The 72,089-nt window shown below is 36.5% G+C and overlaps 4 protein-coding genes across 5 annotated transcripts; 2 read left to right on the top strand and 2 right to left on the bottom strand.

Annotated features, from left to right (window-relative positions):
• Positions 1–8,009: 8,009 nt before the first annotated feature.
• Positions 8,010–12,700, bottom strand: LOC149394730 (hypothetical protein At1g04090-like). Its single transcript, XM_089614091.1, has 3 exons — positions 12,462–12,700; positions 11,405–12,384; positions 8,010–8,777 (listed from the first exon to the last, which is right to left on the bottom strand). Exons 1-3 carry the CDS (start codon positions 12,595–12,597, stop codon positions 8,211–8,213), a joined length of 1,683 nt encoding a protein of 560 aa, XP_089470217.1. The 5' UTR covers positions 12,598–12,700; the 3' UTR covers positions 8,010–8,210.
• Positions 12,701–29,258: 16,558 nt separating this feature from the next.
• On the top strand, positions 29,259–33,594 carry HEXO2 (beta-hexosaminidase 2). Its single transcript, XM_089616054.1, has 4 exons — positions 29,259–29,611; positions 30,487–30,982; positions 31,596–32,013; positions 32,919–33,594. The coding sequence occupies exons 1-4, from the start codon at positions 29,321–29,323 to the stop codon at positions 33,454–33,456; spliced, it is 1,743 nt and encodes a 580-aa protein (XP_089472180.1). The 5' UTR covers positions 29,259–29,320; the 3' UTR covers positions 33,457–33,594.
• A 13,903-nt stretch (positions 33,595–47,497) lies between these two features.
• On the top strand, positions 47,498–50,477 carry LOC149394728 (RPA-interacting protein A). Its single transcript, XM_089614994.1, has 7 exons — positions 47,498–47,563; positions 47,731–47,842; positions 47,949–48,050; positions 48,816–49,044; positions 49,255–49,340; positions 49,543–49,650; positions 50,282–50,477. The coding sequence occupies exons 2-7, from the start codon at positions 47,741–47,743 to the stop codon at positions 50,441–50,443; spliced, it is 789 nt and encodes a 262-aa protein (XP_089471120.1). The 5' UTR covers positions 47,498–47,563; positions 47,731–47,740; the 3' UTR covers positions 50,444–50,477.
• A 612-nt stretch (positions 50,478–51,089) lies between these two features.
• Positions 51,090–61,751, bottom strand: XIF (myosin-like protein XIF). Of its 2 annotated transcripts, none has more exons than XM_089614991.1 (39): positions 61,541–61,751; positions 61,317–61,445; positions 61,093–61,236; positions 60,581–60,726; positions 60,322–60,478; positions 59,698–59,756; positions 59,444–59,603; positions 59,225–59,374; positions 59,008–59,144; positions 58,749–58,895; positions 58,566–58,667; positions 58,332–58,491; positions 58,221–58,258; positions 57,976–58,102; positions 57,249–57,419; positions 57,003–57,134; positions 56,780–56,886; positions 56,637–56,697; positions 56,361–56,538; positions 56,061–56,266; positions 55,847–55,966; positions 55,620–55,718; positions 54,935–55,150; positions 54,699–54,838; positions 54,507–54,608; positions 54,283–54,397; positions 54,163–54,207; positions 53,807–53,866; positions 53,560–53,730; positions 53,322–53,480; positions 53,019–53,231; positions 52,738–52,887; positions 52,562–52,632; positions 52,358–52,457; positions 52,178–52,234; positions 51,926–51,982; positions 51,724–51,804; positions 51,541–51,623; positions 51,090–51,336 (listed from the first exon to the last, which is right to left on the bottom strand). In XM_089614991.1, the coding sequence occupies exons 1-39, from the start codon at positions 61,541–61,543 to the stop codon at positions 51,207–51,209; spliced, it is 4,683 nt and encodes a 1,560-aa protein (XP_089471117.1). In that variant the 5' UTR covers positions 61,544–61,751; the 3' UTR covers positions 51,090–51,206. The 2 variants fall into 2 exon arrangements, with proteins under 2 accessions (XP_089471117.1, XP_089471118.1); XM_089614992.1 differs by having other exon boundaries at positions 53,019–53,225.
• Between the last annotated feature and the right edge of the window lie 10,338 nt (positions 61,752–72,089).

Raw genomic sequence — 72,089 nt, 5'->3', positions numbered from 1 at the left:
TAATCGCCAAGTTTCTTGCACATCTCATTTTTTACTCTATTTTGACCATTTTGACTCTGAATCCTGTCATCTTTCCACGAAATTGACTGTGGACGCTCTATTGCTCCTCTAAACCTGAAATTACTCAAAAACCTACTAAAAACCATTAAAATACTTGAGAACTCGTCGGTTTTTGGTTCGGGAAATAGGAGTTTTACGCGTGATTAACGCACCTATCAGCTGTGTTGTGGACACATTCTGAACACACTGTCGGACCGACTCTACGATCTCTACACCGACAATTCATCGGTGGTCGAGAGATATGGAAGGCTCTCGAGTACAAGTTCAAGGCGGTAGAAGAAGGTACCAAAAATTTCCTTGTCTCGAGTTACTTCGATTTCAAGATGTTTGATGACAAGCCTATACTTGCTCAAGTTCATGAATTGAAAGTTATCGTCAACAAATTGAGGACCGTGAAGATAGACGTTCCGGAGACTTTCCAAGTTGGTGTGATTATTGCGAAGTTGCCTAATTCGTGGAAAGGCTATCGGAAGAAACTTCTTCACAATACCGAGGACTTCTCTTTGGAGCAAATCCAGAAATATCTTCGAATCGAGGAGGAATCGAGGATGAGAGAGAAGACGACGGATGCCGGTACTTCCAAGCCCAATGCGGTGAGCGCTAAAGGCAAGAGGAAGAGGAATGACAAGGAAGGATCTTCGGGTTCCAAAAAGGACTCGAAGAAATTCAAGCATTCCAGCAAATCCACGTCCGGTAACAAGCCCATGTCCAAGGGGTCCAAAGGGGGTTGCTATGTGTGTGGCAAACCCGGTCACTATGCTCGAGATTGTCGACACCGCAAGACGGAAGAGAAAAAAGTCGACGCCACTATGACCGATGCTAACATAGTCGCTACTTTGAGCGAACTCATGGCGGTGAACGGCAAGGTTCAAGGGTGGTGGTACGAAACTTGTGCTACCGTTCACGTTACCTATGATAGGGCTGCCTTCAAAACCTATTCTGAAGTCAACGATGGACAAGCGGTTCAGATGGGAAATGAGCATCGCTCTCAAGTTGTCGGCATCGGAAACGTGGATCTCAACTTCACTTCCCGGAAGATGGTCACTTTGACCAATGTGTAGGAACCTAGTTAGTGGTGATCTCCTAGGAAAACCGGAGATCAAATCTGTGTATGAGTCGGGCAAGCTTATCTTGACCCGTAATGGTGTATTTGTTGGCAAAGGCTATTCCAGTGAAGGGATGGTCAAACTATGTATTATTGACAATGTTATTAATGAAATTTCTCCTTCTGCTTATATGCTTGATTTTGTTTCTTTATGGCATAGTAGATTAGCACACATAGGATTTAGCACTATGAAAAGGTTAATTAAATGTGGTTTAATTTCGTGCAAATCTGATAAATTAGATAAATGTGAAATATGTGTGAAATCTAAAATGATAAAGAAACCGTTTTATAGTGTAGAGAGAAATTCTAAGTTGTTAGATCTTATACACTCTGATTTATGTGAATTTAATGGCATGTTAACCCGTGGGGGAAATAGGTACTTTATTACCTTTATTGATGATTGCTCTAGATTTAGATATGTTTATTTATTGAAACATAAAGATGATGCTTTTAATGCTTTTAAGGTGTATAAGGCTGAAGTAGAAAATCAATTAGGAGTTAATATTAAAGTCCTTAGAAGTGATAGGGGTGGTGAATATTTTCCTAGTGATTTTAAGCGTTTTGGTGAAGAAAATGGTATTGTTCATGAATGTTCCGCACCTAGAACACCACAACAAAACGGTTTAGTCGAACGTAAAAATAGGACAATTCAAGAGATGATAAATGCCATGTTAATGCATTCTGAATTACCTTTTAGTTTGTGGGGTGATGCTTTACTTCCCGCATGTCATATTTTAAACCGTATTCTTTTAAAGAAAACCCAAATATCTCCGTACGAGGTATGGAAAGGGCGAAAGCCAAATATTTGGTATTTCAAAGTGTGGGGGTGCTTAGCCTACTACAAAAACATGAATCCTAAAAGGACCAAGTTGGGTCCTCGAGGGATACGTAGTGCTTTTGTTGGCTATGTTACGAATAGCAAGGCATATAGACTTCTAAACTTAGAGTCTAATGTCATAGTAGAATCCCGAGATGTGGAATTCTTTGAGAATCTTAATTCGAAAGAAAAAGAATCTCAATATCCCACTAATGAAGAACCTCGAGAGGAAAGTTCTTCTAGGGTAGTTGTAGAACAACCCGAACTTCGGATAAGCAAAAGAGTCCGTAAGACTAAGGATTTAGGACCTGATGAAATAGATTCTCGGCTTATTTCTTTTTACCTAGTAGAAGGAAATAGAAAGAGTTTTGCCCGAAAGATTCCTATTATTCTTCTTATTGAAGATGATCCTAAAACTTATAATGAAGCCGTGGCTTCTCGGGACTCCGCCTTTTGGAAGGATGCTATCCAAGATGAAATGGATTCTATTATGTCAAACCACACTTAGGAGATTGTCGATCTGCCCAAAGGGTCGAGACCTATTGGGTGTAAGTGGGTGTTCCGAAAGAAGTACCATAGTGATGGTACTCTTAACACTTACAAGGCTAGGTTAGTAGCCAAAGGATTTCGACAACGGGAAGGAATTGATTACTTTGACACATATGCACCAGTATCAAGGACAACAACAATTAGAGTGTTGTTTGCCTTGGCTTCTTTGTATAACCTCAATGTTCATCAAATGGATGTCAAAACGGCATTCTTAAATGGAGATCTCGATGAGGAGATTTACATGGAGCAGCCGGAAGGCTATGTGCTTCCGGGTAATGAACAAAAGGTTTGCAAACTTGTTAAATCCTTATATGGATTAAAACAAGCACCCAAACAATAGCATCAAAAGTTTGACTCAGTCATACTTTCGAATGGATTTGTTCCTAACGTTTGTGACAAATGTTTGTACACAAAGGTGCGTGGTAACCTTGTGATCTTCCTATGTCTCTATGTTGATGATATGTTGATCATTAGCAATGAGTTGAAAGGAATATTAGAAACAAAGAGGTTTCTATCTTCCACTTTCAAAATGAAAGATCTTGGACAAGTTGATACTATTTTGGGTATCAAGGTTCGTAGAACCAGTGGGGGTTATGAACTTAGTCAATCACACTATGTTGAAAAAGTGCTTGATAAGTTCAAACATTTAAAGTTCAAAGAGGTGAACACCCCATTTGATCCAAGTGTAAAACTTAAAAAGAATGATGGAAGGGCTGTGGCTCAATTGGAATATGCTAGTGTTGTTGATTGTCTTATGTACTTGATGCAATGTACTCGACCAGGCATAGCATTTGCCGTTAGTAAAATGAGTAGATTTACTAGCAATCCAAGTGCCGAGAATTGGAAGGCCATTGGGAGAATTTTTGGATTTCTTTTGAAAACCAAAAATCTTGGACTTCAATACGGTCAGTTTCCTGCCGTACTAGAAGGATATACTGACGCAAGTTGAATATCGAGTGTCGGAGATAACAAATCTACGACGGGATGGGTGTTTACACTTGCCGGTGGAGCAGTTTCTTGGAAATCAAAGAAACAAACTTGTATCACTCATTCGACCATGGAATCAGAGTTCGTGGCTCTGGCTTCCGCAGGTCAAGAGGCTGAATGGTTGAGGGATCTTCTTTTAGAAGTTCCATTGGCTAAAGACAATATATCAACCGTGTCGATACATTATGATAGTCAATCAACTTTAGCTAGAGCATACAGTGAAGTGTATAATGGAAAGTGTAGACATATTAGTCTTAGACATGACTATGTGAGGAAATTGATCAAAGATGGAATCATTTCACTCACATATGTGAGATCAAGCTTTAATATTGCTGATCCGTTCACTAAACCTCTTGCAAGAGATTTGGTGAAATCGACCTCGAGAGGTATGGGTCTTAAACTCATTGAGTAGTGATCTAACAATGATGGCAACCCAACCTAAGGTTAGGAAATGACTAACATTAGGTTCAATGGGTACGAACAAGTCATTGATTTGGATATTCGTAACATTATATAATAATGTTGACTGTTACAATCGGGAGGTTGAGTTTCTTAACTCTTAATGAAGTTTAGTCTTGAGGACAAGTATCTATAAGTAACAGAGATGCTGTAAGAACTTCACCTATGTGAATTTCGGGATGGTACCATCCCAAAGTAAGAGTTGGAGTTTCTCTCATGAAAAATTCACGAGACAGGATGAGCACATGGCCGTTAACGGTGCTAAGCATGTGATATAGGCAAAGAACACTAAAGGGTGTGTGTTGAGTAACACCGATTTTATCACAAGGAAAATAGGTTCAAAGCCTAGCTACCTAATTTCTGATAAAGTCTTGTGTTGCTTATACTAAGGATAAGTTCAAATCGAAAGATACTTATCTGTACTAACACTCTTTGTCTCTATTCTGGATTCTATTTTGTCTTTTCTGAACAAGTAGGGGATTGTTGAAAATTGAGCTAATATTAAATAGGTGTTTTAATTATTTAAAGCTCAATATAATTTGTTCACTAAAAGACGAAATAGTGTGTTGTTGATTGAGATAGTGTGTTTGTGTGTGGGAAAGAGTCCCACATGGAACAAACACTAAGATGAAGAGCGCCTTATATATGTTGCATTTAATAACCATGAGTAAACAAGTGGATGAGGGGAGAGTGTGCTATGTGGATATGAGGTGGAGGTGAGGTGGTGGACATATGCTTCATTTCACGTTCACACCCGCCCTCGCCGGTGTCGCCACCGGCGACAGCGGCGTCCGGCTCCGGCTCCGGCTCCGGCTCCGGCTCCGGCTCGGACGTAGAGGCGTTAGTGGCGCTTTGTAGGCGCACTTTGGCACTTCGAGTCCGGCAAAACGGCGCGGTCCGCAGACTTCTCGCGGCGATTCTCGCCAACGGTCGCGCCTCCTCATTCGGTGGTTATTTTTGGTTACCGTTCAAATGGACAGTCACGTCGTTTCGGAAACGAACGGTCGTTTGGCCAACGGTCGTGTCGTTTGCGACTGTAACTGTCGTTTGAACGAAACAATGCGTCTGTTCGTCGAACCTCTTCACGAACGGGTACGATTTCTTATATAATCCGAGTTCGGATTCAGAAATCATTATAGGTTTTCGAACCTACATTCTCTCTTCCCGAAACACTAATCCAGAAACATCGTTCTTGCTTATATTCGGATTTCACTCTGTCTTGGTGCAGTCCGAATTTAGGCTTGTCGTATCCTGCGGTATTTTTGTACAGAACCTAAAGACATTTTGGGGTACTCAAAATACTATAAGAAAAGTGTTTCCATGCGTGATTCAAGCATCGACGTCTTCAATTTTGAAGAATTCTCTAACACGAATTGATGTTGGAAGGAATATGTGCTTCAAACAAATACGTGTGACACGTCACTAGATAAATAGAGAACCATCTGTGGATTGGGATCACAAATTCCTCCTTGTTAGATAGATATGGTGCTGAGTTATTGTACATGATGAACTTGTTCATTATTGGGTAGAGCAACGATTGCATGTGACGCATTAAATTGTTTTTAGAAATTATATCTCTTAATAACATTGCATATCTTATACGCTGGCAGAAGTAGACCCGAATTATCTATACCTGGCTTCTTAGATTATATGTACATGTTACAGTGGTAAAATATTTAAGCGGACTAAAATTAGTCGGCTCGGCAAATGATTATTAAAAAAAAGGTCTAATTATTCGAGGGCTACTAAAACAGATAATTATAAGCATATTGAGTTTATAGGTTAAGCGCAAAATTCACCGAGATTAGTCTAAAATTTCAGAGAAATTAAGACTTTCGTAGAAATTATTAACGGTTATATATAAAGACTAGTCAAAACAAATATTCAAACGTCACCACAAAACCTAGTTATAATTATCTAAACTACACGGCCGACAGTTATCACTATGAAAACTGCATGTATTCATGTACTTTTTTAAAAAAAAAAATACAAATCTATTATTAATCACAAACGTTCTTGATTAATTATAGACTCTATCGAAGGAGGAATATCCTCCAACCAAACGAGTTTATCATCTATGGAAAGAGCGTAAGTTGCTAACCCATTGGCTGTCATGTTGGCTTCCCTATAGATGTGAGACAACTTTACTCCTGAAAAGTTAGACAATAAACTAGATGTACATGAGACAAAATGGAACCAAACTCATTCTTGAAAGAAGATTTCCTCTCCAAAGCTTGCACCACCGTCTTAGCATATGACTCCACAAAGTGGATAGGCAGAAACATGTCCAAAGCCCAAGATAAGCCGTAGCGGAGAGCGAGAGCTTCTGCTTCTTTGACCGTGAATTTTCCTGGGAGATTTTGAGCCAATGCAGCCATGACCAGTCCAGAAGAGTTGCGAATAACAGCTCCAACTCCAACAAAGTTAGAAGGTTTTGGAATTGAGGCATCGACGTTGAGCTTGTATAGGTCACAACTTGGGGGTACCCATCTTGCTTGGGAGCGGTCCTGTTTGGGGTCAGGACCGCTCAGCAAGCTAACAGAAGATGAGCGTCTGGATTGGTCAGACTGAAATTCAAGAAGAAAATTTGACGTCCACGAAGTAATCTGGTAAGGGTCCTTCTTAATGTTTTCAAAGATCCTTTTATTCCTTGCTATCCAAATAGACCAGGAGATACAAAGGAACAAAGAGAAGTCTTTTTTATTAAGAGAAAAGTTGGCCGAGTGTATGATTTCATCAAAGTTAAGATTATAAAGCGACTTGAAATTTAGCTTAATGGTAGAGGTCCTCCAAATTTCTTTTGCGAATTTGTGGTGAATGAGGATGTGGCCTACTGTTTCCCAGGGTCCAGAGCATATATTGCATTTTGGTGATTGAATGATCTTGCGTGTGTAAAGTCCAGTGGTAGTGTGTATGGCATTATAATATGCTCGCCAAATAAAAGATTTCACCTTATTGGGAACTGTTTTAGAAAGACATAAATAAATTAAAAACATGATATTTTGTGAAGTTTGAGAAAAAAAATTATCGTAATATAATTCCAATAGGCATAAGAACAAGAAAAGATGATATTTTGGGGCGGAAGTTAAAACAGTAAAAAAAATATATGAATTCAGTCACCGAATATGTACGTGGTATAGAACATCACTTAACCAAACACATATCAAAAAATCATTAGCACGATTTGTAATAAATCATTCATTAAAAACGTAATAAAAACTCTTTCAGTATCTAAGATCGTTGGCACTAGAAAATAGCATCGATATTAAATTTATCTTGGGGAGTTCTCTGTTAAAAAAAGAGAAGAAAACTATTGGACGAATTAAATAGTTCCATACCGGGTAATACTAATCCTATGTTACAGTGGTCAAAATAAAGCGGATTCAGATTTAAAAATTTCCATTCACATAGCTGGACATTGGAAAAAGTCAATATATATATATATATATATATGAACAAAGGCATAAACCGGAGACGCTAATTCCTACGGAGGATAAAGACATCTAACCAGGCCGGATCAACTATCGAAGAACTAACATCAAAGCAATCTAGAAAAAACAGAAAGCAACGAAAATCTGTTCCTTTTAACTTTAGATAAATGAAAGGCCAGCACAGAACTTATTTTAAATACCAACTACTCATTAGATATCTTACATTCAGCTAGAGGGAAAAACTCGTGGTAAGAGCAGAGACCAAAAGCAAAAAACAGATGTATTTACAACAGCTGGTTTATAGACGGATTTAACGATTAAAAAATTCCTTAGTAGCAAGTTCTTCCCTATCATATATCGATTTATACAGAAGATTGAAAAGTAAAAAACTGTTGTAAAGTAATTCATTAAAAGCTATCAGCAAGAGCGACAAAAACATACACTGCTTATTATCTTAAAAAAATAAAATAAAAAATTATTTACTAATACTTGACACAGATTGACTTCCATATGTATTAGATAACAACTGAAAACTTTTTAAATAATATTGGGAAGAGATATATTTAGAAACAAAGATACTGGAATGCTAAGGATGAAGAGATACTAAAAACGTTTTATTTTTTAATAATAGAGAAGAAAAAAAAAATTAACTGGAGAGAAATTGTAAGCAGAGAGATGGAGGCCCCTCAACTTTTTATTTTTTCTCCTATTATTTTTTATTACAGATTTACAAATTGATCCTCCCTAAATTTGTTTTTACATATTACCCCCTTGATAATTTACCTCAGAATGTAGATCAAGCTCAATAGGGTTCGTCGCCACTCCAACTACTTTTAAGCTTAGGTCCGGTGGGACCATCTTCCCCGAAAACCTCGCTGGGCAAACCGTTCACCATTTTTTTGAAAGCCTTCTTGAGAGGTCCGATGAGAACTTTCGCAACCCCGTCCAACTTCTTCCTCGTGTCGTACTCGATCCTCGGCCCCCACTTCCTCATGTAGTTCAGCCACGGAGGCTCCACCACCGCCGCCGCCGCCGGAATAGCTCCGGCGACGACCTCGAACGCCGCTCCGGTGTCCAACGAGGCCTTGCCTTTGGCGGCGTCGTTCCTGATCCCGACCCCGCCGCTTCCTTGGAGGACCAGCCCGGGCTTTGGATAGTTGGCATGGCCGTTGAGGGACGAATAAGACACGGGCTTGTTGGTACCGGGGATGAACTCAATCTCCGGCGAGTCGACCCACACGCCCTTGCTGTGCTGCGAGAAGTACATCCTCTCGAGCTCGCCGGAAAAGTTGCTGATCCTCAGGGTCACGTGCTCCCAATCCCCCACGTGCTCTCCGACCCTCCCGAGAGGGACGTTGATGAGCCCCACCTTCATAGACGGAGCCAGAAATGTAAATTAGAAGGAGTTAATATGCAAAAAAAAAAAAAAAAAGTTCTGAAGGGACTAAATCCTAAATTCTTAAGATTATGGTTGATGAACCCCACATTCATGCACATCCATAAATGTAAATTAGAAGGGATTAATATGCGAAAAAATAAATAAATTCAAAGGGAGCTAATTCATAAATTACAGGATTAAATTAGAAAAAAATATATATAAATCGTTGATGAGCACCACCTTCGTGGACAACCATAAATGCAAATTAGAAGGGAGAAATATGCAAAAAAGTGCAGCGGGGACTAATCCATAAATTTTTTAGAATAGATTCTAAAAAAAATATAAAAATTGTAGCTTTGTGTTGTCAATGGTGCCCACAAGAAGAGTTGTAGTCTTTACTTTTGTGCATTTGATGTAATAAAGTCTCACGAGACTCTTGCTTGTAATTGTTTATTCATTAATAAAAGTTGAAACGTTCATTCATTCTTTCTTGTCTGAAGCTTTATGATAAAACCTTAGTCTTTAGTCCATAAACAAACCTAACAACACGTGAAGAGACAAATGTAGATTTGCATGAACAAACTCTTCATGGTTTGCTTAAAACAATGTATTCGCAATCTAAGGATCAAAGGACTCTTGATCTCAGTACGATTGTTAAGAGAATCTATGATGTCTGGTTATGGGACATTGAGAGTTGGAGACTCTATAGTTCTTCTAGGTATCTTTCGAAGGTACTGAATTGACCAGTGCACTTCTAGAGACAAGATAAGAACAAACCATTTAACCTCTTATGTCTCGAAGTCACTACGTATAAATTGCATCATGTTTACCTCAATCCTGAAATGAGACATGTCATTTCATAGCTTACGTATTCTCATTTGAGAAAGTCAGAGTTCGGATTCACTATGTGATTCTTAGCAAGACCTATTGGTGAAGTACTAAGTTATGAAGATGTCATGAGTAACTTTGTGAAGATCTCATAGATATGGAATTCATGTACAAGATTACTGAAATGCAATGTATATCACCTCATGCTTTGTTCCTTGGAATGTGAATAAATGAACTGGCCAGTGTCCAAATTGAGTCATGAGTCTTTTGGATGAAACAATGTGACTTGTTAGCTCCTCGTCAATACATTGTTTCTAACTTATTCACAAGCGACAAATGAGTTGAGGAAATAACAGCTAGAATGGTAAAATGGTAATTTTGTAAATCCTGACTAACTGATGATATTCATGAAGGGTAAACATAGATAATATTCAGTGGATCCACTCATCACAATTTAGTTGAATTCTTGAGTAGAAAATAAATTCATTTGAGCCGAGAGATTCTCAGTGTCAACTCTTTAGTAGAGTCAGTTGACATTAAGCTAAACTAAGAAAATGTTTGTGAACTTTTGAGTCCAAGTATTTTAGCTCAAGCTTTGTTCATTTGGATCCATGAGGTCATTGTCACAAATCATATCGAGTAGGAATAGTTAAACTAGAAGCTAACTCAAAACAAGAACGAGACAAGTTTTACGAAAATTGTCTAAAAGGTATTTTTGTGTTTTTGGACATAGGACGAAATGAATGTCAATAAATTTTTTGACATTGTCATATGATGAAAAATGAAACTTAAACCACTCGGCCATGAATAGTTTATTGGGCATTGAGGATTAATTTCATTTCATGGAATTTTATTTGAAAATTATTAATGGGTTTTTCATATGTTGTCATGAACAAATGAAGAAAAATCTAGAAGCTCCTTCTAGAGGCCTTGCTCGTCCAACCCAAGGAAAAGAAGGCTGAATTTCGTTCATGCCATAGTGTGAAAGAGAGTTTATTTTGTGCATTAATGTATGTAGATACTTGCCAAAAGAAAAAGAGGAAACAAATTTCCTCTATGAGGAATATTTTTGGGCAGCCAACAAGGAGCAAACAAAAGAGGAAACAAATCCAAGGTCTTCTAGAAGACTAGCTTGGACGTCCATGAGGTAGAAAATGAGGAAATAATATTTGCTCATGAATATGTGATATTCTATAGAAGAGGAAACTACCTTATTGAAGGTAAAACCTCTCCTATAAATAGAGCACTTATTCTTCTCATTTTTCTCATTACACATAAGTTAGAGATTGAGAGATTCTCTCTCTAGACCTTGTGATGGCCGCCCCTCTCCCTCTCTCTCTCTCTAGTTTTCTTTCGTTTTTGTTTTGGAACCTAGGTCCACATTTGACCTAGTGTTTTAGCTCTTCGACTCTCAGACTTGTTCTTGAGTCGTCGTATTTAAAAGTGCCCACACACTAACTCCTTTCTTTCTCGAGTGATTATTGTGATAGAAACTTTCGTGGTTGCTCGAGTTGCCGATGAAAGAAGAGAGACGTGCTGCGATGGGAGACGAACGTTTCAACCTTCCTAAGGCTTCTCAACGTTCAAGCTTCTCAAAGGTTAGTAAACATATAATGCTCATTTATAGTTTTTATTTATATGTACTTGCTCTTTGTCTAGGTTAGTAAAATCGTTTTACTTGTTTTAGAGAAAATTTTTAAATCCCGCCACTTGCTCGAAGCGTTAAATCTTTTCTTAGCCCAAGATCAATTCCAACACCTTGGGCCTCAACTAAATCCGTCCCTGCTTACCTTGGCCTTGGCCGGGCCGTTGAAGGGGTAGAAGATCCACGCCGCGAGGTCGGTTCGGGTCCCGCCCAGCATCGCCTTGGCGTGCAAGTAAACCCTAGCACTAGCTAGGTCGCCCCGCTTAACCCTTTCCTTCTCGGCCTTCTCGGCGGGGAGGTCGAGCCAGTACTCGCCGTCGTTGGACCCGCCGATCGGGAGGTTCGAGCCCTCCGGCGGGTCGACCCGGACCGGGCTCGACTCCTCGCCTCTCTTCACAAGCCTCGCTCCGTTCTCGAAGTACCACGCGACGGAAGAGGGAAGGAACTTCTCGCCCGGGTGGAAGTGGATCACCGGAGAGTAGGTCTTCATTAGGGTTTCGATCTCGTCCGTCCCGGGCGAAATAGAGCCGTCCTTGTTCGCATTGTTCTTCAGGCACACGATGGTATTTCCACCTCCGGCGGTGAAGGTTCCGGCGGGGACTCCTAGGGCTCCGATCCCCCGCTCCACCGGACGGAGAGCGGGCACGGAAAATCCCTCAGTCGCCCAAACCGGAGGGCCAGGCTCGCCCTCGCAAGGCTCGGTCAAGTCGGCTCGGACGCACCGGAGCTTCCCGAGCGAGGGCTTCTCCGGCGAGTCGGTGACGGCGAGCCCAACGGCTTTGTACCCTTCCGGCGGGGTCGGGAGCCAGAAAAACGCGTTCCCGTCGCGCTTGATCTTCGTCGGCTCGCTCGTCCAAATGAGCGTGTAGTCGAGCGGCTCGGCCAAGGCGTCCGGGGATGATGACGTGGCGGCAGCGACTAGGGCCGAGCCAAAGAGAGGCTTGTTGTTCGGCTGGGCGTAGAAGCCGAGGATATGAAAGCCATCCGGGATCGGATCCGGCTCAAAGAAGCTCGCGCCGGAATTTCCCGGTCCTCCTTCGTGGCTCGCCCAAACCCTGTTGAACGTCGATATTTGTCGCACTTTTATCTCTCCCAAGTCAATCGTTCCGCGTCCAAACCCTTCACCTAATAGATAAACTCATAATATTAAGAAGATATGTATATGTTCATTATTATTATTATCATGAGAATAATAATCATACCTTGTTGTTGTTGTTGTGACCAAGAGGGCGTTGGAGAGGGAAGCTTGAAGATGGTTTCAATGGGGAGTGATTTGGATCTCTTTCTCTTTGAGACAGCTCTGATTGGATTAGAAGTAGTGGAACGATTTTTGGCCATGATTATTATTATTCTTTGAAGATGATTGAAAGAAGACTAAATTTACTTGGTATTTATGGGAAATGTATAATGTTGTTGTGGGTTAAGTCGCTGTTGTATATACTACTATATTTGTGTTAAGTACGTATGCGAATTACAAAGAAGCATATTCTGTCTAAATGGGAAAGCTAATTAAAAAAAATAACCATCGCACGTTTCGTGCAAGAAACACCACTTTGGCATTGTTACTTAAAACTTAAAAAAAAAAAAAAAAAATGTGCCTATTTATATAATATCCGAGTTCAAGTCCTAAATTTGCTTATATTTTTACGCGTTGGAATTTAAGGTTTAGTGGTTTAATCATAATGTGTTTCTTGATATATTCGATGTAATTATTGCTTATAGCTTATATAATGAAATAATACATGCTTTATATTTAAGAACCTCTCTCTCTCTCTCTCTCTCTCTCTCTCTCTCTCTCTTCAACTACAATTCAAGTATTCTAACAATGCTCTCTCTCTCTCTCTCTCTCTCTTCAACTACAATTCAAGTATTCTAACAATGCTCTCTCTCTCTCTCTCTCTCTCTCTCTCTCTCTCTCTCTCTCTCTCTAACTACAATTCAAGTATTCTAACAATGCTTTGCTTATTGCTCACTGATATGCTTTAAATTTAAGAACATCTCTCTCTCTCTCTATTCGATGTAACTATTGTTTATTGCTTATATAATGAAATAATATAACAATAATAAAGATGTGCTTTAAATTTAAGAACCTCTCTCTCTCTCTCTCTCCAACTACAATTCAAGTATTCTAACAATGCTTTGCTTATTGCTCACTGATTGTTTCTTTTTTCCTATCTTGTTGGATACCGTTGAAGCTGGTGGGATTCTCTCTCTCTCTCTAAACTAATTCACGCATAGAGAGAGTTAGTGGGGTCCGCATTTATCCTTGTCTTATTAAAGATGCTTTGAAAAGTTATGCCATTCATTCTAATCAGTTAGTTTTAGATGTAAAACGTGTTCATTCATTCACCAACGAATTAATAGTCGAAGGAATATGTGCTTCAAAAAATACGTGTGACACGTCACTGGATAAATAGAGAACCATCTGTGGATTGGGATCACAAATTTCTCCTTGTTAGATAGATATGGTGCTGAGTTGTCGTACATGATGAACTTGTTCATTATTGGGTAGAGCAACGATTGCATGTGACGCATCAAATTGTTTTTAGAAATTATATCTCTTAATAACATTGCATATCATATACGCTGGCAGAAGTAGACCCGAATTATATATCTATACTTGGCTTCTTAGATTATATGTTAGAGTGGTAAAATATTTAAGCTGACTAAAATTAATCGGCTTGGCAAACGATTATATATATATATAAAAAAAAGGTCTAATTATTCGAGGGCTATTAAAACAGTTAATTATAAGCATATTGAGTTTATAGGTTAAGCGCAAAATTTATCTAGATTAGTCGAAAATTTCAGAGAAATTAAGACTTTCGTAGAAATTACTAACAGTTATAATATAAAGACTAGTCCAAACAAATATTCAAATGTCACCACAAAACCTAGTTATAATTATCTAAATTACACGATCGACAGTTATCAAAAACAATATTCAAACGTCACCACAAAACCTTTCCCTTGTCGATCACAAAGGGTTAAGAAACATTGACATAGGTTTGAAGATGAAAAGGCGATGTCAATCAAGATATCATCGGCCTCACAAGAGGGTCTGACCAGAGATATCCCAAGTAATTGTCTGCGAATTCGAGAAGTATATACACGGGTAACACGAGTGTAGCGTACGTGTGTGTGTGTATATATATATACATATATATTATCTCATCGAACACGAGGAAAGCAAATTCATGTCCAAATCCAGTTGATTCACGTCCAAATCGGTGTCCATAAGCATATTCAACATTGCTTGAGGTACAAGTCAAAAAAATTCAACCATAATATACGGTACGTACTTCCTACCAATCATGGATTAAAATATCGCGCGAGATGGAGGTATCTCGTGCGAGATCTTGTTTCCCGTAAAAGTGCGGGAGCGAGACATGACTAACTCGCAATTTGGTATAAATTTGGCAAATATCGCGTGAGTTCAATCAAATTCCGCAAATACCCATGTACGTGGGCCAAATTTAAAAAAATTAAACTACATAATTGAACATGCCCAATATCAAGAAAGGCCCGTAAAATTGTGTTAAGACAAGAACAAATACATCCCTTTATATAATCTTTTGGTACTATAAAACTGATGTACATCAACAATAAACAATGTGTGACTCTTTTTTTCCTCACGTGACATAAACGTAAAACTCTATTCTCTCTTTTTTATTTTCTTTTTTAGTTACGTTCTAACGTTTTTCTATATGAAATAATTAGCCAATTAAGCCACTAAAAATAGAGAAATTGCTAATTTACTAACGTTTCGTAATTTTTTGGTAAATAGCTACCATCAATTATTTACACTGCTGAAAATACATAAATACTTAGTAATTATTCATAATTGAGGCAGAAAGTTTCAATAGATATTTACATATTTTCAACGGTGTAAATAATTGATGGTGGTTATTTACCAAAAATTATAAAACATTGACTACATGACAATTTCCAAACGTATTTCATATGACTATTTATCCACATGACCATTTTTATATATTTTATATTAAAGTTACGTGTAATATACTATATATATATATATATATATATATATATATATATATATATATATATATATATATATGTGTGTATTAATATAATACATAACTAAGTATATATACTTATCATACTTTTAATTGTATTAAAATTTAAACAAATTATACGTATTGAAATATTTAAATTTTATTAAAAATGAAATCAATTATTAATTTTTTTGCGTCTTATTATTAATTATATATATATATATATATTAATTGTAATAAATTTATAAAAAATTATTGCATTTTAATATATATATATATATATATATATGAAAGTATTTTTAAAAAATTTATTTGTTGTTCATATATCTTGGGGGATACTTTTTTTTATGCGAAATACCTCGCGGAATGCAGTTTAACACATGGTACGAGATACCATGGTACTAGATATTTTGTGTATAGTAGATTATTATTTACATGTATTTTTACATATTTCTCGTTTATCGAAATCGTAACTGATTTTATATGACAAGACACGTTTTTTTAGAAGGAAAACGAAAAAAGAAAAAAAAAAAGAGATAATTCATTTTTTTATATAGTAGTAACTTTGGACTACTGAAATTGAAACTGATTCCAAACTTATGTTAGATTGGATTAATGGTGCTACTAAACTTCATTGGACTATTGCTAACTGATTAATGAGCTTGTCATTGAAGCTACTAAAAATCATCAATTTTATCATGTTTATCATGACTGCCAACGCCTACAGCAAAATATGGTCTCTTGATTTATAATCTTGTGTTACCACTTAATGTCAATTCTTCAGCGTGCGGGACGAGCCTGGGAACGTCCCGGCGAGGGGAAGTTCAAAGTCAATGTCGATGCAGCCTGGTCCACGTCCTCCAAGGCAGCGGCTCTAGGATGCGTCATTCGCGATGACGGAGGGGTGGTGGTTGGCGCGGCTGTCCATTTCGAGACGAATATCGACTCGGCCTTGCTGGCGGAGTGCTTAGCGGTGAGATCTGGGCTCAACTTCGCGAGACAGCTAGGAGTTCGGGTCTCAGACGTCGAGTCCGACTGCACGAAGGCAATCCAGCTGATCACGGCCAAACATACCCTGCTTTGGGGAACACTGCTTGTAGGTGGATTCCTCGCAATTGTAATCGAGTGGCTGATACTATCGCTAAGAGGGGCCTGTCCCTCTCCTTTTCTTTTCAATGGGTTGACTCCTGCCCTGCGTGGTTAGGTTCCCCTGTTTTGGCTGAACTTTGTCCCTCCTTCTCTTAGTTGGAATGAAGTCTGGTTTTCTCAAAAAAAATGTCAATTCTTCTATTGTAAAAGGAAAAGATTACATAGGGTATAGAAATCACAAAATATATGTGTAATCTTTACCTCCTACAATCTTTCTTCTATTTTTAATTTAGTTCTTTGTTTTAGAAATAGCTGAAGTATATATATATACCCTAAAACGCGTTTACCTATCAGTCAAAAAGAATAATTCTTCATAACGAGCATTATAAAAATCCAAATTTATCAATATGCCCACACCAACTATTGAACACTTTTCAGGAAATAACAACTTCATGGGGAAAGTTCAAATCCAAGATGAATGTATGTGAACTTCATGTTTCATCAAATTCAAAATGGAATTTTTTTTTCCGATTTTTTATCACATTTGTTTAAAAAAAAAATTAACATATATAAGTTTCTATGATTATGAGGAAAATCATTGGAGAGTGTCTTTCTGTTCTCTCTGGAATGATAGGTGTTACTCGATATCTCGGATCGCCAAATCAGCCTTCGGAATAGTCGACTTAATCAGATCAGAAATCCTTAGGTGCATAGATTTTTATCATCTTCTTCACAGATTTTTTAAAATTATGTTTTAAATCTGGTAAAGCAAGATGTGTGTTTCTTTTCCAGCTTCTTTGCTAACTCGACGTTGATCTTCGGACCTGAGTAAAGTGTCGGCAGCGATGCTCAGTGTTAGCAATATTATTGTAATATTGACGTAAATAAAAGACAAATTGCATACAAGACTCGGCTTCGGCGAACTAGAACCTGTGAGAAAACTACCACCACGACAAACCAAAAGAAAAATTTATGGGGAAGAAGGGAGCTCGGGAACAGTGGGGAATACAAATGGAATTCTCGTATATCTCTGTGTGTTTTGAATGAGAGTTGAAGCCTCTTTATATAGGCCAAGGCTAGGCTAAGTTGGTTGTTCAAAACGTCCAGCCTTAAAGGCATTTAACGCAGGTTATTACAACCATTTAACACAACGTTCTGAATTCAAACCAAGCGAACAGTCCAACGTTTTTTTCAGCCTTAATGGCATTATCATACAGCAATAATGCGCATTTAAAGCTCAAAAACCATTGAATTAAAGCACACCAACCGTTAGCTTTAATTCTCAAACGTCCAGTTCGTCACTTCGTCTGGTCGAGCTCGTCCAGTCGACCTAGAATGACTTCGTCACCACTTCGTCTGGTCGAGCTCGTCCAGTCGAGCTGGAATGACTTCGTCACTTCGAGTACATTGGCCTCGCCCTGTCGAGCTGGAATGACTTCGTCACTTCGTCCAGTCGACCTAGCCCAGTCGAGCTGGAATGACTTCGTCATTTCGTCCAGTCGACCTAGCCCTGTCGAGCTGGAATGACTTCGTCATTTCGTCCAGTCGACCTAGCCCAGTCGAGCTAGAATGACTTCGTCATTTCGTCCAGTCGACCTCGCCCAGTCGAGCTGGAACTTCGTCCAGTCGACTTCGCCCAGTCGAGCTGGTACCAGTCGACCTCGCACTTCGTCCAGACCAGCTCGTCACTTTCTCATTCACCTTAGGTCCGATTTTGGCAAAGTATCACTTGGAATTATACAATTCCGATGAGTGGATCTCACTCAAAATGTTGCCACAAAATCAACCATCCACATGTTAATAAATAATATTTATTAACTTTATTCCAACAATCCCCCACATGAATGAAATTGAGACGAAAATTATAAAGACACGACTCGATGTGGTGATAGATTCTACGGTCAATACCAGTATAGGATAGGTAGGCAAAGCCTTTGAACCTTCCCTCGGAAAGATATGCCATATTTATTGACTACTCAGTAGACACGTTGTCCTTGAACTGTTAGCCGTTTTGTATAAACGATACACATATCCCCCACTGATATTTCCCAGACACAGGTTCAGTTCTCATGGTTATGTTCATTTTGGACCTGAACATCAGCCTCGTTCTGCAAGAGTTTCTAAAGAATTAAGCCCAATTAATTCTCCTTCGAAGCGGCCCCACTTCTCTCTCACATAGGTGATTCTTTTATCAAGAGTAATCCCGCATTACTCTTTCGGAATCTCAACAATCCGATTTCACAGAACCATTAAAAGCTCTAAGCTTAACCTCGTACGGGAGTCACTGTTTTAATATAGGAATAGGACTTGGGGTTTTCCCCCACAGTGACCTCACATAGCCTTTGACAATTAGGTTGTCCCTTTGAACTAAGATCTTGGGATCTCCAGTCATCATGGTTGGGTTTCCTTTGCCTTGGCTTTATTTGCCATGGGCTTTAGCCCCATTCCTTTAGATGTCTTCTCTACTTGGTCCCTATTTAACCCTTTGGTTAGCGGATCCGCAATATTCTCTTTGGACCTAACATAGTCAATACCAATGACTCCAGATGAGAGAAGTTGTCTAATGGTATTATGTCTTCGACGGATATGTCTAGACTTACCATTATACATCACATTATGTGCCCTACCAATAGCAGATTGGTTATCACAATATACACATATTGCAGGCATAGGTTTTATCCAATTAGGAATATCCTCCACAAAGTTCCTTAGCCATTCGACTTCTTCCCCACATTTATCCAATGCAACAAACTCATATTCCATCGTGGATCTCGTTATCACAGTTTGTTTGGAGGATTTCCAAGATATGGCCGCACCTCCCAAAGTGAATACATATCCACTCGTGGCTTTCGAATCTTGAATATCAGATATCCAACTTGCATCAGTGTAACCTTCAATTACTTCAGGATATCTCGTGTAGTGTAGACCATAATCACGAGTGAATCGTAGATACCTTAATACTCTTACGATTGCTTTCCAGTGTTCAGCACTTGGATTACTCGTATATCGAGCTAGTCTACTTACGGTGTAGGCTAAATCCGGTCTCGTGCAACTCATCAAGTACATAAGACTGCATATCACTCTAGCATATTCAATTTGAGAGATGCTTTCACCTTTATTCTTAGACAAGTGTTGACTAATGTCTATGGGAGTTCTCGAGACTCCAGAATCGTCCTTTCCAAACTTGTCTAGAATTTTATCAACGTAGTGTGTTTGATCCAATACGATCCCATTGGGTGTTCGGGTAATCTTGATCCCCAGAATTACATCAGCAATTCCCAGATCTTTCATATCGAACCTTGAGTTCAATATATCTTTTGTGGATTGGACCATACGATCATTACTCCCCACTATGAGCATGTCATCTACATATAAACACAGAATCACATATCCATGTTCAGAGGTTTTAATGTACACACATTTGTCACACTCGTTGATCTTAAATCCATTCGACATCATAACGTTGTCGAATTTCTCATGCCATTGCTTTGGGGCTTGTTTAAGGCCATAAAGCGACTTGACTAGTTTACAGACTTTCTTTTCTAGACCAGGTGCAATACAACCCTCAGGTTGATTCATATATATCTCTTCTTCGAGATCTCCATTAAGAAAAGCTGTTTTTACATCCATTTGATGAATTTCAAGATTGCGTAAAGCAGCAACTGCAATTATCAATCTAATAGACGTTATTCTCGTCACATGAGAATAAGTATCAAAGTAATCAACACCCTCTTGTTGTTTATACCCTTTGATTACCAGTCGTGCCTTATATTTATCAATTGAGCCATCGACTTTCATCTTCCTCGTAAAGATCCACTTAGATCCAAGTGTTTTACTTCCAGGAGGAAGATCAACCAACTCCAAGTATGGTTTTGCATGATAGAGTCTATTTCACTTCTTATGGCTTCTTTCCATAAGTGACCCTCAACAGAGTTCACGGTCTCTTTAAAATTTAGAGGTGGAGCCTCCAGCATATAGGTGAAAAAATCAGAACCAAATGATTTTTCTACCCTCGCTCGCTCGCTTCGTCTAAGTCCCTCGGACTCTATCTCTTATTCGGACTCTTCATCATTATCTTGAGTTATTTCCTCAATATCCTCAAGAAAATGGTTTGATGAACTCGGTTCATCCTCCTTAGACTTATAAGGAAATACATGTTCAAAGAACGAAGCATTTTTAGATTCCATAATCGAATCGTTGTGTATATCGGGGTTTTTCGAGTCATACACAAGGAATCTATATGCATTACTATGGTGTGAGTACCCAATGAAGATACAATCTACAGTTTTTTTTCCTATCTTCATTTTCTTTGGAGCGGGAGCCATTACGTTGGCCAAGCACCCCCACATTCGTAAGTATTTATAGGAAGGTCTCTTTCCTATAAATAGCTCAGACGGAGACTTATCCTCCTTCTTTCGGGGTATCTTGTTCAGAAGATAATTTGCAGACAAGATCGCTTCCCCCCACATTTCTTGGGGTAACCCAGAACTTAACAACATCGCATTCATCATCTCCTTGAGAGTGCGATTCTTACGTTCGGCCACGCCGTTTGATTGAGAAGAATAAGGTGGAGTGACTTCGTGAATAATTCCATGTTGTGCACAAAAAACACCAAATGGTTCAACATATTCACCTCCTCGATCACTTCGCATTTTCTTAATCTTCTTATTAAGTTGATTCTCAACTTCCAATTTGTATATAGCAAATTTCTCAATTGCTTCATCTTTGCTTTTAAGCAAATATACGTAACAATATTTTGTACAATCATCAATAAAAGTCACAAAATATTTATTACCACCTCTCGTGGGCATGAACTTTAAATCACATAAATCAGTATGGATTAAGTCGAGAGATTCATTACTTCTTTCAACACTATGAAAGGATGTTCTCGTGAGTTTTTCTTCAACACAAATTTCACATTTATGATTTGAGTCAATATTAAACTTTGGAATACACTCCAAATTAATCAATTTTCTCAGTGTGTCATAATTTACATGACCTAGTCTACCATGCCATAAATTAGACGACTCAATCATATAAGCGGAAGAAGAACTTTATTCATATTTTTTGCCTTGATGGCCATTACATTCATTTTGACCATGCCATTCTTGACATAGCCTTTTCCCACATACATGCCATTCTTAGACAATACAAGTTTTTGAGACTCTAAAACCATCCTAAAACCATGGTTATCCATCACAGTCCCAGAGATAAGATTCTTCCGCATATCAGGCACGTAGAGAACTTTGGTGAGTTTCATCTCCTTCCCAGAGGTCATCTTCAAGAAGACTTCACCTTCCCCCTTGACTTCAGAGGTGGCAGAGTTGCCCATGAACAACTTTTCTCCATCTCCTAGCAGCTCAAGGATGGAGAAGGAGTTCTTGTCAGCGCAGATGTGGCGGGTAGCTCCAGTGTCCAGCCACCACTCCTTCGGGTTCGAGTCAATCATGTTGACATCGGAGACCACAGCGACGAGGAGGTCATTATCATCCTCCACGACATTGGCCTCCTTCTTCTTCTTTGGCTTTCTACAATCGGCAGCCCGGTGACCAACTTTGTCACAATTGTAGCATTTACCAACAATCTTTTGTTGGTACTTCTTCTTGAACGTCCCACTCTTGACTCCAAGCTTGTGGGCGTGCTTCTTCCCCTTTGAGTTCTCGCCATGTTCGACGATATTAGCTCGCTCGGAGACGGTTCTTAGTCTTCTATCGGAGCCTCGATTGTCTTCCTCGATTCGGAGGCGAACAACCAAGTCCTCAAGACTCATCTCCTTTCGCTTGTGCTTGAGGTAGTTCTTGAACTCCTTCCACCCCGGTGGCAACTTCTCTATTACGGAGGCAACTTGGAAAGACTCGCTAATGGTCATTCCCTCGGCTTGGACCTCATGGAAAACGAGTTGAAGCTCTTGCACTTGACTCACCACGGTCTTTGTGTCCACCATTTTGTACTCTAGGAAGCGACCCACAATGTACTTCTTAGAGCCCGCATCCTCGGTTTTGTACTTTCGATCCAACAAATCCCAAAGCTCTTTAGACGAGGCTTTAGAGCTATACACGTTGTATAAAGAGTCGGCGAGACAATTTAACACGTGGTTTCGACATAGGTAGTCGGATTCGTTCCACCTCACATAGGCCCTAAGCACTTGTGGGTCGGCTTCACCCTCACGAGGAGTGGCCGGACGATCTTCGGTCAAAAACCGAGCAAGTCCTATGGTTGTCAAAAAGAAAACCATCGTTTGTTGCCAACGTTTGAAGTTGAGCCCGTCAAACTTCCCAGGCCTCTCGGCCGGCATCACCGTGGGAGGCCCTCGAGCCACACCCATGTTCGGAGCATCTAGGCCCAAACCTGCCATCGGTTGAACGAGACCCGCGGGTCCGTTCCCGGCCGTAGCCGCCATCGAGCCTTGTCCCAAAGCCACGGGGATTTGGCCGATGTTGATCACGTTCGTCGGGTTGTCCACCAACGAGGGATTGTCAATGACGTTCCCTCCAACACTCACGTTCATCGAGTCATTTACGTTAGTCATTTTTTCTACAAAATAAATTCACAAGTCAGTAACCTTGAAAACAAACCGGAATAAATAATGGAAAAATAACTTATTTTTCCTTCCTTGCAACCTGTCTATGGTCAAGATAAAAAGCTTCAAGATTGTTAGCAATATTATTGTAATATTGACGTAAATAAAAGACAAATTGCATGCAAGGAAAAATACACGTAAAAAGATTACAGCACAACCAGCTAAACCTTAAAAACCGGAAAACACAACGGAAAGGAAAAAAGTCGAGGCCCGTTGGATGGTCTCCTTGAAGCTTTTTATCGCCCTCCCACGGGTGCTGGATTTCGTGAGCGAAAGCCTCCCAGGATACAACGACTACAAGACGAGCAATGCACCACAAGACTCGGCTTCGGCGAACTAGAACCTGTGAGAAAACTACCACCACGACAAACCAAAAGAAAAATTTCTGGGGAAGAAGGGAGCTCGGGAACAGTGGGGAATACAAATGGAATTCTCGTATATCTCTGTGTGTTTTGAATGAGAGTTGAAGCCTCTTTATATAGGCCAAGGCTAGGCTAAGTTGGTTGTTCAAAACGTCCAGCCTTAAAGGCATTTAACGCAGATTATTACAAACATTTAACACAACGTTCTGAATTCAAACCAAGCGAACAGTCCAACGTTTTATTCAGCCTTAATGGCATTATCATACAGCAATAATGCGCATTTAAAGCTCAAAAACCATTGAATTAAAGCACACCAACCGTTAGCTTTAATTCTCAAACGTCCAGTTCGTCACTTCGTCTGGTCGAGCTCGTCCAGTCGACCTAGAATGACTTCGTCACCACTTCGTCTGGTCGAGCTCGTCCAGTCGAGCTGGAATGACTTTGTCATTTCGAGTACGTTGGCCTCGCCCTGTCGAGCTGGAATGACTTCGTCACTTCGTCCAGTCGACCTAGCCCTGTCGAGCTGGAATGACTTCGTCATTTCGTCCAGTCGACCTAGCCCAGTCGAGCTGGAATGACTTCGTCATTTCGTCCAGTCAACCTCGCCCAGTCGAGCTGGAACTTCGTCCAGTCGACTTCGCCCAGTCGAGCTGGTACCAGTCGACCTCGTTACTTCGTCCAGACCAGCTCGTCACTTTCTCATTCACCTTAGGTCCGATTTTGGCAAAGTATCACTTGGAATTATACAATTCCGATGAGTGGATCCCACTCAAAATGTTGCCACAAAATCAACCATCCACATGTTAATAAATAATATTTATTAACTTTATTCCAACACTCAGAACGTTAGATTGATCTAGCCAGAATCTAATCCGAGATAATTAAAGCCTTTGTTTTAAAGATGAGCTTCACCGGTTTCGCGAGCTAACCAAGTTGTGAAAAAATAATTAGATGTATTTCCAAGGAGGATGGATAATTCGTCTTCAATCCAAAACAAATCAAATAATGCACAGCTATAAAATAATGTGCAAAACTCGAAGAGATAAAAATAATAGGACGTTAACAACGTTGTACGGATTGTGTTAGAGACAAAGACACGACGACATGTAAGATAAATACTTATAAGGTTGAAATTAATGAACTTCTTTAAAGATAAATACTTATAATTGATGAAAATAAAACAAAGTTAATGAAAAGTGTAACCTACTTAAAAAAAAAAAAAAAAAAAAAAGCACTTATGTCTCTATAGTCAATTAAAACATTATAGAATGGAATGTCAAAATTAGCCCTTGAAGGACAAGGGACTTCGATAATTAACGAGATGAGATAGACGGGTTGTCGGATGGATCTTGTGTTGATAGAGCAACGGTCGATAGTAGGATTGAGACGAGGTACTTCTCTCGGTGATTTACTCCTTTCGTTTCTTCTTTAAGATTTGGTGACCTTTTTCCGGTCGAGATTGAATCCAAAGTGTTTTTTATTTGTTTAATTTTTGTTCTTTTTCCGGTCGGATGGATCTAGTTTTTGGTTCAACAATTATGGTACTCTTTGTAAATCGTGTCGTAACCCACTGATTGTATTCGAATATGGTTTGGACTAGTCTCCGTTGTATGGATGTTTTGGTCTCGGTGACTGAAAATGCCCACCGAGTGTAGCTGTGTTTTTTTAAAGGGCCGTTTGCAAGCTCGAGTAGCCGTGAACTTATTTGGTTCCAACTCATCAGAATCCAACACCTTATTTACGCTTTTATAAGTCGCTACTAATGCCCATCTTGATGCTATTAGGAGTCGGGGATCAATGTATCTTCATCAAATTAAATTAGTGGATGAATTCTTTGATTTATGACTGAATTTACTATATACATATATAAAATAATGACACACAATTCCTTCTGCTATGATACTACCTCAATGGCAATAAAAATCTATGGGAAGCCCTTTAAAAATAGAAAAGAAAAAAAAAAATTCTACGCAAGTTTATGTACACATAGGCCGCTTACAAATCTAGACAAAAAATCCGCCCAAATAAAATAAAATAAAATGAGAAACTAATGGCAAGTCAAATGAAAAGAGACCAAACCCAATAACAACAAAAGAAAAAAAAAACTCACAAAGTAGTGGAGTGTAGATTTATTCTCTAAGATTTTGGTGAATCTGATCGATGTTGAATCCGAAGTATTTTTATTTGTATAATTTTTTTTTTCTCTTTATTTCTTTTTTGCAAACTTTTATTATTGTCAATCTAGCTTTTGGGTCAACAATAATGATTTTTGTTGATGTTGGACTTCGTCCTCTATTAATACGTACTTGTTTGGGCCAAAATTATAATTAATTTAGCCCAGGTCTAGTTAACTAACCCGCAAAAAGAATCGAGTTGGACATCACATATGGTCAGCTCGATGTTCTAGAGCACCCAATTGATCGAACTCACCTTGATAAAGGTCAGTTAGGTCTCACATCCGCGAGCTCACATCGACAAAGGTCAGCTCACTCAACAAACTCTTCAACCGTTTTCCTGAAGACCCGGACAACGCAGACCGTTCAAAGCACAACCCTTCAACCGCTTCCTCGAGACCAGGTCAAAGGAAACATGGCCTTGAGTTGAGCCCACAAGGCGGCCTTGCATTGAGCCCACGGGGCGGCCATGAATTGAGCCCGTGCGACGGTCTTGCTTTGAGCCCGCAGAGCGGGGTGGTCTAGAATTGAGCCCGTGGGGCGGCATTGAATTGAGCCCGCAAGGCGGTCTTAAATTGAGCTCGTTTTCCCATACACGACAAATATTGACATAATATTAACCCCCAGAACAATCTGCGACTTGACGTGCGTGTGTCTTAAAGTGACTCTTTAGGGCCGTGCTCGCTCGGACCACGGTGATCGAGATTTATAAAGCCCCGGAGGCCTTAAGTGACTCGATCATGGGGATTGAGCAACCCAAAACCACGGGAGTCGGGATTTTCGGAGCCATGGAAGCCTTAAGCAACTCGATCACGGGGATCGAGCGACCCTAAACCATGGGGGTCGGGATCTTCGAAGCCAAGAGCCTTAAGGAACTCGATCACGAGGATCAAGCGACCCTAAACCATGGGGTCGGGATTTTCGAAGCCACGGGAGCCTTAAGCAACTCGATCACGGGGATTGAGCAATCCTAAACCACGGGGGTCGATATTTTCAGAGCCATAGGGGCTTTAAGCGACTCGATCACGGGGATCGAGCGACCCTAAACCACAGGGGTCGGGATTTTGGAAGTCACATGAGCCTTAAGCAACTAAATCACCGGGATCGAGCGACCCTAAACCACAGGGGTCGGGATTTTCAGAGCCACTGGGGCTTTAAGCGACTCGATCACGGAGATCGAGCTACCCTAAACCACGGGGTCGGGATTTTTGAAGCCACGAAAGCCTTAAGTGACTCGATCACGGAGATCGAACGACCCTAAACCACGTGGGTCGGGATTTTCAAAGCGACTCGATCACGGGGATCGAGCGATCCTAAACCATGGGAGTCGAGACTTTTGAAGCCATGGGGGGCTTAAGCGACTCGATCAGGGGGGAACAAGTAACACTAAACCACGGGGGTCAGAATTGTCAGAGTCACGGGGACCTTAAGCGACTCGATCACGAGAATCGAGAGACCCTAAACCACGAGAATTTGGATTTTCGGAGCAACGGGACCTTAAGCGACTCGATCACGAGGATCCTAAACCATGGGGGTCGAGATTTTTGGAGTCACGAGGGTCTTAAGTGACTTGATCACGGGAATCAAGCGACCCTAAACCACGAGAGTCAAGATTTTCGGAGCCATGTAGACCTTAAGCGACTCGATCACTATTATCGAGCGACCTTAAATCACGGAGGCGGGATTTTTGGAGCGACAGAGGCCTTAAGCGACTCGATCACGGGTGTCAAGTGACCCTAAACCACGGGGATCGAGATTTTTGGAGCCACGGAGGCCTTAAGCGACAACATCACCCTAAACCACTGAGTCGAGATTTTCAGAGCAACGGGGGCCTTAAGCGACATGATCACGAGGATTGAGCAACCATAAACCAAGGGGGTCATGATTTTCGGACTCAAATGGGCCTCAAGCAACACGATCACGGGGATCGAGCGACCCTAAACCACGGGGGTCGGGATTTTCAGAGCCACGGGACCTAAATTCGTGTTAGAGGCAACAAAATGGATCGTTTTTCATTGATAAAAGTCTTTCCACTGGGTGGATTACAAAAATTTTCCCTTAACGGGGATTACATGGGGTGGGACACAAAAAATGATGGTAAAAAGGGAGAGCGTGTGGAGTCTGATCGTCGATGTGGATCTTGCTCTTGTCTGGGCGGCTTCTGGCTTTTAGGGAGAGTTTTGGCATGGTTTTTCTATGTTTGAAAAAATTCTCCCCAAATGTTGTTTGAAGAGGTATTTATAGCATGTCTTGACCTTTGAAGTTGGTGTTCATGTGGGCCCCACGAATTCGGCCCGGCGGTTCGGATTTCCCTTGGCGGTGCGGGTTTGAGCCTGTGGGGTGGACTTGAGCCCGCGGAGCGGGGTTGCTTTGAGACCGCCGAGCGAGGTTGATTTTGGCCTGCGGAGCGGACTTTGTGCTTGTGTCTTCTTTGAGTGGATGGATTTTTGTCATTTCTCTTGGCGTTTGGGTGTCGTTTTTTGTTTTGGTCTCTATTGTATGGATGTTTTGGTCTCGACGACTGAAAATGCCCATCTAGTGTAGCTCTGCTTGTTAAATAGCCGTTTACGAATTCGATTAGCTATGTGCTTATTTGGTTCCAACTCATCAGAATCCGATAATTGTCAACTCCTTATATGCGCTTTTATACGTCGCTACTAATGCCACTATTGATGGGATTAGGAGTGGGTGGATCAATGTATCCTCATTTGAATTGTTCGTTTTATGAATGAATCCATTACATATGTAAAATAATGAGATACAAAATTCCTTCTGATATGATACTGCCTTAACGGCACTAAAAAATCTATGGGAAGCCCTTAAGAAAAAAAAAACAAAATATAAGTTTATGTGTATATAGGGCGGCCGCTTACAAATCTTGACAAAAATAAACCCAAATAAAATAAAATAAGAAACAAACGGCAAAGGCAAATGAAAATATTCCAAACCCAATAACAAAAGAAAGAAACTCAAAAAGTGATGAATCGTAGATTCATATGTAAAGAAATAAGGGAAAATAACACATTTATAACCTGCGTTTTAGTGAAATGTCGAGTTTAACCCTCGGTTTTCAAAAATGTCGAGTTCATACCTTCTGTTTAGCTAAAATGACGAAATTACACCCTATGTTTAACTAAACTGACGAAATTATACCCTGAAATAGACAACAGTGTCACGAATATTCTTTTTATTGACTTTTCATTGACGTTGACTATAATATTTATATATAAACACCAATTATCTTTATTCATTCGCGCCATATATGTAATTTATTTAAAAACTAAAAAATAAACAACAGTCTCTTAATCGTGAAGAACACAGAAAGAGGCAAATGGGTAAACATCGATAGTTGATAGTCATCAAAATCGCATATTCGAACAGAGTATCCAGGATTTAGAGTTACAATTCGAACACGGAATGAAGTCATTTCTTAGGAGGTATGAGTTTTATTATTTAATTTCAATTTAAGGTTATTTTTATTTCAAAATTGAGAATTTGGAAGTTAGGGCACTGATTTAGATTTGATTTGGTTTTTCTTATGTAAGAGTTAATATCAATGAAATGGGGTTTTGTGACGCTGTTATTCATTTCAGGGTATAATTTCGTCATTTTAGTTAAACAGATGGTATAATTTCGTCATTTTAGTTAAACTTAGGGTATGAACTCGACATTTTTGAAAACTGAAGGTTAAACTCGATATTTCACTAAAACACAGGGTATAAATGTGTTATTTTCCCAATAAATAAAGCCTTAAAATGGCTTTCAAAAATAAAATAGAATAGGAAATAAAAAATAAAAAACCTTTATAGTCTCTCATAGCCTCAGTCAACAACAAAAATGAATAGACTCGTAATCACTGTTCTCTTGATCTTGACAATCTCTCTCAGCATCTCTCCAATAGACTCAGCTGTGTATCCAATAAATGTGTGGCCGATGCCCAGAACGTTCCGGTGGCCCAATCCCGGAGCCCGGCGAATCTCCGGCGGCTTCTCCGTCGTGATCCCCCACCACCGTCACCTCACCGCCGCCGCCGCACGCTGCCGGAGTTTCGTTCGGACCGAGCGCCACCGTCCAATCGTCTCTCCCTCATCTGCCGCCCCACTAAACGCCTCTGCCCCACCACTCAAGGTTTTTTTTTATATTACTTTCACTCAATTGACTTTAGTTTTAGTGTTTCATTATTTTTTATTTTTTTGTAGTAGGTCTAGTCGTCTAGGTAGTCAAAATAATAGGATTAGATTTTTATAAAATTAGTGGAGTGAAAAAAATTCTAAAATCATACAAATATCAAATTTCCATAATTTTTATCATGTGATTAAATTATTTGAAAGGAGTAAATTATTGTAAAAATAAAATAAAATAAAATAAAGACGATGTCAAATATTTTTTTTATGATTATATTTTGGCTATTTTAGTAAATACATTCAGCTATGGTCATTTTATTAATTAGTTACTTTAAGTGGTAAATTTGTATAATTGTCTAAGAGGGTTTAGTCATATAATCCATTTAAACTCGTGAATAGAAAAAATAAAGTTAAAATACACTCTAAAATCGAAAATATATATATATATATATATATATATATATATATATGTGAATAGTACTGGAAGGTACCAAAATTCCATATTCTATGAACAGTGTCGGAGCAGAATTTGGTACCGTCTTGGGACCGGAATCGAACAAAATCGAGTTCTGTTCTATTCCAAATGGGCCGCCAAAGTTTTTTGATTGATTAAATCTTCGCAATCCGATTCGACCAATGTCGAGCTCGAGGACGAGAGAAGTATGTCGTCATGGAATTCATGTTCTTATATTTTTAGTTTCTTCTTTGCCAAGTCATAAATAAACATGACAATAAGGACCTATTCAATGACTGAAAGTTGCAGCAAAATAATACTCTCTAGACAAAAGAAGAACAAAACTAGAGACTCTAAACCGGTCCGAACATATTCTTCGAACAAAAACTCGTATATAAATAGCATACATTTTTTTTATTTTTCAGATACTAATTGTGATAGTTCACGAGCTCGATGCTCCGCTATCCCACGGCACAGACGAGTCATACAATCTCACCATCCCCGAGGCGGGCCCGGCCCGCCTGACGGCCCGCACTCCATGGGGCGCGATTCGCGGGCTCGACACGTTCTCGCAGCTCGTGTGGGCCCGCGGGCCCACCGTCCAGGTGGCGTCCGGGGCCCACGTCTCCGACGCCCCGATTTTCGCTCACCGGGGACTCCTTTTGGACACGTCGAGGAATTTCTACCCGGTCGAGGACTTGCTTAGGACGATCGGGGCGATGGGGATGAACAAGCTCAACGTCTTTCATTGGCACATAACCGATTCCCATTCATTTCCTTTGGCTCTTCCTTCCGAGCCCGAGCTCGCCGCCAAAGGCTCTTACGGGGCCCACATGGAGTACTCTCCCGAGGACGTCAAGAGGGTCGTCCAGTTCGGCTTGGATCACGGTGTTAGAGTTATGCCCGAAATCGATTCGCCAGGTAAATCCATTTCTAAAGAAAAAAAATTACTACTTATTACAGTGTTAGTGTTAGTGGTGGAGCCAGAAATTTAACTCGAGAGAGAGAATATAATTTTTTGTGTAAGAAACATATTCTTGCGGGGCAAATATGAAAAACCATGTCATTTTGGGCTAAAAAAGGTCTAATTGAAAATTATAAAAAAAAAAAAAAAAAACACTACTCAGCTATACTCTCATGGTCCGTTATACCTTTATTTGATATACCTTTCTGTCTAAAAAAAGACTAACATTGATAAATAAGTAAAATTAAGGACTAAAATGTCACTTCTTGTACAGAGTAAGAGTAAAAGCCTCTTGCAAAAAAATAAAAATAAAAAAATTCTGAATAAAACTGTTTATTCTTACAGTAAAATAATATAACCATATGTATTAAAAAATGGTCCATTAGATAGTTGGTTTGCTAGTTAGCTAATTTTTAGTAAGTTTTTGGTAAATAGTCATAGAAGTCATTATTTACACGTTCAAAAAGCTTAACTGCAACAATAAAAAAGAAAATAAAAATGTGTAAATACGTCAAATTTGTGGCTATTTACATGTAAATGTGTAAGTTTTTTTTTTTTTAAATTGTGCAGCCCACACGGGATCATGGGCAGAGGCGTACCCCGAGATTGTGACATGTGCCAACAAATTCTGGCGTGGCGGGCCCGGGGCAACGTGGGCGGACCGTTATGCCTCGGAGCCCGGGACGGGGCAGCTCAACCCACTCAACCCGAAAACGTACAAAGTCCTCAGAAACGTCATCGCTGACGTGGCCGCCCTCTTTCCCGAGCCGTTCTTCCACGCCGGCGCCGACGAGGTCGTCCCGAACTGTTGGAAATCCGACCCCGCCGTCGCAGCGCACCTCTCCGCCAACGGGACTCTGAGCGAGCTCCTCGAGATCTTCGTCAACGAGACGCAACCTTACATCGCCTCGCTCAACAAAACCGCCGTCTACTGGGAAGATGTTTTGCTAGATGAACTCATCCGCGTCGCGCCAGAAAGTCTTCCGAGGTAATTTATGCACTTGAATTTCGTATTTGTGGGTGTGTTAGGATATAATTGTGCATAGATAAGAGAAGTGAACTTAACGAGAGTTTATAAAGGTCATGAGTTACTAAATCTAATTGTCAGTTGGTTTTGAAATGGAACCCATAATATTAGAGTCAGGTCTGGCCCAACCACATTGATATTAAGAATCTGATGAAAAACTTTACTATTAAGAAAGCCTCATTTTGTTTCAGAGGCTAACTCGTAACAGTCCACAAGTATTATATCCATCGCTTGGTTTTCAAAACGTTTTTTTTTTTTTTATCATTAACATTTTCTTCTTTTTTTTTTGTTATATATCAGCCGGATCAGAGGCTATTAAGCTTAAATAAGTATTTGTTCATTAAGATGCGAGAAAAAAATGAGTAAACGCAAAGAGCCACAGTCTTGAGAAGGCATATTACCAATTGGTTTTGAAATGGAATCCATGATAACAAACCCGTCATAATTTTTTTTTTAATTTATAAAAAAAAAGGTTTGTTTTCCAAAAAAATCTCCTTGGGCTTCAACTGATGTGATCAGAGCTTACTAGGCTTAAATGGGTATTCGTCAGAATCATTAGGATTCGGTCTAAGTGCTTATTAGGCTCAAACGGGTATTCATCAGAATCTTTAGGATTCGGTCTAAGATGATCAAATGCAAAAAGCCATAGTCTTTTTTTTTTTTTTTTTTTTTTTTTTTTTGAAGAACAAAAAGCCAGTCTTGAGAAGTCATATCAGACTTGAATTCGATTCTCACCAACACCTGGGTACCCACCTAGCAATTGCTAGTGTTTTAAGCTCTCAAATGTAGTAGGGTCAGACAGGGAACAGTAAATAAATAAATAAGTAAAAAACTAACGAGATTTTAAACTTTTTTTTCCGTGACAGGGAAACCACGATCATGCAGACGTGGATCAACGGGCAAAAAAACACGAAGCTCCTAACATCAATGGGGTACCGCGTGATCGTCTCGTCCTCCGATTTTTACTACCTCGACTGCGGTCACGGCTCGTTCACGGGTAACAACCCCATCTACGACGAGGACGAAACGGACATCACGGACAACAACGGCGGGTCGTGGTGCGGGCCGTTCAAGACGTGGCAGACGATCTACAACCACGACATCCTCCGCGGGCTGACCCGCCACGAGTCGGGGCTCGTGCTGGGCGCGGAGGCGGCGCTGTGGTCCGAGCAAGCCGACGGGACGGTGGTCGACTCGAGGGTGTGGCCGCGAGCCTCGGCTCTGGCCGAGTCGCTCTGGTCGGGGAACCGGGACGAGGACGGGAAAAAGAGGTCCGCCGGTGCCACCGATAGGCTCAGCGAGTGGCGGGGAAGGATGGTCGGGAGAGGGGTCGGGGCCGAGCCGATTCAGCCGCTCTGGTGCGTCAGAAATCCCGGGATGTGCAACACTCTCAACCCTATGTGACTGACATACATAGTTTCGAATAAGAGATGTTGTCTCGGTTTTTCATAATAATAGCTACAAGGTATCACATGTTTTCAATTTATCTTCTTGAATATCTAAAATAAGACTAGATGAGGCCATAAAATTTCAATTCCATCCACATACCAAGTTTTTTTTTTTTTTTTTTTTTAAGACTACATGAATTTTCTTCTAAAACAAGGTTTAAAAATTAGGTACCACTAGTGATCATGTTTATTTTTTATTTTGAGGACTTCTGAATGATGGATAACACATTTGAAAATTTTCCGATCAATCATCGTATTTCGACAAAAATGACTTTTTTTGTCAAAGCCATTGGTCATCCTGGCATTCGGTACGGAAGTACACGGAAGGAAAATTTCTGTTTGCAAATATGAGCCTCGCGGAATTGTCGATTTTCGTGCCTGCGGAAATGACAGACTGCGTTCAGACACGCGTCAGAAGCGACAATGAGGCTTGCGGAAGAGGACAATGTATTTTTTTTTATTGTTTCCAACTGTTGCTTTAAAGAAGTCTGACTCAATTAATGCTGAAACAAAGCTTTTTTAAAACTTTTAATCTCAGCCTTCATAAATGTATTCGTTGGCCAATCCAAAGGCTGAAAAAATGTGTCCGTTTTTTTACTGTTTGTGCTTGAAACATGTCCGTGTTTTTACACTATAAACCCACTGTCATTTTACACTATAAATACACACCAATTTCTTTCATTTTTCACAACCAACATTCTCAAATCTCATATCTCCACAAACTACAATACTCTCTACAAACATTTTATACATTTTATATTATATAAGTATAATTTATATAGTTTATAAGTAATTTTACTTTATATATAGTATTATATTATATGGTTTAGATTTTCTATAAGTATAATTTATATTCTACAAACATTCTATACACTTTATATTAGAAGTATATTTTATATTATATAGTTTAAATTTTCTACTATAAGTTTAATTTATATAGTTTAAATTTTCTATTATAAGTATAATTTATATTATATAGTTTTAATTTATACTATATAATATCTGGCGAGTCGTCGTCTCACCAAGATTCTCGACGAGGTTAACGTGAATCACTCGAAATTCTAATCACACTCTCACACCGCCACAACCACAACAACAAGAGGAGCAACACGAAGAAGCTCAACAACCCTCTCCACCACGTCAATTTCCGCAAAATTGATTAACATTTCTCAATTTCCTAATTACGAAAACACCGAATAACAACCCGTCTCCGATCCAACTTTTACATATTGACCTCCAAGAATCTCTCTAGAATTATACCAATTAGCCCCGGTATCCCCTTTTTGCCACAATATTTTTCACAACAACATCCACCACCTTCTCACGACCAACCTTCTAGCTCACAACAACATTCACCACCTTCTCATGACCAACCTTCTAGCTCACAACAACATCCACACGAACAGTCTTACCCGGAATATAAGAACAACTTGGTAGATTTCAACACCAATCACCTCATCCATCACCTCTTCCACCTCCTCAGCCTCCTCCACATCAAGATCCACCAAATCCAGAAGACCAAGAAAACCCACAAGCTCAGCAACCAAAAAAAACAAGAAAACCATATGTTTTGAAATGTGGAAATACTTCCTGGAGATCCACGATGACGTAGGAAAAAACGGTCTATGCAGTAAATGTGGTAAGCTCATCAAAGCCGACAATACTACTTAAGGGATTTCCTCGTCGCGCCACCACTACAAGATGTGCATCAAGGCCGGATCTTCTTCATCTCAGGTAATTACCAACGATCCCGTTGAATTTAGAAAAGAACTTGTTAGATACATAATTTCTACCAACCCATCATTTTCTCACGTAGAAAGTAAAGGCTTTGGTAGATTTGTGCATTATTTAGTTCTTGGCATTCAATTTAGTTCTTGGCATTCAATTGATTAAAAGAAAAACTATGCGTAAAGAAATTATGAAGAAAAAAAAAGTAGACGAAAATGTGTCCGTTTTTTACCGTTTGTGTTTGAAACATGTCCGTGTTTTTGCACTATAACCCCACTGTCATTTTACATTATAAATACACACCAATTTTTTTCATTTTTCACAACCAACATTTTCAAATCTCATATCTCCACAAACTAAAATACTCTCTACAAACATTTTATACACTTTATATTATATAAGTATAATTTATATAGTTTATAAGTATCATATAATTTTAATTTATATAATTAAGTTTTAATATAGTTTATAATATATAGTATTATATTATATGGTTTAGATTTTCTATAAGTATAATTTATATTCTACAAACATTCTATACACTTTGTATTCTATACACTTTATATTAGAAGTATAATTTATATTATATAGTTTAAATTTTCTACAATAAGTTTAATTTATATGGTTTAAATTTTCTATTACAAGTATAATTTATATTGTATAGTTTTAATTTATATTATATAATGTCTGGCGAGTCGTCATCTCACCAAGATTCGTTTCGAAGTTCTAGTCGCACTCTCACACCGTCACAACCACAACAACAAGAGGAGCAACACGAAGAAGCTCAACAACCCTCTGCACCACGTCAATTTTCGCAAAATTGGTTAACATTTCTCAATTTTCTAATTACGAAAACACCGAATATCAACCCGTCCCCGATCCAACTTTTACATATTGACCTCCAAGAATCTCTCTAGAATTATACCAATTAGCCCCGGTATCCCCTGTTTTGCCACAATATTTTTCACAACAACATCCACCACCTTCTCACGACCAACCTTCTAGCTCACAACAACATCCACCACCTTCTCATGACCAACCTTCTAGCTCACAACAACATCCGCACGTAGAGTCTTACCCGTTATATAAGAAAAACTAGGTAGATTTCAACACCAATAACCACATCCATCTCATCTTCCACCTCCTCAGCCTCCTCTTCAGTCTCCTCCACATCAAGATCCACCAAATCTAGAAGACCAAGAAAACCTACAAGCTCAACAACCAAAAAAAACAAGAAAACCATGTTTTGAAATGTGGAAATACTTCCTGGAGATCCACGATGACCTAGGAAAAAATGGTCTATGCAGCAAATGTGGTAAGCTCATCAAAGCCGACAATACTACTTAAGGGATTTCCTCGTCGCGCCACCACTACAAGATGTGCATCAAGGCCGGATCTTCTTCATCTCAGGTAATTACCAACGATCCCGTTGAATTTAGAAAAGAACTTGTTAGATACATAATTTCTACCAACCCATCATTTTCTCACGTAGAAAGTAAAGGCTTTGGTAGATTTGTGCATTATTTAGTTCTTGGCATTCAATTTAGTTCTTGGCATTCAATTGATTAAAAGAAAAACTATGCGTAAAGAAATTATGAAGAAAAAAAAAAGTAGACGAAAATGTGTCCGTTTTTTACCGTTTGTGTTTGAAACATGTCCGTGTTTTTGCACTATAACCCCACTGTCATTTTACATTATAAATACACACCAATTTTTTTCATTTTTCACAACCAACATTTTCAAATCTCATATCTCCACAAACTAAAATACTCTCTACAAACATTTTATACACTTTATATTATATAAGTATAATTTATATAGTTTATAAGTATCATATAATTTTAATTTATATAATTAAGTTTTAATATAGTTTATCATATATAGTATTATATTATATGGTTTAGATTTTCTATAAGTATAATTTATATTCTACAAACATTCTATACACTTTGTATTCTATACACTTTATATTAGAAGTATAATTTATATTATATAGTTTAAATTTTCTACAATAAGTTTAATTTATATGGTTTAAATTTTCTATTACAAGTATAATTTATATTGTATAGTTTTAATTTATATTATATAATGTCTGGCGAGTCGTCATCTCACCAAGATTCGTGTCGAAGTTCCAGTCGCACTCTCACACCGTCACAACCACAACAACAAGAGGAGCAACACGAAGAAGCTCAACAACCCTCTGCACCACGTCAATTTTCGCAAAATTGGTTAACATTTCTCAATTTTCTAATTACGAAAACACCGAATATCAACCCGTCCCCGATCCAACTTTTACATATTGACCTCCAAGAATCTCTCTAGAATTATACCAATTAGCCCCGGTATCCCCTGTTTTGCCACAATATTTTTCACAACAACATCCACCACCTTCTCACGACCAACCTTCTAGCTCACAACAACATCCACCACCTTCTCATGACCAACCTTCTAGCTCACAACAACATCCGCACGTAGAGTCTTACCCGTTATATAAGAAAAACTAGGTAGATTTCAACACCAATAACCACATCCATCTCATCTTCCACCTCCTCAGCCTCCTCTTCAGTCTCCTCCACATCAAGATCCACCAAATCTAGAAGACCAAGAAAACCTACAAGCTCAACAACCAAAAAAAACAAGAAAACCATGTTTTGAAATGTGGAAATACTTCCTGGAGATCCACGATGACCTAGGAAAAAATGGTCTATGCAGCAAATGTGGTAAGCTCATCAAAGCCGACAATACTACTTAAGGGATTTCCTCGTCGCGCCACCACTACAAGATGTGCATCAAGGCCGGATCTTCTTCATCTCAGGTAATTACCAACGATCCCGTTGAATTTAGAAAAGAACTTGTTAGATACATAATTTCTACCAACCCATCATTTTCTCACGTAGAAAGTAAAGGCTTTGGTAGATTTGTGCATTATTTAGTTCTTGGCATTCAATTTAGTTCTTGGCATTCAATTGATTAAAAGAAAAACTATGCGTAAAGAAATTATGAAGAAAAAAAAAAGTAGACGAAAATGTGTCCGTTTTTTACCGTTTGTGTTTGAAACATGTCCGTGTTTTTGCACTATAACCCCACTGTCATTTTACATTATAAATACACACCAATTTTTTTCATTTTTCACAACCAACATTTTCAAATCTCATATCTCCACAAACTAAAATACTCTCTACAAACATTTTATACACTTTATATTATATAAGTATAATTTATATAGTTTATAAGTATCATATAATTTTAATTTATATAATTAAGTTTTAATATAGTTTATCATATATAGTATTATATTATATGGTTTAGATTTTCTATAAGTATAATTTATATTCTACAAACATTCTATACACTTTGTATTCTATACACTTTATATTAGAAGTATAATTTATATTATATAGTTTAAATTTTCTACAATAAGTTTAATTTATATGGTTTAAATTTTCTATTACAAGTATAATTTATATTGTATAGTTTTAATTTATATTATATAATGTCTGGCGAGTCGTCATCTCACCAAGATTCGTGTCGAAGTTCCAGTCGCACTCTCACACCGTCACAACCACAACAACAAGAGGAGCAACACGAAGAAGCTCAACAACCCTCTGCACCACGTCAATTTTCGCAAAATTGGTTAACATTTCTCAATTTCCTAATTACGAAAACACCGAATATCAACCCGTCCCCGATCCAACTTTTACATATTGACCTCCAAGAATCTCTCTAGAATTATACCAATTAGCCCCGGTATCCCCTTTTTGCCACAATATTTTTCACAACAACATCCACCACCTTCTCACGACCAACCTTCTATCTCACAACAACATCCACCACCTTCTCATGACCAACCTTCTAGCTCACAACAACATCCACACGTAGAGTCTTACCCGTTATATAAGAACAACTTGGTAGATTTCAACACCAATCACCTCATCCATCTCATCTTCCACCTCCTCAGCCTCCTCTTCAGTCTCCTCCACATCAAGATCCACCAAATCCCGAAGACCAAGAAAACCCACAAGCTCAACAACAACAAAAAAACAAGAAAATCATGTTTTGAAATGTGGAAATACTTCCTGGGGATCCACGATGACGTAGGAAAATAATGGTTTATGCAGCAAATGTGGTAAGCTCATCAAAGCCGACAATACTACTTAAGGGATTTCCTCGTCGCGCCACCACTACAAGATGTGCATCAAGGCCGGATCTTCTTCATCTCAGGTAATTACCAACGATCTCGTTGAATTTAGAAAAGAACTTGTTAGATACATAATTTCTACCAACCCATCATTTTCTCACGTAGAAAGTAAAGGCTTTGGTAGATTTGTGCATTATTTAGTTCTTGGCATTCAATTTAGTTCTTGGCATTCAATTGATTAAAAGAAAAACTCTGCGTAAAGAAATTATGAAGAAAAAAAAAGTAGACGAACATGTGTCCGTTTTTTACCGTTTGTGTTTGAAACATGTCCGTGTTTTTGCACTATAACCCCACTGTCATTTTACATTATAAATACACACCAATTTTTTTCATTTTTCACAACCAACATTTTCAAATCTCATATCTCCACAAACTAAAATACTCTCTACAAACATTTTATACACTTTATATTATATAAGTATAATTTATATAGTTTATAAGTATCATATAATTTTAATTTATATAATTAAGTTTTAATATAGTTTATAATATATAGTATTATATTATATGGTTTAGATTTTCTATAAGTATAATTTATATTCTACAAACATTCTATACACTTTGTATTCTATACACTTTATATTAGAAGTATAATTTATATTATATAGTTTAAATTTTCTACAATAAGTTTAATTTATATGGTTTAAATTTTCTATTACAAGTATAATTTATATTGTATAGTTTTAATTTATATTATATAATGTCTGGCGAGTCGTCATCTCACCAAGATTCGTGTCGAAGTTCCAGTCGCACTCTCACACCGTCACAACCACAACAACAAGAGGAGCAACACGAAGAAGCTCAACAACCCTCTGCACCACGTCAATTTTCGCAAAATTGGTTAACATTTCTCAATTTCCTAATTACGAAAACACCGAATATCAACCCGTCCCCGATCCAACTTTTACATATTGACCTCCAAGAATCTCTCTAGAATTATACCAATTAGCCCCGGTATCCCCTTTTTGCCACAATATTTTTCACAACAACATCCACCACCTTCTCACGACCAACCTTCTATCTCACAACAACATCCACCACCTTCTCATGACCAACCTTCTAGCTCACAACAACATCCACACGTAGAGTCTTACCCGTTATATAAGAACAACTTGGTAGATTTCAACACCAATCACCTCATCCATCTCATCTTCCACCTCCTCAGCCTCCTCTTCAGTCTCCTCCACATCAAGATCCACCAAATCCCGAAGACCAAGAAAACCCACAAGCTCAACAACAACAAAAAAACAAGAAAATCATGTTTTGAAATGTGGAAATACTTCCTGGGGATCCACGATGACGTAGGAAAATAATGGTTTATGCAGCAAATGTGGTAAGCTCATCAAAGCCGACAATACTACTTAAGGGATTTCCTCGTCGCGCCACCACTACAAGATGTGCATCAAGGCCGGATCTTCTTCATCTCAGGTAATTACCAACGATCTCGTTGAATTTAGAAAAGAACTTGTTAGATACATAATTTCTACCAACCCATCATTTTCTCACGTAGAAAGTAAAGGCTTTGGTAGATTTGTGCATTATTTAGTTCTTGGCATTCAATTTAGTTCTTGGCATTCAATTGATTAAAAGAAAAACTCTGCGTAAAGAAATTATGAAGAAAAAAAAAGTAGACGAACATGTGTCCGTTTTTTACCGTTTGTGTTTGAAACATGTCCGTGTTTTTGCACTATAACCCCACTGTCATTTTACATTATAAATACACACCAATTTTTTTCATTTTTCACAACCAACATTTTCAAATCTCATATCTCCACAAACTAAAATACTCTCTACAAACATTTTATACACTTTATATTATATAAGTATAATTTATATAGTTTATAAGTATCATATAATTTTAATTTATATAATTAAGTTTTAATATAGTTTATAATATATAGTATTATATTATATGGTTTAGATTTTCTATAAGTATAATTTATATTCTACAAACATTCTATACACTTTGTATTCTATACACTTTATATTAGAAGTATAATTTATATTATATAGTTTAAATTTTCTACAATAAGTTTAATTTATATGGTTTAAATTTTCTATTACAAGTATAATTTATATTGTATAGTTTTAATTTATATTATATAATGTCTGGCGAGTCGTCATCTCACCAAGATTCGTGTCGAAGTTCCAGTCGCACTCTCACACCGTCACAACCACAACAACAAGAGGAGCAACACGAAGAAGCTCAACAACCCTCTGCACCACGTCAATTTTCGCAAAATTGGTTAACATTTCTCAATTTCCTAATTACGAAAACACCGAATATCAACCCGTCCCCGATCCAACTTTTACATATTGACCTCCAAGAATCTCTCTAGAATTATACCAATTAGCCCCGGTATCCCCTTTTTGCCACAATATTTTTCACAACAACATCCACCACCTTCTCACGACCAACCTTCTATCTCACAACAACATCCACCACCTTCTCATGACCAACCTTCTAGCTCACAACAACATCCACACGTAGAGTCTTACCCGTTATATAAGAACAACTTGGTAGATTTCAACACCAATCACCTCATCCATCTCATCTTCCACCTCCTCAGCCTCCTCTTCAGTCTCCTCCACATCAAGATCCACCAAATCCCGAAGACCAAGAAAACCCACAAGCTCAACAACAACAAAAAAACAAGAAAATCATGTTTTGAAATGTGGAAATACTTCCTGGGGATCCACGATGACGTAGGAAAATAATGGTTTATGCAGCAAATGTGGTAAGCTCATCAAAGCCGACAATACTACTTAAGGGATTTCCTCGTCGCGCCACCACTACAAGATGTGCATCAAGGCCGGATCTTCTTCATCTCAGGTAATTACCAACGATCTCGTTGAATTTAGAAAAGAACTTGTTAGATACATAATTTCTACCAACCCATCATTTTCTCACGTAGAAAGTAAAGGCTTTGGTAGATTTGTGCATTATTTAGTTCTTGGCATTCAATTTAGTTCTTGGCATTCAATTGATTAAAAGAAAAACTCTGCGTAAAGAAATTATGAAGAAAAAAAAAGTAGACGAACATGTGTCCGTTTTTTACCGTTTGTGTTTGAAACATGTCCGTGTTTTTGCACTATAACCCCACTGTCATTTTACATTATAAATACACACCAATTTTTTTCATTTTTCACAACCAACATTTTCAAATCTCATATCTCCACAAACTAAAATACTCTCTACAAACATTTTATACACTTTATATTATATAAGTATAATTTATATAGTTTATAAGTATCATATAATTTTAATTTATATAATTAAGTTTTAATATAGTTTATAATATATAGTATTATATTATATGGTTTAGATTTTCTATAAGTATAATTTATATTCTACAAACATTCTATACACTTTGTATTCTATACACTTTATATTAGAAGTATAATTTATATTATATAGTTTAAATTTTCTACAATAAGTTTAATTTATATGGTTTAAATTTTCTATTACAAGTATAATTTATATTGTATAGTTTTAATTTATATTATATAATGTCTGGCGAGTCGTCATCTCACCAAGATTCGTGTCGAAGTTCCAGTCGCACTCTCACACCGTCACAACCACAACAACAAGAGGAGCAACACGAAGAAGCTCAACAACCCTCTGCACCACGTCAATTTTCGCAAAATTGGTTAACATTTCTCAATTTCCTAATTACGAAAACACCGAATATCAACCCGTCCCCGATCCAACTTTTACATATTGACCTCCAAGAATCTCTCTAGAATTATACCAATTAGCCCCGGTATCCCCTTTTTGCCACAATATTTTTCACAACAACATCCACCACCTTCTCACGACCAACCTTCTATCTCACAACAACATCCACCACCTTCTCATGACCAACCTTCTAGCTCACAACAACATCCACACGTAGAGTCTTACCCGTTATATAAGAACAACTTGGTAGATTTCAACACCAATCACCTCATCCATCTCATCTTCCACCTCCTCAGCCTCCTCTTCAGTCTCCTCCACATCAAGATCCACCAAATCCCGAAGACCAAGAAAACCCACAAGCTCAACAACAACAAAAAAACAAGAAAATCATGTTTTGAAATGTGGAAATACTTCCTGGGGATCCACGATGACGTAGGAAAATAATGGTTTATGCAGCAAATGTGGTAAGCTCATCAAAGCCGACAATACTACTTAAGGGATTTCCTCGTCGCGCCACCACTACAAGATGTGCATCAAGGCCGGATCTTCTTCATCTCAGGTAATTACCAACGATCTCGTTGAATTTAGAAAAGAACTTGTTAGATACATAATTTCTACCAACCCATCATTTTCTCACGTAGAAAGTAAAGGCTTTGGTAGATTTGTGCATTATTTAGTTCTTGGCATTCAATTTAGTTCTTGGCATTCAATTGATTAAAAGAAAAACTCTGCGTAAAGAAATTATGAAGAAAAAAAAAGTAGACGAACATGTGTCCGTTTTTTACCGTTTGTGTTTGAAACATGTCCGTGTTTTTGCACTATAACCCCACTGTCATTTTACATTATAAATACACACCAATTTTTTTCATTTTTCACAACCAACATTTTCAAATCTCATATCTCCACAAACTAAAATACTCTCTACAAACATTTTATACACTTTATATTATATAAGTATAATTTATATAGTTTATAAGTATCATATAATTTTAATTTATATAATTAAGTTTTAATATAGTTTATAATATATAGTATTATATTATATGGTTTAGATTTTCTATAAGTATAATTTATATTCTACAAACATTCTATACACTTTGTATTCTATACACTTTATATTAGAAGTATAATTTATATTATATAGTTTAAATTTTCTACAATAAGTTTAATTTATATGGTTTAAATTTTCTATTACAAGTATAATTTATATTGTATAGTTTTAATTTATATTATATAATGTCTGGCGAGTCGTCATCTCACCAAGATTCGTGTCGAAGTTCTAGTCGCACTCTCACACCGTCACAACCACAACAACAAGAGGAGCAACACGAAGAAGCTCAACAACCCTCTGCACCACGTCAATTTTCGCAAAATTGGTTAACATTTCTCAATTTTCTAATTACGAAAACACCGAATATCAACCCGTCCCCGATCCAACTTTTACATATTGACCTCCAAGAATCTCTCTAGAATTATACCAATTAGCCCCGGTATCCCCTTTTTTGCCACAATATTTTTCACAACAACATCCACCACCTTCTCACGACCAACCTTCTAGCTCACAACAACATCCACCACCTTCTCATGAGCAACCCTGTAGCTCACAACAACATCCACACGTAGAGTCTTACCCGTTATATAAGAACAACTTGGTAGATTTCAACACCAATCACCTCATCCACCACCTCAGCACGAGTCACCTCTTCCACCACCTCAGCCTCCTCCACATCAAGATCCACCAAATCCCGAAGACCAAGAAAACCCACAAGCTCAACAAACAAGAAAATCATGTTTTGAAATGTGGAAATACTTCCTGGAGATCCACGATGACGTAGGAAAAATTGGTCTATGCAGCAAATGTGGTAAGCTAATCGAAGCCGACAATACTACTCAATTGAAGGAGTGTAGAAAGTGAAGGTTTTGGTAGATTTGTGCATTATTTAGTTTTTGACATTTCAATTGATTAAAAGAAAAACTCTACGTAAAGAAATTATGATAAAAGTAGACGAAAATCAGACACTTAGAGCTTGCTTCATATCTGCTAGGTTTAGTGTAGCGCTGACGTCTAATATTTGGTCGGGAAACGCCAAAATGAACTATATGAGTGTTGTAGTTCATAACATAGATGAGACTTGGAATTTAAACAAGCGGATCATAGCCTTTAAGAGAATAGAGGGTAATCACACCACATATGCTATATTAGGAATCCTTCTAGATGCTATAGAAGAGTGGAACATACGTAAGAGAATCATTTCCATAACTATTGATAATGCCACAAACAACCAATGGTTAGAGCTTACGACTTAAGATACACAATCAAGACTCTCTTTTACACCAAAGATGTGATACCCATATCATAAACCTTATAGTGAAAGCCGGGTTTGGGCATTTCGACGAGTGTATTAGTAAGATTAGAGAAGTCATAGCTTGGATAAACAGTTCAACCCAAAGAGTAGACGAACTCAAGAGACGTTTTTTATTTAACGGTCTTGACGAGAGGAGCTTCCACACCGATAACATGATTAGGTGGAACTCAATATTTTTAACGTTGAATTTTTTCTTGCCCGATATGTAGAGATTATACGTGAATATGTGAACAGGTACAAAGGTCATGACATAACCATAGCAAACATTGTAGTAGCTAAGTGTTTTATTCATTTTTTCATGTTTTTTATGTTGAAACATGTGCATTAGCCGTCATTTACATATCCACATCTTATTTAGCGATACCTAGTGTTACAAAAATTGTCGAACATCTTCACCATTTCAACCATTTTGAAATATTTTGACCATTTGTTGAATCTATGAGAACAAAAATTTAAAATATTGGGGAACTTTAAAGATTCCTTACTTATATGGTTTTGCATGCATTCTAGACTCCCGAATGAAATTTGGGGGGTTATCTTACATTTTTACAGTCTTTAAAACGACATACTGGATAAGATTACGTGGCACATGATCATACTAGTGTCGTGGAAGATTTTTACTTTTTTTTCAAGTTTTTCCAACGAAAATTTCCAACTCGTCCCGAGCCAAGTCCACCCGCATCAACAAGTAAAAGATTGTTTTGAGAAATAGCTCATTTTGCCCGAGGCGGAACTTCATCTCCAAGATCGTCACCACATCCCCAACCACTGAAAAGACATCTGAACACGGTGAGATTGCGCTATACAACTCTTAACAATTTGCCTCCATGAACCAAGACGATCTCAACTTGTTGGTATATTGGCGTAACACGAAAACATGTTTCCGATATTGTCCGAGATTTACATTCGATCACAGTTTCAACGGTTTCGGCCGAGTCTGCATTTAGTAGCTCAGGTCGCATCATTGACGATCGAATGCAGAGTTTGAAACCCGAAATGGTCGAGGCGCTCCCCGTTTACAAAGATTGGTGTCAACACGAACAACATTCTTAAGAAACATTTGTGAACATTGATCTTGTTGATAATTTTGATGTAAACTTTCAAAACATGACTATTAATGAAGTGTAGTCTTATTGTAACATTTTACTCATAATATTGTTGTAGTATTTTTACCTTTTTTTTTATAAAGTTATAAAGTTATTGTTCTTGTTGTCTTTGACCGATGTGTGACTTTTGCCCATCCCTCAGTTTTTGCTAATTATTTGGTCATATGCGAAAATAAATTGACTCACGCTGTCAAAATTCAAAATCCACATATTGTATCCTGAATTCTAGGATTGTATTATTTTGTGATTCTGACTTATAATATATTATAGATATATCTTTTCACTAATAAATAGTCTATTGTTTTTGTTTTTACAAATTACAAATTAATATCAAAATTAATTTTATGTAAGCATAAATTATTCTAAATATAATATTTTAATTGATGTTAAATAATCATTAGAAAATGATAATTACTACTATTATGCTTTATGCTTTGATAATCATAAATTATTCTAAATATAATATATTTTAAATAATGTTACATAATCATTGGAAAATGATAACTACTATTATTATGCATTGATAATGTATTATTATAACATTATATTTATCTCTTCATTGGATACCCTTTGGTAAATCCACCATTGATCGGTTTATTATGCCGGTAACGGTAATTTTATTGGTACAATTTACCATTACTTTCATTGGATACCCTGATAAGTTATTGGTATCTCCCGAGGTACCAGCAAAATTTGAGTCCCGGTACAATGTCGGTAACGGTATTCAAAGTGTAAAAAAAAAGTCAATATATTTGTCAAAATATGGTTGATATCCAAATTTCATACATTTTGAGTCCTAATTTGTCAGATTTTTATTGAATAGTGTGTGGTCGAAAAACAAATTCAGACATAATTCAGGGATATATTTGTGATTTTCCCATATTATTATATTCTCTCTGTTTTTATATTTTCTCAGTCGTGAGTCGTGACCTCTCAAACCTTCTTCTTCCCGCGCGCTTTCAGTTTAGTCCTTTCTCCTTTATTCGGTTCGTCTCTTTTCCATTCGTGATTTTTGTTTATAGTAGTGAATTCATTTCCTTTTCTGTATTTTTATTTTATATAATCTCTGGTTTGATCCAAATCTGAGAGAGATTCATGCTTTTTTCTGGATTCAATGGGGATATCTGTTAACCAGGTCTCATCGATTTCGCAGGTCTGAAACAATGAATAAAAATGAAGATTCTTCAACGAAAAGCTCGGTCCAATCACGACCTTCTCTCAAAACGCACCCCAATTTCAACAATAACGATGCTTGGAAACTCAAGGTTTATCGTCACCTTCTATGTATTTCGATAATTAGGTTTTGTTCAAAATTCAATCGAATTCGGCGAATTAAGCTCTTTGGTTTGTGTTTGGTTGTTCGCCGATTAGCTGAGGGAAAACTGTTACAAAAGAGTCCGAGAGGATCGGAAGCGACTTATATGGAAAATGAGAGTGGCGCCAAATTCTCAGCCTCTCGATTTCGCCTCCAAGGTAATGTTCTATTATAGTCAAATCAGTATAATCCTCGATTTTTTTTTTCAATTATATGTGGTGTTTGATTTAATGCCTAGTTCGCTGGGCAGTTCATTATTCAGAAGAAAAAAAAAAGTGTTTGTTTTATTCAGAGATGTATGTGACCTAAAAAGAAGCTAAGAAGCTTATTCTTGTGGTGATTAGCTTTGGTTTTCGTTAGAAAAATATGAAACGTTCTTCACATAAATGACTATCTACATGGCTTAGATTTTCAGTGTAGTTCAGCGAGTGAGTCTGGTTTTAGTTGAGACTTTTTCTGGGGTCATCAGCCAATTTCCTTTATAGTTGTTGTTGTTGTTCTTGAGAACACTGTCAGTGAGTTTGTGAACAACAAACTGGAATATTATGGAATGAAAGGATGATTTGTTGATGAAGAAACATTCACAGCCAAAACCATGTTTGTGTCCCTAGAAACAAAGAGAATCACTGAAAAACAGAACATTGGAGTGTTATCCATCAGGGGAACAAGACCAACGGTCTCTCAGTACTCTAGAAAACCAAATCTGGTAATCTATCCTCAAGAAACTCGACTATTTGTGGTCTTTCAATTGGGGACTCCGTGAGTATTTTTAAAGCCGTGGGAATATCGTGTTTTGGTATACTGTTACGGTGTTGACTTTGAACCAATGAATTAGAGGGCGTTTGTTTCTATACTTAATGTCTCGGTAGATGAATATCTGTGTGCCCTACTGAATCGTCTTTTGTTCATCTTCTCTTTATCAGGGTTTGATTCAATCAGCTTTTGAGGACATTGTTTCCGACGAGCTAAAAAAGTTGAAGCAAATTTCATGGGATGCAAATTTGAAGGTAAGAACTTCTGTCCCCGAGATTGATGATGTGTTATGGGAGTACGATGGTGTTCACGATGCTTATCAAGGGGACTGTGAAGAAATATTGCTTGAAATGCAACGCATCTTTTATGAGGATCTGAACCCAGAATCCAATGTAAATGGTAAAAGCTTTATTTAGCCTTGCAAAATAAGATACTTGTCTTTCTGTTTAACTGAATAGCATTTCTTTCTTGCTATGGCCACTATTAATTAGAACACCTTGTCCTTATGCCTTGTTGAAACACTAGTGATCATTATTTTGAGGGTGTTCCATTGGAAACTTAATTTTGTTGAGAACAACTAATAATAACTCTAGCTTTTTATGGAACCAGAAAGCTATGTCGAAACATGGGAAGACAAAGAAGATGAATACTTGGCCAGTGCGGTTTATGAACATATGAAGCTGAATGAGAAGCTGGTATGATCTCAATACCCGAGTCCTCATGTTTGTAATAGAATTGATGATCAAACATAACAAAGACTAAAAGCTTATTCTTCCCGTATCACATTATATTTTCCCTTATTCCCTTTTCTCTACATACCCCTTATTCCCTTTTTTGGGACGATTATCAAAACAGAAACTCGAAAGAATTAATTTTCTTTTATGGTATTCGTGCTAGCCGGCGGATGTCATTTGGTGCCCCATTTGCAAGCGCGGAGAACTGGAAGAGAACAATCATTACATACATTGCAGTGTCTGTGAGATTCAGTTGAAGAAAGATGACAAGGTAGAATGAGACTCCGTAAATACTATTCAATCCCATAGCTGGTAGTGTTTAATTTAAGCTAAACTCTGATTTCCTTTTCCTCTTTTTTTTTTGTTTTTTGTTTTTTTTTTTAAATGTGGCATATTTTAATATATGTAGCTTTAGTATTTATGAACTATTCCTTTTTTCCGGACTTGGTTTATTTTATTTTATGGACAGAAATTTATATGTAGCTTTCATATTTTAATTGATAATGAAGGTGCTACTACCGATTGGAACTTGGTTTTGCAATTTTTTTCTGATAATAAAAAATCTGACCACTTGATGGTCGCGTATGATCCCTTATTGTTGCTTCATCCTCAGATTTTTCTTATTCCCGAATTTCCTTCCTTTTTATCGTGGAATGTGGTAAATTGGTGAAAAATTCATATCTTAAAACAATCTAACAACTGAAGATACTACAGTAAAGCTTCTTTGATGATTTTCTTCTATATTTTCTTCCAACTGAATTTTCTTTTTATTGAATTAAAACCTCGTTAAAAATTACCCTTTTAGGCCATTCAAAAATCTGCGCTTAATTTCGAATTTTTCACGAACGCTTCTGTGTTGGCTTTTATTTCTCATTCTTATGATCATTTTTTTTGCATGTCAGGTTGATTTGGCTCTGCTACAGGTTAGGCTCGCCGAAGTCCACACAGAACACCTTGATCACGGTTGTACATTGAAGCCCAGGTTTTGCATAGAGACTAGATTCGGTATAAGTGCGCTGTACATTACTTGTACTGGCTGTTCTACTTTTGAGGTAGTAATATAATACCACTGGTCATAATAAAGGATAATGAAGGTGGAGATTATTTAAGTGTTCAGTGATTACTTGATTACTCTCCCCCGAATTTCAATTTTGTTTATACGAGGAAAAAAAACCTGAAAATGTTGCCGAACAAGGCCGTTGTATTTAAGCACATCGTTAATAAAATTTCTCTCTGTCCTCTTTACTCTACTAGTTTCCATAACGTGTTTCCATACGATTTTTGAGAAGTTACGAACCGAAACAAATCAATTTTTTTTTACTACTTTGTATTATTTGTCTCTCTCTCTCTCCACTTCCACTGGAAAATTAACTTCTGACTTGGGTTTATCATAGCGATTTCATCATGTCTTTCATTTGTAGCCATGTGTATGATATCTGTTGGTTGGGAAAGTTCCCGGATGATAGGACAGAAACAATAGAGGAAGCACAAAAAAGAAAATAAAAGAATTGAAAGAAACATTTACATATCAATCAAAATTTCAGCAACATTGTAATGAAAATACATACAGAAAACAACTGTGTCAAAAAATACAATTGACGTCCTTTTTTTTTTTTAATTGTATTCCTATGGTATGGAGAATTTGGCACTCTCACACTCTCTCACAAAAAAAATACAAAAATGGAAAGAAAAAAGAAAAGAAAAGAAAAAAAAGTCATAAACCAAAAATGAAATACAGTTAAATATAAAAAAATGATGAGCTTTATATTTACTTTAAATCTGTGATGTGCCGGGAAGAGTGTGTAGAGTAAAAATGTTGGTATCATTTCAATCGGTGTTCTGGAATAGGAAGTGGAAATCGGATCTTTGGCGAAGAAGGAGCGGTGGATCTACATCACTCAACTTTGTGTGTACTTCATCGAACGATCTGAACATCTCTTCCGTGGTGAATGGTATGCTGTACCAGTCCATTCATTTTGTCATATGTATGTATAGTATAATATATAATGAGTTGTGTCAAGACATTTTTTTTTCTTTCTTGCAGAGTTAATATTGTCTCAGCATATATAGTCTCATGAGCAGTATTGAGTGGTACCATTGTCAATTACTAGTATTTTTACTGAGATAAATTAGTGAATATATAGTTTAGTGTAGAAAATACCTGGAATCGACATCCAGCAGAAAAGAATTGTTGGGCATGTTGATTGAATCTTCTGCCATTAGGACTCTCATTCTTCCAATTGCCTGAATCAATCAACATGTTAAACTTACTAAAGTTAGGACTGAGATCTCAAGTCGTAGTATTATTATTATTTGAACATGAATAAAATAGGGTATTTCTTACCTCTGAAGACAGTCCCTGAGCTCCATACTTATCATCCCAAAACATGGTTCCGATACGGTATATTTGAGGGATACTCAGTATCTGATTTGCCAATAAAAAAGAGTGAGATAAGTATAGACTTCTTGATATTTAATGGAACAGTCACAATACAATCCCCCTTTTTTTTTTTGAAAATATAAATATTGATTTGAGTTAGTAGTACCGGGCATAGTTCATTTGTAATTTCATCCAAAGATTTTTGCGTCTTCTGGTGCAATACCTGTATCGATAAAAATAAATAAAATAAATTGTTACGTCCCAAAACGATCATGGGATATACAAAGAAAAAATAATAATTAGTGAGTTACTAATTTCAGTGATAGTACTGCAGGTCTTTACTTCGAAGCTATTTAAATAAGACAGACTCAAGAGAAGAGAAAAGAGAAATGTATATAATAGGCTTGAAAGAACGTACCAAAAACCCAACGGCTTGTCTTATATGTTGAAGTTCAGTCCTTGAGGATCCAGTTAGCTGCAAAGATAAAGCGTACCGCACAAAAATTAAGTATTGAATCTTGCATGAAAACCCTTATATATATATATATATATATATATATATATATATATATATATATATATATATTCTTGAGATTACCTCGTCAGTTGCTTTGAGACACCAATGTTCCAACTCAAGCAAACCTGTCTTTAGATATTCCCCGTTGCTGAACGAACAGCACTCTCGCCGCAGCAATAGGCTGTCAGGAAATATTTTAGAGGAACAAACATGATCAGTATTTGGTGATACTTTTTCTGTGTTTTATTAGCCACGAAGTCTGTGCAATGATGCTATTTTTCTGACCTGTTAAAGAGCTGAACGTTAATGAACGAGAACACCTGTGTGAAGATTTTCCGCGTGATCATAGTTGGGACCTGGTGAAGGTATATATTAGCACGTGTTTAGTTTAACGGTAAAGTTGTGATGTAATAATTAACTGAAAAAAAAACTGGGTTTTTTAGTTGCTAATCTTTTCTTACATGATTTTCAGACAGTATGGCCAAAGTATCATCTAGCTTATTCACAATGCTTTGCCAGTGTACGTTTGATGCCTGTTGTTTCGCTATCAGATTTGAATAAATATTTCTCGATGACCCTCTTATTGATCTTGGTCTTGTAGATCTCGGTGCCTGCATATTCAGTTCATTAGCGTTTTTTTTTTCTCTCTTTCTAGAATGATACAAAAATCATGTTGAATCTCTCACTGTGCTGTTTATATGATTATCTTTTATTTATTCGGAAATCTCTCTAGAATTCTTACTTGAATGCACGAGTTCAAGAACGGGCTGATCTCTTTCTTCACACGGTCTCGGATCATGCCGTAGATCTTCTCGACACACGCGGTGAGGTGTTGCTTGAACAACAAGGCAGGGTATTTTGGATCCACTTTTGGTTGCCCATTAAGTTTTCCAACTATTCCACTGTAGCCATTCGAAACTCCCAAGCCCACCGTAGCCGAGTGCAATCCCTGAGACTGTGAGTGTCAAAACGAATGAGGAGATAATATCTCTCGTCGCCTATATATTCATATTCATGTTAAACACATTTTTTTTTTACTACTTACTTTTGCCATTCTACCGAGTAAAGTGGCCGGGGAAGCTCGGCCACGTGTCGAAGCAACATTATTAGTGTTATTGCTTGCCTTTAGTGTGTTTTGTATCAGAAACAGAAGCGTGGAAGTTGTCGAGAGCCAATACGCTAGATCGCTGAGGCTGTCTTGGCTCTTCAAGATAGTATATTCCAAACAAGTTAGTAGTCCTGTGAAATTAACATAATAATTAATAATTATGTTATATTAGTACCTCTATTGATGTTCGGATCGTTTGAATAATCCTATCGAATATGTTTGTCTTCTCTGCCTCGAATGACCTCCATTGAAGCAGTGATTTGTACACTATGCAAGCCGCGACCGATGTACTCTTATCAAATATCTTATCTTCCGTGAGACACTTGACGAGCATATCATGATTTTCCTGCTTTTTAATTTGCAGATGAGTTCCTCTGGTTCCATTGATCATTCTAGTGTTCTGGGTTATTTTACTAATTTACCTGTTGTCTTTCAGTGAGAGATCTCTGTTTTGTTAGCTGAGTGAAAACTGGCACAGTCTCCTGAATTGCCGATGAGTACAGATAGTCAGTGCAACGGCACAAAATGGATATGATTTTTTTTTTTAAAAGAGACTCGAAGATTAAATTAAAAAAGAGGAAAAAAGAAAGCTTTTACTATGAAGAAGCAAAATACAAGCTAGAGAACACTAGGCCAATCTCTGTAAAGATCGGAGAGGCTAAAGGAACTGAAATCGGTATGATTTTTTAATTATATATATATATATATATATATATATATATTATAATCAACCTCAGACTACTATATTTTTTGTAATGTGGTGAATATATAGATATACCTTGGGTCTTTGAAGCTCTTCTAGTTTATGCCCATTCTCATAAATCTGCACCATCATAGAAAGTCATGCCAAATGAAAACGTAAATAGAATTGAAAAAGAAATATGTAATTTTGTTTCACCTTGACTGGTGTTTGTAGTTTTTCTGAAGTATCTTTCTTTTGTTCCGCAACCACCGCAGCTTTTTCGCGAAGACGTTCATTTTCCGATTCCATGTTTGATATCTTACTCTTGAGACTGTTGGGGAAAAAAAATTAGTTAATATTCAGATTTATCAATTTTCACATATTTACCGGCGGTGATGTTTTTCATCCCACTATTTCTACACAGCTCATGAAATCCTAACCTTTCTATTTCTTCAGAGAGTTCTTCATTGACGGAAGCAACCAAAGCCTGTTGGCGTAGGACTTTATTCTCGGACTCAACGTTGGACAAGTTTTGTTCGAGTCTGACAAGTCACAACGAAGAAAAAAAAAATTGTAAGTCATTCAATCAAACAGTAGTTACAAAAATAGTTATTCACGAACCGATTCGTTACCTTTCTATCGTCTCTCGAAGCTCTAGTGTTTTCGCTTGCGCTTCTTCGGCCTCTTTAAGTCTCGTTTCGCTTTCTTTCTCGACTTGACGATACATGTCCTCGAATTCTTCCATTTTTTTCTTCAGCAAAGTCAAGTCACCCTATATCGCGTATTCACAAAATCTCCATTAGGCACGCATTGTGTATGTATCGACGCGAATGCTTGATATAATAAGTTGATGTAACTATATCATTACCTCTAATTCTTCGTTTTGATTTCTCAGAAGTTCTAGCTTCGTTTCATCAACTATCGGGACCTCTTTGATCACGGGCGGGGCTTGTTCGATGGCAATCTTTGCCGCTTCTTTCTCGTGAATGATTGCGGCGTGAGCTTCGTCGAGCCTCTCTTGCATTTCGTGCAATCTACTTTGGAGCTTTGTGATTTCTTGCGCTTTAGCTTCTTCAAGGTCCGTCTGTGTGAGGAAAAAAAGGTACGTAAATCAACGAGGAAAATCTAGAATGTATGTTTTTGTTTAGTATAGTAAAATTCAAAGTTATAAATGTGTATTTCTGTGCTCTTTGCTGAAGTCAATAAGCATGCACTTCAGATAAATTTAAAGTGTGAAAATTACCTCGAGTACTTTCTTTTCAAACTAAGCCATCAATTATTCTATAAATAGCTCATTTTTTATGTATTTTCCTTGTTGTTTACTTGATTTTTTTTTTTTTTTTTGAAGTTTCATTTAGAGTAAGAAAAATAGTCTGAAAATAAACAATAAATGAGGTATTTCTGGAAAGTTTGAAAAAGTCAGATTCTAGGATTACCATCTTCAAAGGAGGTATTTGTGGATTTCCCCTAAATAATTACCAACTATACAATATAGAGTAGAATAATAATAATAATAATAATAATAATAATAATAATAATAATAATAATAATACCCTCTGGTGCTTCTCGAGTTCAAGTCTCCACGTAAGTTCTTCAACGCGCTTCTCCAACTTGTCCTTGGCTTCCCTGAGAGCTCCTGCATCTTTCGCAGCCTATATCGGAGAATTTATTTAGTATACTAATTCTTAATAATTTTCACTAAGAAATACTTAAAATTATAATGAGCTTAATTTTACCCACAAAAAAATAAATAAATAAATAAATAAAAATAAAAACTCACCATTCTAAGCTGCTTAAGAACCTTCCGAGCCAGCCGTGCTCTCCATAAGCATTGGACTGCCAAACTTGCCTTCTTTTGCTGTTTATACGAATGAAGAGCTTCGAATCTTCGCCACCGTGTCTGTATGACGAATGACTCACATTTTCAGTCAAAGATTTGCTGACAATATTGTTTTCTATACGAAAAAAATATATTTAAACCTCAAATTTATTACCTGAATTATCGAAGCGGCCTTTGTTTGTCTTCTGTGTCTGAATTCATTCCGGGCCGCCATTGCTCGTAAACCAGTCTGGATTACTAACACAGAAGCTTGCAATTCCGTGTAAAGCTTTCTCGCCACGTGAGCGCGTTGGTGTTTCTGTACACGGATCGAAGCGGACTCTCTTCTCATTTCTTCGTACTTTTGTCGTGCTAGTTGAGCTGTTAGAAAAAAAAAAAAAAGGCCGAGGATGACTTGTCATTCCTTTTTTTATTTTTTTTTGCCAGAAACTGTATAGTAAAAACAAGCACTAACCTCTCCAGTATTTCTGCACATTGATCGTAGCTCTTTTGAGGGTAATGAACTCTTTTCTCAACAGGTATGTTCTGATTTGCCTTTGTAATAGTCTCGCCGCGTTGGCCAAAACCTCGGTTCTTCTCGCGTCAAGCTCTGCCATCTGTCCCGCTCTCAGAAACACCTTTGTTTTTCCCATCTGCGCCGAAGAAAAAACAAAATAATTAATGAAACTGACTCCAAACCGGTATTTTTTTTTCAGATAATAATTGACATTTGTTTTTTTGTAGCACTTGCCTGGTAACCTTTTAAACCCATTTTGTCGCTGATGGCTATACATGCAGATTTCTCATCAGAACTGCAAAGGATTATTCGATCGTTCTGAGCAACATTTTATTATTTTATTTTCTAATATTTATAGTAAATATGAGAGAGTTTACCCATCTAGAACTTCTGGGGCTAACATTCCGAAACGCTCGAGAAACTCGTCAAACGTTCTTTTTGTTGGATACCCAGCACAACTAATCCTTATAGCTTCCAATACACCCTGCAAAAGTAATTGATAGGAAAAATAGTAATAAAAAAAAAAAGTGTTATTATATAACCATCAACTTTATGACATGATGAGATACGGTGCGAGAAATCGAAACCTTTTTCACTCACCCCACATCTCAACTGGCCTAAGACGTTGAAGCTCTCGAAAATTCCTGGCTTCAGAACGGTATTGGGTTTTACACATCTGATGTAATGAGGTTCCGTGGTGCTCAACGTTTCCATTAGAGATTGTAGTTGTTGCTGGAAATAGAATCAAGCAGAGATGTCATGACTGAGCTTTACATATCTCTAACCAACATTTTTTTTTAAGCTTCGGGACGCGATTTTTTTTTTTTTGGGTAAAAGTAGGATTACCTTAAAACGAGTTCCGATGGAAGAGAACTTTGATTGTTTTGATCCCTCTTCAGGAAGTGTAGGGAAGAGATTTGCGACAAACGAGCATGACGAGGCGTCTAACAGAGCTTGATGCTCAGCCACCACATAGTCCTTGTTTTTGTCGAGAAAATGATCCGCTTGGTACGTGACCTGGCCCGTTAAACAAGGCAGCGATAAGTAAATATTTAAATTTTATCACGTGACCGGGGAATAAAATGAAGGAATTTCAGTACAGATAGTCCTTGAATAACAATTACGCGAGTGACATTTCGGTCTCTATTGATTTTGTATTAGGTTTCATTTTGATAGCTTTTTTTTTATGACATTCAACACCCAAACAGTGAAAACATATTTACAAATTTAAATAATATATTTATATTTTCGGAACGATTCATTAGAAGTTTAGAAAAAAAAACTTAACATTCAATTTTTTTATATATATATACATAGAATTTAGTTTATAATTTAATTAATCTATTTTATATATAAAATAACAATCTATTAAAGGTGACATGTTTCAAGTTTATTAGGCGATAGATATAATTAAAAATAAAGTAATATTTATGAATAAAGCATAACATAATAAAATAGTTTGAGGACTGCTTTGCTTAAAAAATTAGTTTAGGGATCGAAATGCAATCCGTACAATAGTTCAGGAACTATTCTCGCTAAAAGTTCTAATATGAATTTTTGAAATTTTTCTTACATCTCCGGCGTAATGATTGATTGTGAAGTTCGTTCGGGATAGTTTAGGCTTACTAAAGCGCTTATGCGCTTTGTAAGTCTGATACATCTTTTGCGCAAACGTCTCGTGGGTCGACTTGGGAAACATGCTGCACCGAAAAAGAAAAAGAAAAATTAACTCATGACTCTTTGGTTATTATGACTTACGAGATCAAACTAATTTTTTTTACTACATTTAAAGCTTAGCTTAAAAACATAATGGCATACCACGCTTCGTCGAGGAGAGCAATTATACCGCCGGGTTTCTGCGAAGCAAAATATATGAGAATATTTACGCTATATGCCATACGCTATTGATTGAGCTGAGCCTGATAATACCTTTTCAATGAGATCCAAGACATCTTGGTTGTCCACAAATTCTACATAGCTCCAATTTATTTCCTCTTTTGTGTACTCTTCTTGCTCCATTTTGAAAACATGCTGATTAAAATGTTGTTGCAGCTTTTCATTTGTGAGGTTGATACATAGCTGCTCAAAACTAACAAAGCAAAATGTCATATTAGATTTCCTTAAGAATTATAGCACATCTACATGTAAATTATATATATATACCTGTTAACTTTGAAGCTTTCAAAACCATATATATCAAGGACTCCTATTAAGCTTTTAGCGTTTGGGTCTTGACCAATTGAAAAGTTTATCTTGTCTACAATCCTGCAACACCCAAACAAAATCACTTGTTATACAATAACACTTTAGGGTGTAACTGAAAGAAAAAAAAAGTTTGGGTTATACCAGTCAAAGAGTCTAGAGTATATAGTCTTTGCAAGAGCGTCACGGCTCAAGGTAGCCGATTCCGGGTCCAACGGCTTTGTGATATTACCGTCCGGGGTCACTATGACTCGTCTGCATAGCGAGTCTTCAAGAGACTTCTCGTTGCACCTTAATTATAATAAGAATTATATGTAAAATTAAAAAAAAAAAAAAAAAAAAATAGTTATTTTCTTTTTTTTCTTCTTCTTGAGATAAGAGTTTTGGTTTCGAAAGGCCTAACATGAGTAGCTCGGCTGCGGTCCTAAGATGGTACATTGATTTATCGTCTTTCAATTTTGACGAGTCGTTTTCTTTGCCTTTTAGGAAGTTGATGTTCCCGAGATGTAGGATCGCGGCCACGACTCGAAATATGGCGTCCTAATTAATAAGGAAGATCCCGAGACATTTAAAAAATAATAATAATAAATATGAAAGGGAAAAAAAAAGATAGAACGGACCTGCTCGTCATGGTTGATTCCGACAATGTCCATCGCGTTTCTGGTTTCCAAATATTCTCTCGCGTCGTCGACATTGGATACTTCATAGCAGCTCGATTGGTTGAGATAATGAAATGTTCTCGGATCTCCCAACTTGTATTTCTTGGCTTCCTATTATTATAGGAAGCAATGTGATCAACACAAAAATAATTAACGAATAAATAATTGAATTTAGATTACCTCGGGCGGAGCTGCACATAGCATGTAGAAGCAGTGGTAGTTCCTCTCGGGATCTGAGACTTGACAAACACGCGAACGCTCGAGAAGATACGTCCGAATAGCGGCCCCGGAGATTTTACCGTACTTGTCGAATTGAATCTCAACGAATTTCCCGAACCGACTGCAAATTTAATTTTTTTTCGTGAGTCTTAATTAAGTACTTTTTTTATGGAACGAGTAAAGAATGCGATCAACGTAGCCGGAAAATAATTCACCTCGAGTTATTGTTTTTCACCGTCTTGGCATTCCCAAACGCTTCCAATACCGGGTTAGACTAATGAACCAAAAAACAAAAGATTAGATCAAAATAAATTGGGGAGGTTTTAAATATAACTATTAGTCAATGATTGTTTATGAATATACCTCTAAATTGGTTATATTATGAAAATAATACTTTTCAAATTTTTCAAAACCTTGTGTCCTTATAAATGAAGTTGTAATCAGTAAACAAAGATCAAACAATAAACAAAATATATAAAAAATTTGCAAACATCAAGCAACATAATTGTTTACCACTCGGGAAAAAAAAAACAAAAAAAATTAAATAAAACAAAACAAAACTACTTTAGCGATAAAAACTTTAGACACCTTATTTAATAAATTAAAAAAAAAAAAAAAAAAAAAAAAAAAACACTACCACATATAATTTCCACAAATTTAAATTAGGTCATGTTAGACGGATAATAATTATAAAAAATAAATAAGATTACATCGAAATAAATTTGATCAATTTCACTCTAGGAGCTCCTTTCATTTTGTTCTAATTAGTGAAATAAATAATAGTGTTACCAAACAATAATCAAGAGTTGTGCAATACTGAAGAGCACAAATATTTTTACCTCCAAAACTTGTTGCTCAACCGTTCTTCCTTCGGTGGCGACTCTTCCTCCCATGAAAGCGAGGTACCTCATGAGCATTTTCGTGGTCTCGGTCTTACCGGCACCACTCTCACCGCTCACCAATATCGACTGGCTTCCGTGCTCGTTGATCATCGCCCTATAACAAAAAAATAATAGAAAAAAGATTAAAAAAAAATCATTAGTCAACTCAAGTCAAGAGTCATAACTAAAAAAAAGGAAGTAGGAAATAATTAATCACCTATAACAAGTGTCGGCGACGGCGAATAGATGAGGACTTAGCTCCCCGAAAGCGGCTCCTTTGTATTGTTCCATCATGTGAACGTCGTACAAGTGTGGAAGCCTCCGGAACGGGTTCACCGCTATTAAAATGTTCCCCGTATATGTCTATTCGCCAAAAACAAAAACAAAAATCGGAAAAAAAATCAATTTTTCGAATTACTTGGGAATTCAAAAAATGAAAATTTCAAATCTTCGTCGAAAACCGGAAAAATTCAACAATTCCAACAAAAAAAAATCCAAAATCCACATCTTTCTAGGGAATTCTTTTTCATGGTTCAAAATGCCGCCAAATATTGTACTTAAAATCATGGTTCAAAATGCCGCCAATTTTTTTTTTTTTCATTTTTCAGATAACTAGGGAATTCTTTTATAAATATGTAAACATTTTCAAATTTTCGTCTAAAACCGAAAAAAATTCAAAAATTCGAAATTTCGATAATATTTAGATGATTAAATTGAATTGACACTCACGTAAATCTCGTTGAGAGAGAATCGACACGAGAGATTGTGAAGAACGCCGGGCTCGTGGAGGTAAGCGAGCTTGGTCATGTCGTCCACTCCGGCCGGAGGAGCTTCCATGTCTTTCGGGTACATCTTCGATATGTCCACCACCATCTGATTATCACCATCATTAAAACAAATTAATTCAAATTTAAATATTTTTAAATTAATGGAGATTGTTAACTGATATTTACGGTTTTGCCGGCGGTGGTGACAACGGTGGCGTTTTTGCCTTTGATTTGGATGACTTGGCCGTCGATCCAAGCGGCTTCCGGATCCTCCGCCCACACGTGTGTTCCCACTATGATGTTCACCGGAGTCCCCTGATTATATTATATTTACAAATAGTATACATATTGTTGTAAAAAAAATAATGTGTATATACATAATTGTCAGGTCAAATGAAGCTTTTGAATACCATGTCTGTCTAAAGATCAAGAACTCAAACTAATCTTCTTCTTCTTCTCTAGAGAGATATGTGACTGCGTGGAAGCTTATGAACTCAAAATATTGTTCTTCTTCTTCTTCTTCTTCGAGAGAGAGAGAGAGAGAGAGAGATGGTTGTGAATTTGTGAAAGGAAAAAACTTTTGTAAAAGAGCATAGGAATGTTAATAAAGAGCTCTCTCTCTCTCTCTCTCTGCATATATGAACTTATTAAGACTTGGTTGTTCGTGCCACGTAGGATGCTGAGATGGCATGTATGTGTGTATATGTTGTTTCTTTTTGCTTAAGCAAGACGGGAAAGCATCGCCGTCAAAACCACCGGTCTGAAACATTATTCCATTATTAATAAAAAAAAAAAAAAATATATATATATATATATATATATATATATATATATAAAAAGTCCAAAGTCACCCAAAATTGAAAGCCTTTTATTATTATTATTTTTAATCTTGAGCTTCTTTGGCAACTATAATTTGAGAAGCTCCTTTCGGGTAGAATGACAACATCCCATATCCCCGGAGATGCTTTTTTTAATTTTAATGTTATTTTTTTTTCTTGTATCTCGTTTTAATTTTTAATAATTATAATTAATCCAATTACGAGAATAAAAATTGTAAATTTAGAGAATCAAAGCACAAATGTCGGACCATACTTTGGCGCGCCATGAGATTGTCAAAAACGTCAAACAATGAATAATTGTGTTACTTGTTAGCCTATAGAAATGATTAATAGAATTACTTACATATTTTTTCCCCCTCAAATTTGACACCAATAAAGATTTACCCTTTGAAATTTGAAATCTTGCAAAATTGACCTTGTAATCTTACATGTGAACAAATTTACCCATTCTGTCAAGTTCTCTTCACGGACGTCTAGTTTTAGGTCACGTTTTTGTCATATGATCTCTTATTTTGAGATATTACCTAAATACCCTTGTTAAAACTAAAGTACAAATGATTAATTTCATTTCTCTTACTCTTCTCTCATTCTTCTTCTTCACGTTTCACCGCACTTATCAACATCTTCACGCCTGAATTGCCAAACCTGTGGACGAAAATAAAGTTTATTTTTTCTGCTGAATTTATATATTATTTTTTGTTTTGAATTTTGTTGTTGAAGTTAAGGCCTTTCAAAATTTAGCCCGAATCAATTTAACACCTCTCTCTCTCTCTCTCTCTCTCTCTCTCTCTCTCTCTCTCTCTCTCTCTCTCTCTCTCTCTCTCTCTCTCTCTCTCTCCTTGTTACTTCTTTTTTTTATGTGTACTTCATTTTCGTCGTAGGCTGGAGATGGTGATCACAATAAAGAAAATCAAGGTTTTGTTTCTAACGTGTAATTTTGATTTTTGTTTCTCTCTTTTATAATGATCCACAAACATGACGTGGTATTCCTAATTTACCCTTTCATTAAAATAAAATGGTGAGGTATTTACGTCAATTTACGGTGTAAATATATGGACGTGGTTATTTACCCAAGATTTATGTAACGTTTGATATATAGCAATATGAAACTGTAAATATGGCTATATACCTAATTGACTTTTTTTTTACTGGTGTTTAGTTGCTGCAATTTTGGTTTCAAGGCAATATATAAAGTTTGTAGTTTTGTAAATATATTTGTATACAAACTCAGTGTGGTTACGGTGTGACTGGTTATTTTTTTATCACGGAGAGAGATAATAACACTTTTTTTTCTTTTAAACAGAATAAAAAACAAACTAAAAGAAAAAAAGTAGGAAAAATACTTTTTTATCTTTAATTGTTTAACACCGTTAGAGAGATCTTGAGAGAATGGGTAAATTTGTTGAGATGTAGGATTACAAGGTTAGTTTTGCAAGATTTCCAATTTCAAGGAGTGAATCGTTGTGTGTCTAAGTTGAGGGGACAAATATGTAATTAATCTTAATTAATAAACTCTAAAATTAGTTATTATTGTTTATGACCTTAGAGTCAGAGACCTTATGGATTATTTTTTTTGTTCCTATATTTTTTATCCGAACATAAAAATTCATTGATCAGTATTATATGATTTTATTATCCACTACAAGTTATCTAAGATTTCAAGGACTTAAATTGATTGTATTAAATATAAAGCTGAAAGCAGGATCATATCATAGTCTTGACATCACAATAAAAGATCTCGAATTAAATGCTGATTTAGAAATGGTTGGCCTTCGACTGAATGGAATTAGGACTAATTAAAATTAGTGAATTTCGGTCTTAGCTCTAAAAGTGAGTTGGTTGGTACAGATAAAAGTGTAAAATAAAATAAAACAAATATTAAAAAAAAGGGAAGGCCACGGATTATGAAATTGAAATTATGGAAAGACACGCCTGCGTGAGACAAATCAAATCAAAGCAAAACGTATTAATGGGACCTAGTGATTGTGTGAACCTTTAAATTTAGCCCCACTTATTTATTTTAGAATAGTTTTCGATACAAGCTTGATTAAAATTATTTTAGAAGTATTTTGGATACAAATTCCATTATCGGTATGTATGTCTATGTTTGATCGTGCGTTAATCACGCGTAAATCCTATCTCCCGAGCTTAAAATCAACGAGTCCTCAAAGATTTTAATTATCTCTAAAGTGTTTTTGATGGATTTTCAGATCTATATGGGTTCTACTAGTGTTTGAGGTCTCAATATGGAAAAATAAGCTAATCGAAGTCAAAACGGAGCAAAAACGAAGAAAAGAAGCGAAGAAAACATTTTTTTCCAACTCTGCGCGCCGCGAGGTTCATTTCGCGCGCCGCGCGGAGTGGGAATTCTGCATCAAAAGCCACAGAGTCTTACGCGCGAACCGCGCGGAAGCGAAAAGAAGGACCGCGCGGTGCGCAGGGTGAAGCGCGCGGCGCGCAGTCATCCTGACATACTTCGTTATCTTCATTTTTTTTAGCGATTCTCAGCCATTGGATGAGATTTGAAGGCTTAGATTGCTCCGAAAACAAGTCCATTCAACCTTAAAAAGACCAATCTATTCAGAAGAAGGCATGCATGGAAGGATTTAATCTATCAAGAACACATTTTTCATCTTTTAGTTTTTCTTCTTTTTTTGAAATTTTTCCAGAATTTGGTTCATACTTTGTAGCTCAAATTTGAAGACGAGGATTGAGTTGCTGAGTTCTACCTTTGCTACAACCTTAAACAGTGTTCTATTCTCTATCTCTTACTCTTTTTAATTCAAGTATGATGTCTTTTGCTTCATTGTTGTTGTGTTCATCTTTGTGTATATTTATTGTCATAGTCATCAATATGAACTAATCTCATGTAGGGCTATGGTGTAGCGGGTTCATTACGATGTAGGATTCATGATATTAGAATTGTTAGGTTGTTGTTTTTCTCATCACCTTTACTTAATCCACAACTATGCTTAATGCTTGTATGGATGTCATGAACTCATGCTTGTTTTATGTTCAACTCTAATGCTTGCGAAAGATTAGGTTGTTGTGTTTTTGTGTGGATTACTAGAATTCTTTCCCAGGCTAGATATGAATACTCTTGTTTTTTTATGCTAGCCGTGCTTGTTAGGAGTTGAGATCAAGAGATGATATTCCGGTATCGGTTTACGTTGTTAGATGCTTGAGAGAGATCTATCAATTCTATTAAAGTGAGTATGAGTAGTGAAAAGTGTGAATCTCAATAGCTTGTTTCTTTTCTTAATTCAGCGAATCCAAGTTGTTTTGTGAACCCGTGAACCATAGTCCTTCCCTTTATCCAATAGAATTTTTGTGCATCTAGTTGTTTAATTTTGTGACGTGTTAATGAATTTTTGTGACAACGATTCCATCAACTATATTTAGTTCTATATTAGCTTGTGATTATCGGATTCCTTATTTAGCTAATCCTTGAGGGATCGACTCGTTCTTACGATTTATTACTATTGCGACCACGTGCACTTGTGTGTGCGAGAAAATTCGCAACAGTGTCTTGTCGCTTCCTTTGTTAATGAAAAAGTAGACCTAATGTTTAGCTGATGTTTCTACGAATGTTTTAACAAATTAAGAAACAATTTATCAATTTAGCAACTAAACACAAGAGATGGTAACCCAATTTGACGAACTGTGACTACTTCTGGGAGATAATACTCCTAGTGTAAAAAGAAATTTCACTTGACGGTAGAATAAGTACAACTTCAGACAGTCATGGATGATCATACCTTTCAGGTTTTCTCAACTTCAAACTACCCTAGTAATTTCTAACTCAGACTCCTTATGTGTTTGGCTCCCCTCACTTTCCCTCACACTCTCCCGGTGTTTCAACAACGCTTATAACAATACATGTTTACAATAATTTGAATCAACTACTCAACAAACTCTGTGACTAGCTCCAACAATGGCTGTAAATCAAAACAGAGTAACACACAACACACCTAGAATGCAGAGTAGCGACAATGACGATTGCAACAAGATATCAAGATATGAAACCCTACCTAAAAGAGAAAGCGAACATTTTATATGATATATACAGGCGTCGTGTCCTAGGCTAAGGTTTCCCAATGCACATGGAGAACACTCATTGGACGTTCAGATATAACGTGGAAACGAATCAGACAAAAAAGTCAGTCAGCTCAAATCCACGTCACAACTTTGACGTGTAAAGCAGACATGTTATGTTCTAGAGGATGTTTCCAACATTAGAGAGAACAACAGTTTTGCCATAACAAAAACAGTCCACACTAAAATCACAACAGTTAAGTCTAAAAATTGCATGACTCGTATATAAACCATGATTTTTAATCAATTTTGTAGCAATGCAGAGCTCTCAAAAAAATCATTAATTTAACGTAGTATATCAAACCTTGATTTTAAAAGTGACTTCTAAACTACTTTGTTATCTTCAAATGGAATTTTGAAACTTGACAACAAAATTTGGTTATGTTCATTATATGCACGGAAGGAAACACCGAGACGTGGAAGATAATTGGGTTTCATGCAAAATAATATCATTCTTTATTCTAAAATTATGACAACTGAGAAATTTTTTTACTAGAATATAATTTTTTTTAATTCTAAAATTATGACTTTATTTTGTGTAAATATATTTTCACTATTTTTTTTCTTTCCCTTTATTTTCTTATTTGAAAATATTTATCTCTCATAAAATTACTTAACTAAAATCTCACTCATTACTGCATAAACAAAGTGAAACCTGGATGTTAAGTTGATAAATTTCACATTATTAATGAATTTTTACACTTCATAAATATTTTTTTTAAAAAAATTAAGCTATCAAATTTATTGACATTCAAGAATTTATTCGTAAATATTTTGATAAATCTTAAATAAATAAATAACTCAAATCCTTTGTAAATATATTGAATCCGTGAATTTATTGACAATCGTAAAACTCTAAAAAAAATCTCAAATATGTGAAGATTTATTAAATCCATGAATATATTGACAAAAATGTCAACAAATTTTCAAAGGAAACCCAAGATCCTAAGAAGATTTATAGACATCCATGAAATTGTTGACAAAGATATTTATATATCTTTAGAGAAAATTTCAAATTCTTTGAACATTAATTGATATTTCTAAAACTTGCGCTTAAAAAATTGTCATGTATGAAAAAGTCATTTTTCATTCATGAATATAGTATACTAAATGGGTAACAATACCGAAAATCAAAATTTTACTCGACTGAATGCTAACAAGACAACTCCTTAGTATTTATAGGAGAAACACAATTTATTTGCTATTCTATCAAACATCACTAATTTTTACTTTATAAATGGATCATCGTTCAATCACTTACTAATTTGTTGATAGCTCGCATTTTTTTTTTCCCCATGTGGTCATTTGGTCCCATCGCAGTTGGCAAGTCATAATGAAATAAAGAAGGATTCATATACTATTGTGGTCATATATAATGCATAAAAATATCGTATTATATATATATATATATGGTACATATATATGGACCAAAGTGGAGGTTGGAATTTAGAAAATTCCGAAATTCAAATTGAGAAAGTAGAAAGGGCGGTGGGATTGTGGGACATAGGAAGAGATCGGACCAAAAAAAAGCCGTCAAGATTTGCTTCTTTTTATTTTTATTTGTTGTGGGACGGTTTTGCCGGTGCTTGATTTGCATTGCCAGGTTATTTTTGTCATTAAACTAATTTTTTTTTTTTTTTATATTAACTAAAATTTTATTAATGCTAAGAAAGAAAGAAAAAGTACTTTAATTAGGACCCACTCTGAATATACAGAAAGAAAGAAGTGTGTATTTGATGGCTTTCCAACCAGCCTTCCTTTCCTACCCACATTTTTTAATTTTATTTTTGATTCATTATGTTTATTTTAAGAATTTTAGTCTCGTGTTGAGTATCATTAATCATCATTACTCTTCCTTACGGAACCTATTTTTATAGGACATCTCTCTTTTCCTTCTCTTTTTTTTTTAAATATAAATTGTTGTTAGCTATAAATTTTGAAAAAGTGAGAATCTTATGGCATGTGAATTGTGGCCATTAAATAAGGCCGTTCTTGCTTTGTAGATCTGCAAATTAGACACAATGTTCTCTCTTTCTTAGACTAAGAGATTGTATCCAAGTCTTAGAATTTTTGTTTTTCGGACTTGTTGCAAACAACCTCTCTGTTGGCATGTGTGAGAAAATGGAGTACTTTGTATTTAAATATCACCAAAACTCGACAAGCTTACCCGAGATTTTCATTTCTAACCAGGCCCGGCCCTAATAGTAGGCCACATAAACGGTTGTTTAAGGCCCATCTTCTTTTGAAAAATATTAAGCCCAAAAAAGACCCCTCTTGAAAAATAATAAGCCCACAAATAATATGCATTTCTCTAATTATGTTGATAAGTCCCCCGCGCTTGAGTTATGGAGTCCTATATTTAATTATTCTTTTGCTATTTCTCTCTTGTCACTGTCTCCTCTCTCACACCCTCTCACAAATACCACATCCATCCAGTCAAAGTCAAGCACATGGCCCACCTTCATAACAAAAAGTACGTGACCCAATCCAGAAAAAAAAAAAAAAAAAAAGTCATATAATTATCTTCCATACAAAAAAAAAATAAATGAATTGGTATTAATAAATTATTGACCAAAATGATTAAAAAATATATATAGACCAAAATAATAATAAAAAGGAGCAAAATGTTATGGCCTCATTAAATTATAGACCTAATGATCAATAAAAGAATTAGTGATGACTAAAATGCTATAATGATAAGAGGTTATGGACTATTTACATTAAAAATAAAAATTAAAGCTTAATTATTTATTTTCGCTTAAGGTCTCAGTATGCCTTGGGCCGGCCCTGTTTCTAACAAATTTTCATCTATCGCCAAAAGTATCTCAAGTCTATTGGATAGAGTGACAATCGGACTTCCCTTCTAATTGGTATAATGAAAGTGTTTAGGAAGAAGAATCAGATTTTGTGTGGTACCAAGTATCGTAACTTGTACATTTTGAATGGTTCTGATATTTTGCTTCTAGGAACACTATTATTGTTGACACTAGCCATGCACCGAAGCTCAAGGGAAAAAAGAGCCGAGCCGAGCTAAATATTGTGACCTTCTTCATGTTTATGGGTCATATTTGATCGTGAATAGATCGTTGAACAAGATTCAGTTTCCAACTGGAGTATGAGTTTGCGTTGATTATTCGGACAAATGTCTATTGTATTATGATTATAATGCTGGAGCTTCCGAGCTTAAAGTAGATTAACCTAAGTATTTAGTTTACAATAAGCGATCGGTGCCTGCGTTCTTTATTTTTGTTTTGCTATGCTTGGTCGAATATATTAAGTGTTTTACAAAATTAATTATTCAATATTATTGTTTGTGGAACAAATACAAGTCAAAGAAACAATTAAAATCGGAATAATTCTAAAACTATGGCCATTTAAAAAAAATTGAAAAAAAATCCGTTAGTTGTTTCTAATTCCAAAACTATGATCAAGTTTGTCAAGAAAGTTTTTTATTGGCATGTTTGTCAATAAACATAGATATTTATTGACAAGTTTGTCAATAAATAATCATAGTTTTGAAATTAGAAGTAATCAATGGATTTTAATTAATTTTGTTCAAATAATTTAAATGATCTTATAAAGTTTGAAATTATCTTAGTTTTGATATAATCACATTAAAGTCAAAGCCCAGAATTGCTCTCCAATTAGCACAATAGTATTATGCCCCAAAAGGTCAATGTCTACATAGTTTCCTCCTTTATTTTCTGGGCATGGGCTAAGTATAGGCCCAGTATGGTATCATGGAAATTACTTGAGCCGCCTCGTTCCAAAAACATCTTCCGAGATCACTTCGCTTCTCATTCTTATTCTGAGAATGCCTCATTTTATTTTGAATACAGTTTTATTAAATATATTTTTTAATATTTACAGTTTCATTTCAACATTTATTAGTTTTTTTACATGTTTATTAAAAATATCAGCAAAATTTTTTGAAAAAAAAAACGAGGTATTTATACAATGTATGAAAATTCTAGGTATTTAAAGAATCGTCCTCTTCAAACAAGGCACCTGTGGAATATCTCCTATGCTATCTGAGGAGTCAATGTAACTTTGGGCATTGGGCTTGGTCATTTCCATTGGGCCTAGACCTAAGACATTGGGTTATCTATTTACTTATATTGCATCACTTGTTTGATTTTACTTTTCATTTCTAAGAACCTGGTAAAGCGTTTTTTTTTTTTTTTTTGACACCCCGAATTATGGAAAATTGACATATCAGAAGAAAATAAAATAGAAAAACATATGAAAAATAGAAATTATTTTTCGATTGAACATATTTTTTTTAAGGAAAATCTACATGTCAATAAATATGCGGACGGATGAAAAAAATAGTTTTTCATAATTTTTTTATTAATGCAGATCTAGTATCAAATAGAAATGGTCCACACTAAAGTCAAATTATAAATTGTTGCAAATACACAAATAATAAGTTTAAATGTTATAAATCATACATCCATTAACAGGAATCTTGAATCAACAAACACAATAATCAATTAGTATTTAAAATTTCAATTCAATTTCATATTTCAGTCAAAGTCCGAAAAAAAATTCAGATTTTAATCAATAATTATTAAACAAATATGAACTTTTTTTATATAAAAAATGTGAGTAGTATCACGAAAATTTATCAATTAGTTTTCATTTATGGTGCGGAAGAAAACCGTAGTTTCAATATTATGGCTTAAAAATAAAAAGAAGAAGAAATAAGAAGACAAAGTGCATAGATTACACTATTATTTTATAATATATGTGCCATCTTTTACAATAAAGAATGGAATATGAAGTGGTAAACTCTCAAAGCCAAAAATAGAGAAACGAGCTCAAGTAAACCAAACTTACTAAGCAAATCAGCCATCATCTTCTCCCTAGACAAGTAGTTGATTTAAATGTTCGTTAAAGCTTTTATAATTATGTTTCGTCGACACCCAATATATCAAATAAGTTTAATATGAATCGATTTAGACTGAAAAAGATTCAAAATTTGTTTGAAATGGTTGCCAAAACATTAAGGACTCTCTAAAAATATTTTGGTTTCGCAGAAAATATGATTTTCCATGTTTTTCACAGCAAAAAATGTTGATTTTACACTAATTATTACCAAAAGAAATGAAAAATGATTGATCAAAAATCACGAATTTGTTTATAGATAAAGACAAATCAGACTTTTTTTTTTCTCTTTTTTTTACTTATTAGTACGTTCGACTATATTCTTAAAATTTGACAAACATAAATTAACAAAAAAAAAAAGATATGATATTGTATTCATTCTGCCATAATTCTCAAGCGACATCAAGCTTTGATTGTCCGTACATTTCAAATTAATATATATATATATATATATATATATATATATATATATATCAATTATAAATAAATAAATAAATAAAAGTTGAAAAGTCCTACTCCTAGATTTTGGAAAACGAAACGTAATTAATAAACAAAAGTGAAAGGACAGTTATTGATAGCGCTCCTTGCACACCCTCGCAATCTTTCCCGTGACCATCGCATATTTATATACACACAAAACAATTTCTTATTAATTATGTACTTTTTTCTCCCATCAATAAAAACGAAAGGCATATCTACAATCAAAATAAAATTCGAAGATGTTATTCTTTTGTATCAGAGAGGCCTATTTTTAACGGAAGCTCAGTCAATTTTCTAAAAATAAAGTAAATAAATAAATAAATCAAAGAAAGGGAAATACATGGCTGCTTTCAAAATAGGAGCTATCATACTAGAGACTAGAGAGTACTCTTCTTTGCATGTGAATGTACAGTTATAATAATATAATAATGGAATCACATGACGATTATTCTGTTACTAACCGATTGGTGGAGACATATCTCTCACACTAACCTTTTTTTTACTGTCTTTCTATAATTATTGGATTTTAGGTAATCACCAATTAATAGGTTCGCTGTCGTTTGTCTTGATTGATATTCTTTGTAAGCTGGACATTAATTATTGCTCTTGTCTTGTTATTAATCTGTACCGGCTTTTCTGAATATAGAATTTCCCGGAT

This window comes from Urtica dioica, chromosome 5 (assembly GCF_054948205.1).
Source record: "Urtica dioica subsp. dioica isolate 48M chromosome 5, U.dioica_male_clone48M_v1_H2, whole genome shotgun sequence".
NCBI lineage: Eukaryota > Viridiplantae > Streptophyta > Magnoliopsida > Rosales > Urticaceae > Urtica > Urtica dioica.
Note: the sequence above shows the minus strand (reverse complement) of the source record. Positions and strands in the feature narration are given on the sequence as shown.

What these genes read in the sequence shown, in the direction of transcription:
- LOC149394730 (XM_089614091.1), bottom strand. Translation starts at nt 12,597, where the DNA reads ATGGCCAAAAATCGTTCCACTACTTCTAATCCAATCAGAGCTGTCTCA. An exon ending in GTCACAACAACAACAACAAG is followed by an intron (nt 12,385 to 12,461) that starts GTATGATTATTA and finishes TTTATCTATTAG; the next exon opens with GTGAAGGGTTTGGACGCGGA. An exon ending in ACGGCCCGGCCAAGGCCAAG is followed by an intron (nt 8,778 to 11,404) that starts GTAAGCAGGGAC and finishes CCGTCTATGAAG; the next exon opens with GTGGGGCTCATCAACGTCCC.
- HEXO2 (XM_089616054.1), top strand. Translation starts at nt 29,321, where the DNA reads ATGAATAGACTCGTAATCACTGTTCTCTTGATCTTGACAATCTCTCTC. An exon ending in GCCCGAAATCGATTCGCCAG is followed by an intron (nt 30,983 to 31,595) that starts GTAAATCCATTT and finishes TAAATTGTGCAG; the next exon opens with CCCACACGGGATCATGGGCA. An exon ending in GCGCCAGAAAGTCTTCCGAG is followed by an intron (nt 32,014 to 32,918) that starts GTAATTTATGCA and finishes TTTCCGTGACAG; the next exon opens with GGAAACCACGATCATGCAGA.
- LOC149394728 (XM_089614994.1), top strand. Translation starts at nt 47,741, where the DNA reads ATGAATAAAAATGAAGATTCTTCAACGAAAAGCTCGGTCCAATCACGA. An exon ending in CCCAGAATCCAATGTAAATG is followed by an intron (nt 49,045 to 49,254) that starts GTAAAAGCTTTA and finishes TTATGGAACCAG; the next exon opens with AAAGCTATGTCGAAACATGG. An exon ending in AGTTGAAGAAAGATGACAAG is followed by an intron (nt 49,651 to 50,281) that starts GTAGAATGAGAC and finishes TTTGCATGTCAG; the next exon opens with GTTGATTTGGCTCTGCTACA.
- XIF (XM_089614991.1), bottom strand. An exon ending in ACCGCAGCCGAGCTACTCAT is followed by an intron (nt 58,896 to 59,007) that starts GTTAGGCCTTTC and finishes ATTATAATTAAG; the next exon opens with GTGCAACGAGAAGTCTCTTG. An exon ending in CTCAGGGACTGTCTTCAGAG is followed by an intron (nt 51,624 to 51,723) that starts GTAAGAAATACC and finishes TGATTGATTCAG; the next exon opens with GCAATTGGAAGAATGAGAGT.